Below are 67788 nucleotides of genomic sequence, written 5' to 3'. Positions count from 1 at the left end.
CCTTTGGAGAGTATACCGTTCAGTAATAATGCTGACGAATAGCCAGCTGCACCCTCTCTAGTCGTTATCACATATCATACTGATGGACTGGACTACTGTAATATTTGGAGAACTACATGGAATGTGTGACAGCTCAGAATGGTTATGCGAGATCAATTTAAAACTAGATCCTCATATTTATTGTAATTTGGCCATGAGTCCTTAAATGATGCAGAAATGTAATTCCTCCGATCTTGTTGAACCACTGTTACCTCCACGAGTGTTCCTGAAATTACGTTATGCGATGTCTATTTTCTGTGTATGGAATTATCTACTTTACTTTTCATGTTCTTCATTGTGGAGACCTTAATGTCTCCTTTTGTTAATTTATCTCTTATGTCTGAAAAAAATATTTGCGATAAAAACTGATTTTCAAAAAATATAACTATAAAGGTATAAAATGGCCATTGATCCTAGTATGAATATATGTTTTTTTTATTGTAACCCTAAATTACTATTACGGGAGGTTATCTGTATGGGACTAGGCGATCTCAGTTCTCATTATTAGGCATGTGTATGGGGAAAAAATTCGGCTCGGCATTCCGAAATTCGGGACTTCATCAATTCGGGACTTCGGCAATTCAGCACTTCGGCACTTCGACACTTCGGAACTTCGGCAACTTCGGCTCTTCAGCACTTCGGAACTGCGGCAACTTCGGCACTTCGGATCTTAGACACTTCGGAACTTCGGCACTTCGGCACTTCAGCAACTTCGGAACTTCGGCAACTTCGGCACTTCGGCACTCCGGCATTTCGAGACATTTGTTGCAGCCGCTTGGTAGATAACTCGCTAATTCCCACGGTATTAGGGTCTTTCAGCCAAATTTACTAACACTAAGTAAAAATTACTTAGTATTAGTAAATTGTGCCCCTACTCGCTATACCGCGAGTAGGGACATGTCTAGTAAACAGTGAGGAGCCTGTGGCTGCTCACTGTTAAAAAAAAAATACAAAAAATAGAAAAAATAAAAAAGGGTCCCCCCTCCCTGACCGGGTGGGGGCCCTAAAGTAAAAAAAGGGGATAGGACCTATTGTCCTCCCCACCGGCCCCATCCCTGAGCCCAAAAGCTCAGAGCACTCTGATTGGTGGGTTTAAGCCATCCAATCAGAATGCTCTGACAGTTAAATGAAGAGACTGACAGGTAAGTATCTACATTTACCTGTCACAGCACTCTGATTGGTTGCTTTGAAATCCACCAATCAGAGTGCTCTGTGTCATTTTACACAGCGTGGGAAAGTTCTTTGGGATTTTCCCACGCTGTGTAATTTGACTCATAACACTCCGATTGCTGGATTAAGTAACCAATCAGAGTGTTATGAGTCAAATTACACAGCGTGGGAAAATTCCAAAAAACTTTCCCATGCTGTGTAAAATGACACAGAGCACTCTGATTGGTGGATTTCAAAGCAACCAATCAGAGTGCTGTGACAGGTAAATGTAGATACTTACCTGTCAGTCTCTTCATTTAACTGTCAGAGCATTCTGATTGGATGGCTTAAACCCACCAATCAGAGTGCTCTGAGCTTAATTGCAGGGTGGGGCAAGGCTTTATAAGCCTTTCCCGCCCTGCAGAGCTCAGTCTACACAGAGCCCTCGCCGGGTGAAGATGGTTTTTTTTATTTATATTTTTATTGCGTCGATTATTATCGATTTTTATTTGGCCTTTTTTGGGGCTGAAAAAAGATTTTAGAAGAAAGAAAACATCGAATGGTAAGTTTATTTTTATTTTTACAGGTATTTAGGAGTTTATTTTTTGGGGGAAGGGGTGACTAGGGGTTTTTGGACCTCTAGTCACCTGGGGGGAGGGGGGCTGAATATGTATTTAGGGCCCCCACCCGCCGCTCAGGGGTGGGGGCCAGGGAGGGAGGACATTTGGTCCCCCCCAATTTGTATTTAGGGCCCCCACCCACCGCTCAGGGGTGGGGGCCGGGGGGGCAATAGGTCCCCCCTTTAGTTTAAAAGCCCCCACTCGCACAGCACAGGCTGCTCACTGTTTAATAGCGAGTAGGGGCATAATTTACTAATACTAAGTAATCTTTACTTAGTATTAGTAAATTTGGCTTAAAGACCAATTTAGGTCTTTCAGCCTTTTAGTAGATAGCTCCTTAATACCATGGAAATTAGGGAGTTATCAACTTATTCATTCCTGTCATGACATTGACTGGCTAATTAACTTACATTTTATATGAATGTATGTTACTTGATTGTTGTAAGTGTTGCAAATGCTTACAGCTGAATCCTGTCTATGTTTGTATACTTTGTATTTGAAATTGTATACAGTGTAACATTCTTCTTCTTTCACTGGGTAAGTATATTAGTACTTAGGCAATACTGTGCTTCGGAACTTCGGCACTTTGACACCTCGGAACTTCGGCAACTTCGGAACTTCGGCACTTCAGCAATTCGGCACTTCGGCGTACTACACTTCGGAAATTCGGTAATTTTGGCACTTCGGGACTTGGGTAATTCGGCACTTCAGCAATTCAACTATTCGTACATTCGGAAGCACCGAATGTCCGAATTACCCGAAATTCTGCCGAATTTTAATTCGGACCGAAACGAATTGCACATGTCTACTCATTATTAAAAGAAACCTCTCTAGACAATCAGAGGCTTTCACTGCAGGGAATTTGGTTATCATTATCGATAACCGAATATCGATAGATATACATACAGTTTTAATTAATGTAAAAACATTAGGAATTATCCTAATGATTTTAATATGACTAAAAGTCAATGCTTCCCCACATATTTACTTTGTATGAAATAAATGTTATGTTTTAGAAGTCATTGTACCACAGTTATTATTTTTCATTGGTTTATTTCCAAACTTCATATTTCACAGTTCTGTATTGCGTTTTGATGACATCACATTCACATTTGATGACATCACATTAATGAGAGTAGTCTGTGGTTTACAATGGTTTAGCCTTACTGCTGCCTGCTAATTAAAGGGACACTACCGTTACCAAAACAACTATAGCTTAATGATGCAGCTATGGTGTAGTCTCACTGCTCAATTCTGTGCCATTTAGGAGTGAAATCACTGGTTTCTCTTTATGCCTCAATAGTCACACTTTCCTGGCTGTGACTCACACATTGTGAAAATAATGGTTTAATTTTCAATCAGATGTTAACTTGCTTTAAAGGTTAATCTCCTGCTTTGTAAAGTGAACTTTAATTACACACATCTTGAAGGTTATTAGTAGAACAGGTGATAATTCATTCTAAATTAGACAGCATATGCATTAAAGGAAGTATAAACATTAGATCTCTCTTTACAGGAAGTGTTTAGAAAGGCTGTGTAAGTCACATGCAGAGAGGTGTGAGTAGAACTGCATTAACAAAGTGATTTAACTTATAAATGACAGAGAATTGAGCAGTGAGACAGCAGGGGCATGATCTATAGACCAAAACTGTTTTGGTGCCTCTAGTGTCCCTTTAATTTGTCTCTGCTACCCTGCTACATCAGGGGTGCCCAAAAGGTAGATCCTCAGATGTTGTAGAACTACAACTCCCTTGATGCTTTGCATGCCTTTAGAATGACAAAGCATCATGGAAGCTGTAGTTTTACAACATCTGTGGATATACATTTTGGGCAGTCCTGCTGCTATATTATTTTATATTTTGTGCTTGTTTTGTTGTAGTTTCTTCCCACAGCTTCTTTGTTCTGTGGTCTCTAGTATTGGACAACATTTTGGACATAAACCATAGTATCCAAAAAGTCATCAGGACCTGTATTTTTGTTTTTTCCTGATGACGAACTCGATAGGTAAAAGTCTCTTTCCATTTCTTGAATTAAATTAGTTTTCTTTCTGAATTTTTGGATGTTGGAAGCAGGAATTAGATGTCTGGTTTGAATGTCATTCTATATTGATTCATCTGGTTAAGATATTGTATATTGGCTAGTAAGGACTGTATATCTGCCAGTGTCTGGCGACAGGGCTGCTACCAGAAATTTTGGGAACCCTGACACAGACTAAGGTTTTGGTCAACCCCAAATCTTCCCACAGGGCCCATCCTGAGTCCACCCACAAGGATGAAGTGTGTGTTTACTGAATTTGGTGTGTGTATAATGGCTGTAGAATGTGTGTAGTGGATGCAAAGTGCGTGAGTAAAGTGGATGCAGTGTTTATAGTGGATGCAGATGGTATATTTGTGTGTATTAGATGCAGAGTATGTTTGTGTAGTAGATAGAGTGTTTGGGTAGTAGATGTATCATGTGTATAGTGAATGCAGAATGTTTGTGTACTGGATGTGTTTATAGTGAATTCAGAATGTGTGTTTGTGTTGTGGATGTTGTGTGTGTGTAAAGTGAATACAGCGTGTTTATTTGTGTAGTGGATGTAATGTTTGTGTGTATAGTGAATGCAGAGTGTGTAATAAATGTAGAGTGTGTGTTTGTGTAGTAGATGTAGTGTGTATATAGTGGCTGCAAAGTGTGTGTGTAGTGGATGTAGTGTGTAGAGTAAATGCAGAGTGTGTGGTGTGGTTTGTGTGTGTTTGTGTAGTGGATGCAGTTTGTGTGTTTGTGTTGTGGATGCTGTGTGTGAGTTTGTCTGGTGTATGCAGATTGTGTGTAGTGGATGCTGTGTGTTTAATGATGTGTGTGTGTGTTTAGTGGATGTGTCTTTATGTTGGACAAATGCTGCTGGGGGGTATTTTTTTTTTTGCTGTCGATTCATTTTTTACTTTGAAAAAAAATATATATATATTACCCCCTCCCTGCCTCTTTCCTGTAGCCAGGGAGGGGGGACAACAGATTCCCTGGTGGTCCGGCGGTTCAGCTCATTGGGCCAGTGGCTCAGCTAATTGGGCCAGCAGAGTGTGTGTTTGTGTAGTGGATGTAGTCTCCATCTGCAGTCTCCATCTTCCCCCTTCGGGCTCTACTTCTGTCGCAAGTCCGGCATGCATTGCGTGCCACAGAGGTTGTCGTGGCAACCTGTGGCAGTGCTTTACAGCCGCAGCTCGCGAGAGTGCCGAACGGGGGAGGTCATTATGTCCTGGGCCCCTCTTTATAGTATATATATATATATGCACATTGGAGGGCGGCGGCCTGGGCATGCAGTCCTGGCCCCCACAACCACCACAAGACAAGGTCGCCAAACTTATCTAAAATGGGGGTAACCCAAAATAGAAATATCAAAAAAGGGAACAAAAACCAGTGAGGCACCAGAATACTAGAGGGGGGAAAGTGTAAGCAGGGGCGGACTGAGAACCCTCAGGGCCCCCGGGCAAAATAAATCAAGGGCCCCCTTACATGCCCCACCCACGTTGCCGCAAGCCCCACCCTTGCCCCGCCTCCAGCCACACAATCTTTAGACACAAGGAACAAAAGTGCAATATGTTCTAAACAAGTGTCATTTAATTAACGAATGCAAAAACCAAACTGTGCAAAATAAATAACAAATGCACAAACAAAGACAATTGCATAGTTCTACAACATCTACCTTTTGGGCACCCCTGCTATAAACTATACAAAATCCAGTACACTCACCCAGAAGCTTAAAAGTTTTTAAAAATATAATTGTTTTTTAAAAAAAACACAGGAATGAAGCAAAAATAGAGGTACTCTAGCTACAGTATACGATCATCTGCATCAGCTTGTCACAAAGTCAATGTGTCCCATAATGTAAGCTCATTTAAGAGACTGCAGATTCCAGGTTTCATATATATGTGCTCCGTGAATGTTATAGGTGATTTTATATTTTTTTTATTTTATATTTTTCTAACAAAAGTTACTGTAATGCATGGCTTTATAAATTTGTTTGGAATCTAGGAGTCAACTAAAAGTTAGGAGCCAGTCTTTTTTAAACGAAGAAAGCTTCATTTTGAACATGAAAAACACAATTCTTAAGGGGACGCTATAGTCATCAGAACCACTGCAACTTAATGTAGTTGTTCTGGTATCTGTAGCATGTCCTTGCAGGATTTTTAATGTAAAGACTACCTTTTCAGAGAAAAGACCGTGTTTACATTGCTGTCTTGGGACGCCTCTTGTGGCAGTCACTCACGCTTAGTTTCAGCCTCTGCATGGAGGCGCTGAATGTTCCCAATAGAGATGCATTGATGCTGATTGGCGCAGAACAGCCTTTTCTGCACATGCGCAATATCCTCCTAAAGCCTATGGGAAAGCATTGACTTAAAGATTGATGATATCCGCCATGGAGGAAGGACCAGCCATAGGGTCGGGACCAGCTGCGGCAAAACAGGCAAAGCGTAAGAAAAAAGGTGAGTAAAAACACATGGCGACCTGGGATTTGTCGAGCCCTGCTCTAATAGAAAAATACATTAAGTGTATAAATGCACTGAAGCACAGAGAAGCTCCCCTAAGGAGATTCTTATCCCTGAAATTCCTTGATCCCACAACAATGGACAAACAGCAGGAAGTGAAGTAAACTGATCTACAGGGACCTGGAGAGGGGTATATCTAACAGAGACCCTCTCAGTGTCCTTTAGAGAGTGTGTTAGAAATAATCTCCTCCAGGCCCCATTAGAGACTACAATGGAGTCTAATAGGCTTGGAAGGGGGTCTTTCTAGCAGATGCTATCTCAGTGTCCTTCAGAGAGTGTGTTCGAAAGAATCCCCTCCAGGCCCCATTAGAGACTACAATGGAGTCTAATGGAGCCTTGGGGGGGTGTCTCTCCAACACTCTGGTTCCTATTCACAATATAGCAACACAACATAGCTCGCTGATACCTAGGCCAAGTTGGCTCCTCTTACCTGAATTACGGTTGCTGGTTGGCAGGGTGTGGGCTTGCTGGCTCCGGCTGGCAGGCTGTGGGCTTGCTGGCTCCGGCTGGCAGGCTTGCTGGCTCTGGCTGGCAGGCTGTGGGCTTGCTGGCTCCGGCTGGCAGGCTGTGGGCTTGCTGGCTCCGGCTGGCAGGCTGTGGGCTTGCTGGCTCCGGCTGGCAGGCTGTGGGCTTGCTGGCAGGCTGTGGGCTTGCTGGCAGGCTGTGGGCTTGCTGGCTCCGGCTGTGGGCATGCTGGCTCCGGCTGTGGGCTTGCTGGCTCCGGCTGGCAGGCTGTGGCTTGCTGGCTCCGGCTGGCAGGCTGCACCTGGCAGGCTGTGTGCTTACTGGCTTTGGCTGGCAGGCTGTGTTGTTGCTGGCTGTAGGCCTGTGGCTTGCTGGCAGGCTGTGGGCTTGCTATAGGCAGGCTGGCTGGCAGCCTGTAGTGGCCGGCTGCTGGGCTGTGGGTGCCTGTGGCCGGCTGCTGGGCTGTGGCCGGCTGCTGGCCTGTGGGCGGCTGGGCTGCTGACCTATGGGTGGCTGGGCTGCTGACCTATGGGCGGCTGGGCTGCTGGCCTGTGGGCGGCTGGGCTGCTGGCCTGTGGGCCGGCTGGCTTGTGGTGGCCGGCTGGCTTGTGGTGGCCGGCTGGCAGCCTGTGGTGGCCGGCTGGCGGCCTGTGGTGGCCGACTGCAGGGCTGTGGGTGCCTGTGACCGGCTGCTGGGTTGTGGCTGGCTGCTGTGGCCGACCTGTCGCCGGCTGCTGGCCTGTCGGTGGCTGGGTAGTTGGCCTGGGGCCTGTGGCTGGCTGGCTAGTTGGCCTGGGGCCTGTGGCTGGCTGGCTAGTTGGCCTGGGGCCTGTGGCTGGCTGGCTAGTTTGCCTGGGGCCTGTGGCTTGCTGGCTGGCCTGGAGCCTGTGGCTTGCTGGCTGGCCTGGGGCCTGTGGCTTGCTGGCTGGCCTGGGGCCTGTGGCTTGCTGGCTGGTCTGGGGCCTGTGGCTTGCTGGCTGGCCTGGGGCCTGTGGCTTGCTGGCTGGCCTGGGGCCTGTGGCTTGCTGGCTGGCCTGGGGCCTGTGGCTGGCCTGGGGCCTGTGGCTTGCTGCCTGGCCTGGGGCCTGTGGCTAGCCGGCTAGTTGGCCTGGGGTCTGGGGCTGGCTTGCCTGGGGCCTGTGGCTTGCTGGCTGGGGCCTGGGGCTTGCTGGCTGGGGCTTGCTGGCCTGGGGCCTGTGGCTTGCTGACTGGCCTGGGGCCTGTGGCTTGCTGGCTGGCCTGGGGCCTGTGGCTTGCTGGCTGGCCCGGGGCCTGTGGCTTGCTGGCTGGCCTGAGGCCTGTGGCTTGCTGGCTGGTCTGGGGCCTGTGGCTTGCTGGCTGGCCTGGGGCCTGTGGCTTGCTGGCTGGCCTGGGGCCTGTGGCTTGCTGGCTGGCCTGGGGCCTGTGGCTGGCCTGGGGCATGTGGCTTGCTGGCTGGCCTGGGGCCTGTGGCCTGTTGGCTGGCCTGGGGCCTGTGGCCTGTTGGCTGGCCTGGGGCCTGTGGCTGGGGCCTTGTGGCTGGGGCCCTGTGGCTGGGGCCCTGTGGCTGGGGCCTGGGGCCCTGTGGCTGGGGCCTGGGGCCTGGGGCCCTGTGGCTGGGGCCTGGGGCCCTGTGGCTGGGGCCTGGGGCCTGGGGCCCTGTGGCTGGGGCCTGGGGCCTGGGGCCCTGTGGCTGGGGCTGGCCTGGGGCCCTGTGGCTGGGGCCCTGTGGCTGGGGCCTGGGGCCCTGTGGCTGGGGCTGGCCTGGGGCCCTGTGGCTGGGGCCTGGGGCCGGGGCTGGCCTGGGGCCCTGTGGCTGGGGCCCTGTGGCTGGGGCCTGGGGCCCTGTGGCTGGGGCTGGCCTGGGGCCCTGTGGCTGGGGCTGGCCTGGGGCCCTGTGGCTGGGGCCCTGTGGCTGCGGCTGGCCTGGGGCCCTGTGGCTGGGACTGGCCTGGGGCCCTGTGGCTGGGGCCTGGGGCCCTGGGGCTGGCCTTAGGCCCTGTGGCTGGGGCCCTGTGGCTGGGGCCTGGGGCCCTGTGGCTGGGGCTGGCCTGGGGCCCTGTGGCTGGGGCCTTGTGCCTGGGGCTGGGGCCCTGTGGCTGGGGCCTGGGGCCCTGTGGCTGGGGCCTGGGGCCCTGTGGCTGGGGCCTGGGGGCCTGGGGTCCTGGGGCCCTGTGGCTGGGGGTCTGTGGCTGGGGCCGGGGGGTCTGTGGCTGACCTGGCTGGTTGCTGGTTGCTGGGCCTGGGATGTGAAGAAGATGGCCGACCCCTCTTTTTTGTAGTGTGGATTCCGGTCCCGTGCAGGCGGCGCCCGTCGACGTCATCGCGTCACCGGGCCCCTCCTCCTCCTCCTCCTCCTCCTCCTCCTCCTCCTCCTCCTGATACAGCGCCGGGCCCGGGCCCCGATCTCCCCGATCTCCACACACTGAATAACTTTGCAGCCGTGCACATTATGTGCACGGCTGCGGCGGGCCCCCCTCCCGGCCGGGCCCTCGGACCACGTCCGAAGTGCCCGACCGGTCAGTCCGCCCCTGAGTGTAAGTAGTATAATTAAAATGTAACTTTTATTACATTTAAAAAAAAAAAAAAACAATAAAAAACCACTCAGAATTTAGAAGCATACGTGAATCAAATGATATTGCACTAAGACTACTGAAAAATAAAGGGATATAAGAAGAAAAAGTGCCAATCCATTTAGATTAAGTATCACTTCATTTACAGGGCTAATAATTAATTAATGTTTAAAGGATTAATAATTAATCCTTTTTATCCACAATCCCCGAGGTGCAACTGGTACTGACACTGCGTTTACTGAGGAACAAGGAAACTTGTGACACCTGTGTGGGGCTTATTGCCTAAACAATGCTGTATGTATTCCAAACCAGTTTTTAATCTATATGACAGTCCACACAGGTATCACTGGTTTCTTTGTTCCTTTGTATACACAGTGTCAATACCAGTTGTACCTCGGGAAGTCTTGATAAAAAAAAATCGTTAATTAAATGAAGTGATGCTTAATCTTTATCCTTAGTCCAATATGATTTTATTTACGTGTGCGTCTAGATCCTGAGTCTTATTTATTATTATTTTGAGATTAATAAGAGTTACGTTTAATTTAATTACTTACAATTTTACACCTCGCAGTAGTTAGGTCCAGGTTTCCGTTCGCTTTGTTGATATAAAATAAGCCAGTCTAGCTAGTTGTTATTATGAAGGAATGGTTTGCACATGTTTACGGCATTCGTTATTTAGTTGTCTGTTTGTCATGGATTTACACTAGTCTCTCTGGTGTCAGTTTAAACTCACAATCCCTCCTATTACATAATAACGTGGTGACATAGTTTAGATAAAGAAACAATTAAATGGAGTTCACCCTTTCACACATCTCTGTCTTCCCCGAGGCTTTCGATCAAGGGTTAGAGGATATGAATCCACCTTTTATTGGGGCGGTAAGGTAGACCTATATGGTAGACCTGGCTCTAGTGACACAGCATTGTGCTTTGGGTCTTTATTTTCTTTTGGGATTTTACTCATTGTATTCATATGATAAGTTTGAATGTGTTTTAAGCATATAATACTTGAGCTTGTCCTGCATTAGGAATGATCACTCTGTTCCATAGGAGATAAGCTTTATAGACAGCTAATTCATGTTCATGCACTATAAATGGTTGGAACTTCTCTTTAACAATTGATGTAAGACATCCCATCCAAACCTAGTTGAGCACTTAGTCAGTAGGGATCCTTGGCAGTCATTATAGCGATATCACTTGCTTGCGAACAAAGGTTAGAAATAGCTTCCAACATGAGATCCTCAGATACAGGAGAAACATGGAAATCAGAAGACGACAAACAACTCAAAAAATCAGCATTCGTGATATCTTTCCCGGGATGATACTTGAAGTCACAAACAGACGTAAGGGACCACCTCAGCATGCGTGGTGAAATAATTTGAAGCGTTGAAGGTGAACAGACCCAGTAAAAAGCTTATGATCTGTTACAGTATAATAGTAGAAATAACTAAAAATATATAGCATGTGCGCTCCACAAATAATTAGAGGAAACAAACATTCCTATAAAAGATATATACCTTTAATAAAAATACCAGCTAAAACAATGAAAAATAATGACCCTAGATATATTAAATAACTCTTAGATGGGACATATAACACTAAATAAATGATGTATCCAATTCTAACATTGGTTCATAACATATACTTCCCCAAAATAGCAACAGTTTCAATTAACACAGAAGCAGCATGTTGCATTCCAAAGGGAAAGTAGATGTAAAAATTCTAAAAAACAAATATAATAAAAACGTGCAAAAAATATTGAAAAGTCAAAAGTTGGAAAGGTAACTGCTGATATAACAGATGTAAAAGTACCTGACCTAGTGGGGGAGGGTCAGCAGTGATGTGTTCCTGCCAATCTCTACTTTAAAATAAAATAGAAATGTACCAAGTGTTGCTTTGTTTTTTGATTGTAATTTTTTAATGCAATCCATTTCTATGTCCCTCTATGTGCCCCACTTTTTCTCATTCATTATGCTCCATAACACCATTTTCATTGGCAGAATAAGCCCCCCTATCATTGTAGGTACTGTGCATTCCTCTACATGAGATGGCTGACCTATCACCTCTCAATTTGCCAAGGCAGGTGGGGCAATCTTCAAAACCGTTATTTCATGACTTGCTGACACCAAGCCCTACTTGCCTTATCATAACCTCATGACTCCTCGCTGCAACAATCTCTAGCACCAAAAATGAAGCTGGCGCTCTGAGCCTGGAGTTTGTCCCTTATACGCGAGTAGTTCTCACAGCCCCCCTCCTGTGCATTATCCTGGCCTAGTTAGCACACCTTTGTAATTCAAGGCATGGGAAGATCAGGGAATTTCCAGTTAATCACAGGTGGTTTTATAGCAACCTTACAGCTAAGCCATAACAGCCTACATTGGGGACTTTCAGACAAAATGTCACTTCACTTTTAACATCGCACATATTCACTCGTTACTAGTATAATCACCAGTGGAATCAATGAAGGCTGTCTGGTTGGGGGGGTCTAGGTTTATTTTACCACATTTTATTTTCAGGTGGGGGAGAGGGTGACCTAACCGAGTAACCCACACCCATCCATATACCTGGGTACAATCTATGTGTAGTATGCCCCTTGAGCAAAGGAATTAAGTGTACCCCTCCTGACTCTTACAGTGAGACCTACACGGATACTTTTAATCTTCTGCTCATGTGATTACATTTCTCTAAAGTCCTTACACATAGTAAAGAAAATATACGCACAGTTTGAATCCAACGGCATCATTTATGATGGGATCAATATAATTGGCTATACCAACCAAACTCATAGCTCTACAAATGTAGAAAAGGGAATGTTGGGAACCTCATATGCATATAAACATACACACACATATATACATAAGTTGCCAACATGCCCTTTTATATATATATATATATATATATATTTATTTATTTGTTACTGTATTTGAATGATTTTTTTACATTGCCTGTTGCCAGCTTATAGAGCAATGTGCTATTTTTTTTCCCACGAATGGAGATTCATTTTCCCTCGACATATTATTTATGTAAAAAATCTCATTTTTACAATTTGGCTTAATCAGTTTTTAATTTCTTCCGGTTCTTTGATATGATCAGCTAAAAATCTGACTTTGAGTTTTGCCGCCTGGTTCCTTTGTCTAGCCCACACCCTATAAGCACCCATTGATTCAGAGTCGCGTATCGCGTTTGATATAAAAATAATTTATTGTTTAGACATAGAAATTCGTGAAGAGAAATCACATCGGGATTGGAAGAAGAGCTTTTACACACGATCACGTGAAATTCAGAAATAGTTATTCTGACAGTCTAGATATGCGCCTTCCTGTCTCCAGTAAAGCAGGATGGACCCTGCAAAGTTAAGTCGAGAAATCGCACACATCTGCAAATAATAAAATAAAAATAATTTAGTAAATATGAAAGGACATTTTTAATAAACCCACAAGTAAAAACAGACCCTGCCTCATTCCTACACTTTGTATGCTACATTCCAATACTGTGTTTTGTTGACCTCACATAAAGAATTTGTGGCTAGATCAGTATTTCACTGCCGGCGGATTGTTTTTAAAAACGTATTACCCCTTAAATTACAATTGTGTGTTTTGCTCCTGCCTTGAATTTGCCTCAAATTGTTTTATTACTCATACTTCGTATCGTGCACTGGAGGCCTTGAACCTTGGATGTTGACCAAACCGTATAAGCAGTACATTTTTTTTTTTAATTTAGCATTTGATTTTTATCCTCTTCATGGAAATATTACAAGATATGCACTGGCTGTATGGAGATCCTCTTTACAGGATAAAAAGTTATCAATATATATTTCGTTACGTCTTGCTAGGTCCTTTGTTCACTAGTCCTTCTGCTGGTTTTGAAGACTGTTTGGGGACAGACTACAATTTCCTTATGCCTCACTGGATGGAAAAATATTCTTCCTGGTAAGGCAGTTCATAAATAAGTAACGTTCTTTCCATTTCCTTATTTAGAATGGTTTCTTTCATAATGTGGGGATTTCACAGGCAGAATATAGATTGCTGCGTCTGAAGTCATCGTTGTTTTCGTTCCACCTTGCAATGTTTATACAAGGCTAAGCTACTAAGCAAGAATATTAAAGCAAAACAAACCATGTCTTGCTGGTAGTTACAGTGTTTGGTTTGTACAGGCCTATTGCTCAGTCTATTGAGAGTGAGGTTCATATCAGTCTCTTTATCGAATGTCTGCAACCAAGAGGTAACATTAGATGGACAGGTTCCATGCAATGACTCTTGGTTGCTATTTGTACTTTAGGTTTCTACCATCAGAGATCCCTTCTATTACGTAGTAGCATATATATAACATGTACATATTCTATATAATATATATATATAACAATGACTGGGGAAAAAAACTGCTAAAAGAAGGCAAGTTCATCCTTTCATGTTTTGTTTCTGTTGGGACAAATTCCGTCTTTCTCAGGACAAGGGTAAGATGAGACAGGTCCACCTTTAGATGGGGAGCTATAGAGTAGATCTGAACATGATGACACAGCATCATGGTTTGAACGAATGTAACATGGCTTAAACATTCTAGTATTTACATTATTTTACTCATATGACAGTTTTGACATGTTTCAGATGTTTTGGACAGAAAGGGTCACCTCTGCAGAGTTTCCTTGTAACAGTGCCAGCTGCTAGGATATCCTGCTATACATTAGTTTACAACATCCTCGGCGCTACAACAGAGAATTACAAGGAGACTGTGCCATAAGACCAAATGTGTACTTAAACATTAGGGTCTATTAATGCAAAGATTAGGGGAGATGGAAAGTTATATTTTAACCTGCCATAGACCTGACTAAAGGATAGTTACCATTGATGGTGGCAAAAGCTTGACCTGAAAAAAATTAAAAGATCATATACAAAATCTTCAAAATAAATCTATGTAATGAACTGTGAGAATACCAGGAGATAGGGTTGATTGTATTTTCTGTGTCAAGACCAAGTGGGGGTAAAAACCCACATTTGAATGCAAGACTATTTCAAAAGTATGAGAAATTCAATTGGTCCAAATTAAAGGGACATTCTGTGTGACAAAATCCCTATTATTATAGCTCGCAATAGAGTTTTTGTTTCTTCATAAGGTACTGTTTCCTTTAAAAACAAACATTTGTTTTTTTAATATGTTTAAATTGTATTCTTCAATTCAAAAGAAGAGAGGCAGATTAGACTCCCATAAGTTCCATGAAAATTGAACAGGGGGTGAAAAAAAACTTTTTTCGAGTCAGATGATTGGGGACGGGACATAAGGATGTTCTCCTTTATTTGAACACATATTCCCACATATGGGTGCTCAATCGCTAATTTTAACATGTTATTAGATGTGCCCTCCCATCTGCACTTATTGACCCCTATGAACTTTTCGTTTATTCATTTATTTTCAACTTTTTTATTGTGGAGTGACAACCTGCCATTATATCATTCAGATTTTTTTTTTAGAATCAAGTCCCGAATTTACAGAATTTTGTTCGTTTTGGTCCTTAATTACAAACTCCGGACGTTGTTGAATTGCACGAACAGTGTCTGGATTTTGCAGTCCGAATGGCCCCATACACAGCCGGATGGTTATGCCCCATTTTCTACAAGGCCAATTGGACTTTAGTAAAGTTCCCTAATAGTATAAGTCTCTAACCCCACTGTTCTATAGATGTTGGGTTGCTACCTCATTTTCAGCCTGAAATACTCATAAACATATACAAGAGAACTCTTGTGTACATTCCATTTATTACAGCCCTGCAGTATGCATTTCTTCATTCACAAGCAGTGATTCTTAAAGTTTTTGGACAGTAACCGAAATAAAGTATGTAATTAACTTGGCAACTCATTCTCAAACGTTAACAAGTCTTCAACGATTATAAAATTGTATAATAAACCTTTTGTAACACACCCTGTACGTTGTGATTAAACTCTTTTTTTTCTAATCACTCAGGGCCCATTAAGGGTTCAACGCCCACTCCCCTATAGAAATGATATGGAAGCATACTGTTATGGGTTCTCGGTTACCTGTAGCATAAGCTCAGACATTGCAATTCCAAGTTCTTGGGAACTTTGCACCCTGAATCTCAGTACAAGGCTTGCTGTGGTGAAATCTAAAAAAATAAAATAAACATTACTTTTATTACATTGCGAAAATATATGTATATTTACAAAAAACATCTGCTTATTTCCTTCTTGCTGTTATATATAAAAAAAGTGATCAATTGAAGCTGTAATTTAAAATCTGGGTCATTTATCATTTTTAAATACTTTTTTGTTTTACTCTTTATCCATTTAAATGGTCGTTAGGTGAAAGCAGTCATGCATTATACATACTGTCTGTGTTTGGGGTTTTGGGATATATTAACGCCAGCGAAGTGCCACATAAGAGTTGACTTATGGCAGGAAGTGTATAAGATGTATATCTTAGCTTGCTGGAATACCTTGATAAATCGCGCATGTCTTCTATTGACAATACTAACACACCCATCCTCTGATAACTACAGGCAGCACGAGCACCAAATGCTACATGCAGGGAATATTTTACACTAGGCCTAGAGAAGGAGTTTGGAGGGGCGGCCCTGTGGCAGGTATTTTTTGTTAATACTGGGATGCCAGCACTACACTCTCTATGGTCTAATCTCAGGAAATGCCTGCTGCATTAAGAACCCGTGTTGCTAGGTGACCACTGCCCATGTCTCCTCCTCCAGTGCTTCCTGTTTTGCTTTGCATTCAGTGTAGCTACATACGCCCCGCTAATGGTATTGTGAAGTACACAGGTGTTACAGAGATAGTGCTTATAATCACCCCTGACACCAGCATGACCCAAGAGCTCCCTCATCCGAACAGAGAGCAGACATTGCTATCAAACACCTGTCCATGCAGCACACTTGATGGGGATTGTGGGCTATTTGTAATGTTACACAGTGCACACACCATTATACTGACATTGTGGTAATATACATGCAGTTTTACACATTATACAGTAAACATACATATACATATCTCCCAACATTGAGAGATTTGAGACCAGGACAGGTGGGTGTGGCCAGAGGAGGGCATGCAACACTGATAATGGGCATGCCCATTTGGAAAGCGGGTAGGAGTTCACACTGAAGGGGCGCATCAACCTGTCTGGCCTGTCCCCAACATAGAAGACCATGCAGAGTGCGTTGTTGAAGCACTCTCTGCATTGTCCTACTTCCCACCAGACAGCACAAGTCCATCCAAGACCGCCGCCATTTTCCAGGGCATGTGTTGTTCGGTTATATGAACGGCGGTCACACTGAGAGAGCAATTGAGTTTGTGGTTTTTCTGATGTTTAATGAGCCAGGTGGTGGCCAGTGTTCGGTAGTGTGTAGCTCCCAAATGGGGGAAAACGTGAATGGGGTTCGGGAACATAATATATGAAAAATTAGCAGGGAAATGTCCTAAACACATGGAAAATAGGGAGTTAGTCACGATTTATATGGCCTATAGTCGGTGGGCAGGAGGCCAGCTTCCACAATCCTCCAAGAGTTCGATACAAACGTCCAACAATACATATCAAATGCACATATAATGTATGTGCACACTTATTTATAAACACACATTTTTATTTGCACACACACAAAGCTTGAAAATACCTTGTAAGGTGCAAGTGAAAAGTGTGTGTAGGGAGGGGCAGGGGGGAGGTAAAGCTGCTTGGGTCTTGGACAGCAGAAAGCACTAAATACATTGTTGGCTACATGGAAAACATGGTTTTGAGTAAAATAAAAATACAACCACAAAGAGCTTTGTACAAATAAATACAGAATATACCCCAGAACATGTATAAAAAAAAAATAGTGTTACTACTCACCAAATGTTGAAGGAGTTGTAGATATAAAAGTGCTATTAGGCACAGACGTGCTGTTGGTAACTTGATATGTTGTAGACTGACTGGAACTGTTATCTGGCACACTGATAGTGATATTACTTGTATCTGCTTCTGGCACACTACTAGTGATGTTACTTGTATCTGCTCCTGGCACACTGATAGCGATATTACTTGTAGCTGCTCCTGGCACACTTATAGTGATATTACTCGCAGTGATAGCTACCAAAGTGCTCGGGGCAGAATTGGCGTTTGTTGCAGTATAACATATAATAACAGTGTTGGGATCAGTTGGGCTACGTGAGTAAGTAATAGAACTAGTTTTGACATCATTTGGGGTATATGTCGCACTAACGGTACTGGTTGCATATCTTGTGCTAGGTTCAGTAGTGGTGTCGGTTGGTGTATGTGACTCAGTAACAGTACTGCCTTCGGTTCTTGTATTAAGTCCAGTAGTAGTACTGGTGGTATTTGACATAGGTGACTCAGTAAGAGTGCTGATTTCAGTTCTTGTACCAGGTCCAACAGTGGTACTTGTTGTATTTGGGCTATGTAATTCAGTAGTAACTTCAGTTCTTGTATTCGGTCCAGTAGTGATAGTGGTGACCTTTATGCTCTGTGACTGAGTAAGAGCACTGGATTCTGATAATGTATTCGGTTCAGCAGTAGTGCTGGTAGTGATTGGGTTATGTGACTCAGTAATATTACTGGTTTCAGCTGTAGCGCTGGGTCCAGCAGTGGTACTGATAGTGGTGGTTGTAGCAGTTATAGTCTCAGCTATAGTGCCAGGTCCAGCAGTGGTGCCAATGGTGGTTAGGCTAGGTGATTCAGTACTAGTATTGGTTTCAGCTGTTGTATTAAGTCCACCAGTGATACTAGCTGTAGTTGGGCTCTGGAACTCAGTAACAGCACTGGTTTCTGATCCTGCATGTGTTACAGCAATATTACTGGTGGTGGTATGGCTTTGTAACTCAGTAACACCGGTATTACTTGTTTCACTTGTAGTGCCGGGTTCAGCAGTGGTGCCAGTGGTGGTTAGGCTAGGTGATTCAGTAACAGTATTGGTTTCAGCTGTTGTGTTTGGTCCAGCAGTAACACTAGTTGTAGTTGGGCTCTGGGACTCGGTGACAGCACTGGTTTCTGATCCTGTATTAGTTTCTGCAATACTACTGGTGGTGGTATGGCTTTGTAACTCAGCAATATTACTGGTTTCAGCTCTATAACCAGATGTGGTGCTTGTGGCAATTGGGCTTTGTAACTCAGTAGTAGTGCTGATTTTAGCTGTAGTACCAGCTACAGATGTGGTACTGTTGGAGGTCAGGCTATCTAACTCAGTATTAGCAATAGTTTCAACTGTAGTGCCGGGTCCAGCAGTGGTAATAGTGGCAACTGGGCTTTGTAACTCAGTAGTAGTAATGATTTTAGCTGTAATACCAGCTACAGATGTAGTATTATTGGAGGTCGGGCTATATAACTCAGTATTAGTACTGGTTTCAGCTATAGCGCTGGGTCCAGCAGTGGTACTGATAGTGGTGGTTGGACTATAATACTCAGTATTAGTAATGGTTTCAGCTGTAGTGACGGGTCCAGCAGTGGCGCCAATTGTGGTTATGCTAGGTAATTCAGTAATAGTATTGGCTACAGCTGTTGTTTTAGGTCCAGCAGTAATACTAGTTGTAGTTGGGCTCTGAGGTTCAGTAACAGCACTGGTTTCTGAACCTGCATTAGTTTCAGCATTGGTGGTATCGTTTTTTAACTCAGTAATATTACTGGTTTCAGCTGTACTACCAGATCCAGCAGTGGTAATTGTGACAATTGGGCTATGTAACTCAGTAGTAGTACTGGTTTCAGTTGTAGTATCAGGTCCAGATGTGGTATTGTTGGAGGTCGGGCTATATAACTCCGTATTAGTAATGGTTTCAACTGTAGTGCCGGGTCCAGCAGTGATGCTAGTGGTGGTTGAGCTTTGTAACTCACTAAGAGTATTGGTTTCAGCTGTTGTATTAAGTCCAGCAGTAATACTACTTGTAGTTGGGCTCCGGGACTCAGTAACTGCACTGGTTTCTGATCCTGCATTGGTTTTAGCAGTGGTAATTGTGACATTTGGGCTATGTGACTCAGTAGTAGTACTGGTCTCAACTGTAGTACCAGGTACAGCTGTTGTAATTGGGACACTTGAGCTATGTAACTCAGTATTAGTACTGGTTTCAGCTGTAGCGCTGGGTCCAGCAGTGGTACTGATAGTGGTGGTTGTAGCAGTTATATTTTCAGCTATAGTGCCAGGTCCAGCAGTGGTGCCAATGGTGGTTAGGCTAGGTGATTCAGTACTAGTATTGGTTTCAGCTGTTGTATTAAGTCCACCAGTGATACTAGCTGTAGTTGGGCTCTGGAACTCAGTAACAGCACTGGTTTCTGATCCTGCATGTGTTACAGCAATATTACTGGTGGTGGTATGGCTTTGTAACTCAGTAACACCGGTATTACTTGTTTCACTTGTAGTGCCGGGTTCAGCAGTGGTGCCAGTGGTGGTTAGGCTAGGTGATTCAGTAACAGTATTGGTTTCAGCTGTTGTGTTTGGTCCAGCAGTAACACTAGTTGTAGTTGGGCTCTGGGACTCGGTGACAGCACTGGTTTCTGATCCTGTATTAGTTTCTGCAATACTACTGGTGGTGGTATGGCTTTGTAACTCAGCAATATTACTGGTTTCAGCTCTATAACCAGATGTGGTGCTTGTGGCAATTGGGCTTTGTAACTCAGTAGTAGTGCTGATTTTAGCTGTAGTACCAGCTACAGATGTGGTACTGTTGGAGGTCAGGCTATCTAACTCAGTATTAGCAATAGTTTCAACTGTAGTGCCGGGTCCAGCAGTGGTAATAGTGGCAACTGGGCTTTGTAACTCAGTAGTAGTAATGATTTTAGCTGTAATACCAGCTACAGATGTAGTATTATTGGAGGTCGGGCTATATAACTCAGTATTAGTACTGGTTTCAGCTATAGCGCTGGGTCCAGCAGTGGTACTGATAGTGGTGGTTGGACTATAATACTCAGTATTAGTAATGGTTTCAGCTGTAGTGACGGGTCCAGCAGTGGCGCCAATTGTGGTTATGCTAGGTAATTCAGTAATAGTATTGGCTACAGCTGTTGTTTTAGGTCCAGCAGTAATACTAGTTGTAGTTGGGCTCTGAGGTTCAGTAACAGCACTGGTTTCTGAACCTGCATTAGTTTCAGCATTGGTGGTATCGTTTTTTAACTCAGTAATATTACTGGTTTCAGCTGTACTACCAGATCCAGCAGTGGTAATTGTGACAATTGGGCTATGTAACTCAGTAGTAGTACTGGTTTCAGTTGTAGTATCAGGTCCAGATGTGGTATTGTTGGAGGTCGGGCTATATAACTCCGTATTAGTAATGGTTTCAACTGTAGTGCCGGGTCCAGCAGTGATGCTAGTGGTGGTTGAGCTTTGTAACTCACTAAGAGTATTGGTTTCAGCTGTTGTATTAAGTCCAGCAGTAATACTACTTGTAGTTGGGCTCCGGGACTCAGTAACTGCACTGGTTTCTGATCCTGCATTGGTTTTAGCAGTGGTAATTGTGACATTTGGGCTATGTGACTCAGTAGTAGTACTGGTCTCAACTGTAGTACCAGGTACAGCTGTTGTAATTGGGACACTTGAGCTATGTAACTCAGTATTAGTACTGGTTTCAGCTGTAGCGCTGGGTCCAGCAGTGGTACTGATAGTGGTGGTTGTAGCAGTTATATTTTCAGCTATAGTGCCAGGTCCAGCAGTGGTGCCAATGGTGGTTAGGCTAGGTGATTCAGTACTAGTATTGGTTTCAGCTGTTGTATTAAGTCCACCAGTGATACTAGCTGTAGTTGGGCTCTGGAACTCAGTAACAGCACTGGTTTCTGATCCTGCATGTGTTACAGCAATATTACTGGTGGTGGTATGGCTTTGTAACTCAGTAACACCGGTATTACTTGTTTCACTTGTAGTGCCGGGTTCAGCAGTGGTGCCAGTGGTGGTTAGGCTAGGTGATTCAGTAACAGTATTGGTTTCAGCTGTTGTGTTTGGTCCAGCAGTAACACTAGTTGTAGTTGGGCTCTGGGACTCGGTGACAGCACTGGTTTCTGATCCTGTATTAGTTTCTGCAATACTACTGGTGGTGGTATGGCTTTGTAACTCAGCAATATTACTGGTTTCAGCTCTATAACCAGATGTGGTGCTTGTGGCAATTGGGCTTTGTAACTCAGTAGTAGTGCTGATTTTAGCTGTAGTACCAGCTACAGATGTGGTACTGTTGGAGGTCAGGCTATCTAACTCAGTATTAGCAATAGTTTCAACTGTAGTGCCGGGTCCAGCAGTGGTAATAGTGGCAACTGGGCTTTGTAACTCAGTAGTAGTAATGATTTTAGCTGTAATACCAGCTACAGATGTAGTATTATTGGAGGTCGGGCTATATAACTCAGTATTAGTACTGGTTTCAGCTATAGCGCTGGGTCCAGCAGTGGTACTGATAGTGGTGGTTGGACTATAATACTCAGTATTAGTAATGGTTTCAGCTGTAGTGACGGGTCCAGCAGTGGCGCCAATTGTGGTTATGCTAGGTAATTCAGTAATAGTATTGGCTACAGCTGTTGTTTTAGGTCCAGCAGTAATACTAGTTGTAGTTGGGCTCTGAGGTTCAGTAACAGCACTGGTTTCTGAACCTGCATTAGTTTCAGCATTGGTGGTATCGTTTTTTAACTCAGTAATATTACTGGTTTCAGCTGTACTACCAGATCCAGCAGTGGTAATTGTGACAATTGGGCTATGTAACTCAGTAGTAGTACTGGTTTCAGTTGTAGTATCAGGTCCAGATGTGGTATTGTTGGAGGTCGGGCTATATAACTCCGTATTAGTAATGGTTTCAACTGTAGTGCCGGGTCCAGCAGTGATGCTAGTGGTGGTTGAGCTTTGTAACTCACTAAGAGTATTGGTTTCAGCTGTTGTATTAAGTCCAGCAGTAATACTACTTGTAGTTGGGCTCCGGGACTCAGTAACTGCACTGGTTTCTGATCCTGCATTGGTTTTAGCAGTGGTAATTGTGACATTTGGGCTATGTGACTCAGTAGTAGTACTGGTCTCAACTGTAGTACCAGGTACAGCTGTTGTAATTGGGACACTTGAGCTATGTAACTCAGTATTAGTACTGGTTTCAGCTGTAGCGCTGGGTCCAGCAGTGGTACTGATAGTGGTGGTTGTAGCAGTTATATTTTCAGCTATAGTGCCAGGTCCAGCAGTGGTGCCAATGGTGGTTAGGCTAGGTGATTCAGTACTAGTATTGGTTTCAGCTGTTGTATTAAGTCCACCAGTGATACTAGCTGTAGTTGGGCTCTGGAACTCAGTAACAGCACTGGTTTCTGATCCTGCATGTGTTACAGCAATATTACTGGTGGTGGTATGGCTTTGTAACTCAGTAACACCGGTATTACTTGTTTCACTTGTAGTGCCGGGTTCAGCAGTGGTGCCAGTGGTGGTTAGGCTAGGTGATTCAGTAACAGTATTGGTTTCAGCTGTTGTATTAGGTCCAGCAGTAGCACTAGTTGTAGTTGGGCTCTGGGACTCGATGACAGCACTGGTTTCTGATCCTGTATTAGTTTCTGCAATATTACTGGTGGTGGTATGGCTTTGTAACTCAGCAATATTACTGGTTTCAGCTCTATAACCAGATGTGGTGCTTGTGGCAATTGGGCTTTGTAACTCAGTAGTAGTGCTGATTTTAGCTGTAATACCAGCTACAGATGTAGTATTATTGGAGGTCGGGCTATATAACTCAGTATTAGTACTGGTTTCAGCTATAGTGCTGGGTCCAGCAGTGGTACTGATAGTGGTGGTTGGACTATAATACTCAGTATTAGTAATGGTTTCAGCTGTAGTGACGGGTCCAGCAGTGGCGCCAATTGTGGTTATGCTAGGTAATTCAGTAATAGTATTGGCTTCAGCTGTTGTTTTAGGTCCAGCAGTAATACTAGTTGTAGTTGGGCTCTGAGGTTCAGTAACAGCACTGGTTTCTGAACCTGCATTAGTTTCAGCATTGGTGGTATCGTTTTTTAACTCAGTAATATTACTGGTTTCAGCTGTACTACCAGATCCAGCAGTGGTAATTGTGACAATTGGGCTATGTAACTCAGGAGTAGTACTGGTTTCAGTTGTAGTATCAGGTCCAGATGTGGTATTGTTGGAGGTCGGGCTATATAACTCTGTATTAGTAATGGTTTCAACTGTAGTGCCGGGTCCAGCAGTGATGCTAGTGGTGGTTGAGCTTTGTAACTCACTAAGAGTATTGGTTTCGGCTGTTGTATTAGGTCCAGCAGTAATACTAGTTGTAGTTGGGCTCCGGGACTCAGTAACTGCACTGGTTTCTGATCCTGAATTGGTTTTAGCAGTGGTAATTGTGACATTTGGGCTATGTGACTCAGTAGTAGTACTGGTCTCAGCTGTAGCACCAGCTACAGATGTGGTTCCGGTGGTTGTTTGGCTCTGTGAAAAAGTACTATTACTGGTTTCAGTTGCAGTACCAGATCCAGCAGTGTCATATGTGGCAGTTAGGCTATGTGAGTCAGCAATAGAACTGGTTTCAGTACCAGGTCCAGTAGTGGCACTGGTGGTGGTTGGGCTATGTGATTCAGTAAGAGTGCTGGACTGATCTCCTGCTATAGTTCCAACACTGATAGCGGTGGCAGTTGGGCTCTTTGTTCCTATTCCACCAGTGGTATTAGTTGAGCTGTATGATACAGTAATATTGCTGGTTCCTGTACTTGTATTAAGATCTGTTCCGGTTCCAGGTTGAGTTAATGTGACACGTCTCGTAGTACTAACAGATTCAGAGGTGGCTTTTACTTCTATACAGATAGTATACTCATTATTTGATGTAGTGATAGAGCTTCCTGTATTATCAGTTCCAGTGGGAGCAGTGATGAGGGGTCCATATAGAGTAGACCCAGACCCTGGGCTTGTATTCTGTCCAAATGTGGGCAAAATGCCTAGAAGAGAAGTGTGAACATGTTTTGTTAGTGTATATTCTTAATTGCATATGAAACATAAGTTAAATTAGACTAGTGTCTAGAGTGTGTGAGCTTGGATTGAAACTTGTTTTTTTATTCATTTTTATTTCATTCAGTTTGTATTATGTATAAACAAATTGTTTTATACAATAAAATAAAGGAGCACTATAGTGCCAGGAAAACAAATTTACTATACTACTATAGGGTCATTAGGTCCACCCCACCCTAAGGGCCCCCCTCCCGCTAGGCTGAAGGGGTTATTGAGCTGAAGTGGTCTGGGTGTCTATAGTGGTCCTTTAATCAAAATTGTAACAAATAGAGGTATAAACTCCTGTGTGGAGGTTAACCCCTTTATTTTAAATCAAAACTTAAGTGAACAAAAGGAGGAGTTTGTAAGGGTACGGTCAAAATGTGTATATCCTAACGTTTATTAGTTACTGAAGAATGAAATAAAACACGCAAAAAATACATTTTCACCTAGTGTAAATACATGTAAATGACAAACACACGCTAAACAAACAGCAAAATAGATTAATAAAAAGCTGAGAGCTAAATGCTCTCTAGATACAATATTATCCAAAGTAAGGGGACAGACCAGAGGAGTACTGTCCTTTTCTGATCTACCTTAGGTATCTAGGATACTGGTACTTCTATCGAAGCAAAAAGGGGAAGTTGATTCACGTTATTTTTATTTGCCTATTTATAGGGGATTATCTATTATTGTTGCCAATATTTTACTTTGTAATGTATCAGTAAAGTAGTGAATATGTATCAATTCTACAGAAATGTTCTATTTATTAGAAACTTTACTATACATTGTTGCAAAAATTTGTAGCTATTGGGACACCGCAGTGGAAGGTACCCGGACAAAATTTCTTTGCACAAAAGGCAATCCCCAACCTGTACCGATTGTGCAAAAGGAAGTCATGGCATGTCTGGCACACAGTGTTGGGGCAAGGGTCCATCTGATCACTGATACCTGGTCTGCAAAGCATGGTCAGGGCAGGTATATCACCTACACTGCGCATTGGGTAAACCTGCTGACGGCTGACAAGCAAGGAATGCGTGGCATTGCAGAGGAGTTGGTGACACCGCCACGAATTGCAGGCAGGCCTGCTGCCACCTCCTCTACTCCTCCTACTCCATCCTCTTCCATAACCTCCTCGGGTGAGTCCTCTTCTGCTGCTGTGTCTTGCGTCACATCAACGGCATACCCCCAGCTCCCAAGGTACTATTCCACATCCCGGATACGGCAGTGTCACGCCATCTTGGGTTTGACTTGCTTGAAAGCAGAGAGTCACACGGGACAAGCACTCCTGTCTGCCCTGAACGCACAGGTGGAAAAGTGGCTGACTCCGCAGCAACTGGATATCGGCAAAGTGGTTTGTGACAACGGAACAAATTTGTTGGCGGCATTGAAGTTGGGCAAGTTGACACATGTGCCGTGCATGGCACATGTGTGTAATCTGATCGTACAACGCTTTGTGCATAAGTACACAGGCTTACAGGATGTCCTGAAGCAGGCCAGGAAGGTGTGTGGCCATTTCAGGCGTTCCTACACGGCCATGGCGCACTTTGCAGATTTCCAGCGGCGAAACAACATGCCAGTGAGGCGCTTGATTTGCGACAGCCCGACACGTTGGAATTCAACACTCCTAATGTTCGACCGCCTGCTCCAACAAGAAAAAGCTGTTAATGAATATTTGTATGACCGGGGTGCTAGCACAGCCTCTGGGGAGCTGGGATTTTTTTTGCCACGTTACTGGACGCTCATGCGCAATGCCTGTAGGCTCATGCGTCCTTTTGAGGAGGTGACAAACCTAGTCAGTCGCACCGAAGGCACCATCAGCGACATCATACCATTAGTTTTCTTCCTGGAGCATGCCCTGCGAAGAGTGCTGGATCAGGCCGTAGATGAGCGTGAAGAGGAAGAGGAAGAGTTGTGGTCACCATCACCACCAGAAACAGCCTTATCAGCATCGCTTGCTGGACCTGCGGCAACGCTGGAAGAAGATTGTGAGGAAGAGGAGTCAGAGGAGGAATGTGACTTTGAGGAGGAGGAGGAAGACCAACCACAACAGGCATCCTAGGGTGCTCATTGTCACCTATCTGGTACCCATGGTGTTGTACGTGGCTGGGGGGAAGAACATACCTTCATTGAGATCACTGAGGAGGAGGAACGTGAAATGAGTAGCTCGGCATCCAACCTTGTGCAAATGGGGTCTTTCATGCTGTCGTGCCTGTTGAGGGACCCTCGTATAAAAAGGCTGAAGGAGAACGACCTGTACTGGGTGTCCACGCTACTAGACCCCCGGTATAAGCAGAAAGTGGCGGAAATGTTACCGAATTACAACAAGTCGGAAAGGATGCAGCATTTGCAAAATAAATGAAAAAGTATGCTTTACACAGCGTATAAGGGTGATGTCACAGCACAACGGGAATCTAACAGGGGAAGAGGTGAAAGTCATCCTCCTCCTCCCACGACCACGCCGGCAAGGACAGGATGCTTTAAAGACGTATTGTTGATGGAGGACATGCGGAACTTTTTAAGTCCTACGCATCGCCACAGCCCTTTGGGATCCACCCTCAGAGAACGACTCGACCGACAGGTAGCAGACTACCTCGCCTTAACTGCAGATATTGACACTCTGAGGAGCGATGAACCCCTTGACAACTGGGTGTGCAGGCTTGACCTGTGGCCTGAGCTATCCCAATTTGCGATAGAACTTCTGGCCTGCCACGCTTCAAGTGTCCTGTCAGAAAGGACCTTCAGTGCAGCAGGAGGTATTGTCACTGAGAAGAAAAGTCGCGAAGGTCAAAAAGTCTAGATTACCTCACCTTTATTAAGATGAATGAGGGATGGATCCCGAAGGGACTGACACTGAGCGATACATTCGACTAAAAAAGGCCTGATGAGATGAGCTGCCTTGGGCTAAAAATGGTCCACACGCTGCTGTATTTTAGCTCTGAATGCCGGTTAACTTGCGTGACTTATCTGCCATCAACTAGGGTTCAAGCCGCAATGTTTTAGGGCACTTTCTGCCTGGGAAACAAACATCAATTTTTATGGCCGCTGCTACAGCAGCGGCTGCAACAATACCTAATTTTTCAGGCATGTGTACATGCCTAATTTTTCGGTCCTCTGGTGCTGCACTGTGGCTTCAAAAACCAAACCAAAAAAAAGGCACATAAAAGGGATTAAACTGATAGGAATAGTACTACTTAACATACCACTCCTATCTGGTGGCACATTAGCTTGCACGCGCAGTGTCCCAAATTTGAAGTAGGAGGACCGACCAAGCATCTTTTTCCATCTCCCGGTTCCTAAAATCGATGCCATATACACGTCCCCTGATAGGGCGCCAGCTCGTTATTCTCTTGGGCGCCAGCTCGTTATTCTCTTTTTCACTTCACTAGGGACACTTTACTGCACTATGGCCACTTAGACCCACTTTTTGTCTTGCACACTGTTATTCCTAGCCAGCATCTGTGATGGGAAATCAGGCAGTCATCTAAACGTTTAGATTGAGATTTAGCTTAGAACACCCTTGAAGGTGTTTAAGGAGATTAGGGCTAGTTTAGAGGATTCTTCTTAGACCTCTCTGAGTCTTTATAGCCCTTCTAAATATCCAGCATTTCTGGAAACTAGCTAAGAGAAAGGGTGGCTGTGTGTCTGTGATACATTTAACTTTATATCACCTTATTGACACTTTTTATGACAGCATCACTCCGGTCTCCATACTCTCTGCCTATACCCATCTATTTAGAGGAAATTTCCTTGCCCCTGGCAATATTATATAATAGGTAATAGTATTACCATTATTACACAATTAGCCACTATAGGGGAATCAGTATAGTATCCCTTTGTTTATAAATGATACAATAAAGACTTTTGTCCATTACTCAATTAACTTTAACAAAGGGTACTAACCACGGTATTAGGAAGCATTACTCTGCTTTCCCTTTCTCCCTCTATTATACACCTATGCTCAATAGGATTTATAGGTATCACTTTATTATAGTTGTCTAACCTTTTCCTATGCCAGTTTTAGATCTCCTTCTAGGGAGATTTCTCTTTTTTCAGTTTATTAGCATACCTGAGTACAAGCCCTCGGTGGGGCTGGCACCGCCACCTGACCACATTTCCTTGTTTCTTCCACTCATACCGCTTTTTCCATCTTTGAAGGGGTTTGGCGAAACAAGGAAATAGTCCTCTACTAGTAACAGGGATTAAACTGATAAGAATAGTACTACTTAACACACCTTATAATAACGCACAGAGAGGCAACGCAGAGAGAGGAGTCTGAAGAAGAGGAGTCAGAAGAGGAAGGTGGCTTTGAGGAGGTGGAAGACCAAACACAGCAGGCGTCCCAGGGGGCTTGTTGTCACCTTTCGGGGACCCTTGGTGTTGTACGTGGCTGGGTGGAGGAAGAGACCTTCAATGACATCAGTGAGGACAAGGAACGGACATGGCTAGCTTGGTATCCAACCTTGTGCAAATAGGGAGTTTGCGGTTGTGCAAATAGGGAGTTTGCGGTTGTGCAAATGGACTTTTGTTTGCGGTTGTTTCCGGTGCGTTAAACGGGGAGTTTGGTCTGTCACTGTGAAGCGGGCGTAACCCTTACACTACCTGATCGATACAACATCATACAGTAGGTCCCCCCATCATTATTTTTATGGCCCCCACCCATCGCTCACGGGTGGGGGCGGGCGGGAGGACAGTAGGTCCCCCCATTGTGATTTATGGCCCCCACCCACCGCGCAGGGGTGGGGGTCAGGGGGGAAGACAGTAGGTCCCCCCCTAATCCTTATTTACTGAATATTCCCCTGTATAACAATGTTTGGCATTTAGTGAATATTCCCTATTCTGCTCTGTGTCAGTGTGTATCAGGGTCTCTGAGGACAGGTGTCAATCCATATCTGCCAAGTGACCCTATGTAGGAAGAACAGTCCATATTCTGCTCTGTGTCAGTGTGTATCAGGGTCCCTGAGGACAGGTGTCAATCCATATCTGCCAAGTGACTCTATGTAGGGGGAACAGTCCCTATTCTGCTCTGTGTCAGTGTGTATCAGGGTCTCTGAGGACAGATGTCAATACATATCTGCCAAGTGACCCTATGTAGGGGGAACAGTCCCTATTCTGCTCTGTGTCAGTGTGTATCAGGGTCTCTGAAGACAGGTGTCAATCCATATCTGCCAAGTGACCCTATGTAGGGGGAACAGTACCTATTCTGCTCTGTGTCAGTGTGTATCAGGGTCCCTGAGGACAGGTGTCAATCCATATCTGCCAAGTGACCCTATGTAGGGGGAACAGTCCCTATTCTGCTCTGTGTCAGTGTGTATCAGGGATCATTAGGATAGGTGTCAATCCATATCTGCCAAGTGACCCTATGTAGGGGGAACAGTCCCTATTCTGCTCTGTGTCAGTGTGTGTCAGGGTCTCTGAGGACATGTGTCAATCCATATATGCCAAGTGACCCTATGTAGGGGGGACAGTCCCTATTCTGCTCTGTGTCAGTGTGTATCAGGGTCCCTGAGGACAGGTGTCAATCCATATCTGCCAAGTGACCCTATGTAGGGGGAACAGTCCCTATTCTGCTCTGTTTCAGTGTGTATCAGGGATCATTTGGATAGGTGTCAATCCATATCTGCCAAGTGACCCTATGTAGGAGGAACAGTCCCTATTCTGCTCTGTGTCAGTGTGTATCAGGGTCTCTGAGGACAGGTGTCAATCCATATCTGCCAAGTGACCCTATGTAGGGGGAACAGTCCCTATTCTGCTCTGTGTCAGTGTGTATCAGGGATCATTAGGATAGGTGTCAATCCATATCTGCCAAGTGACCCTATGTAGGGGGAACAGTCCCTATTCTGCTCTGTGTCAGTGTGTATCAGGGTCTCTGAGGACAGGTGTCAAACCATATCTGCCAAGTGACCCTATGTAGGGGGAACAGTCCCTATTCTGCTCTGTTCTAGTGTGTATCAGGGATCATTAAGATAGGTGTCAATCCATATCTGCCAAGTGACCCTATGTAGGGGGAACAGTCCCTATTCTGCTCTGTGTCAGTGTGTATCAGGGTCTCTGAGGACAGGTGTCAATCCATATGTCAAGGTCTCAATATGTCATATGTCAGGTGTCAATCCATATCCATTGTGATTTAGGAATGTTAGGTGATTTCTGCCCTTTGTGGATTAAAACCAGACTCTGCATCAACTGTGTAATTTTCCATGGGAGTTTTTCCATGGATCCCCCTCCGGCATGCCACAGTCCACATGTTAGTCCCCTTGAAACAACTTTTCCATCACTATTGTGGCCAGAAAGAGTCCCTGTGGGTTTTAAAATTTGCCTGCACATTGAAGTCTATGGCGGTTCGCCACGTTCGCCGGTTCGTGAACGTTTGCAGAAGTTCGCGTTTGCCATTCGCGAACCAAAAATTTTATGTTCGCGACATCACTACCGCTGTATAAGGTTTGTTGTCTTTTTGATTTTGTCTGTTTCTACCACACAGAAGCAGGTTTTACACTTTGAGGAATAGTTGTTGCTGGTAAAACAGGCAGTCAACGACTCCCATAATAGTCTATGGGAACTGTTAATAGTAATGTCTGACAGTTAATCTCTGTCACTAGTAGTGAGATTTTGAAGCTAGGAAAGAGCCACTTGTTATGCTCGTTTTGATAATTAATCAAATGTTGGTAAAATTTACCGACAACATTGGAAACAAGCCCAGTGACGGCTGCTTGCATTTATGTGTAGTATATATAGTAATGGTTCATTGAGATCCATATACATCTAGGAGACATTTCCTTTATCTCTTTATTTATTTTATTTATAGTTTATTCTTTAATTTGGTTCGGTTCGGCACTTTCGAAATTCTGCACTTCGGCAATTCGGATCGGTACTTACGAAATTTGGGGCTTCAGCAATTCGGGACCTCAGCAATTCAAGACTTTGGGACTTCACTAACCCTAACCCCTAACCCTAACCACCACTTACCCATCTAGACTTATTGGTAGGATTAGGGGTAGGGTTAGGGTTAGAGTTAGGGGTAGATTCCTGTCATCATTCATGTCATTTTCCCTCCCTCTCTTGTTTTGCCACTTTTCAGAAATCTGAAGCACTTCGGCACTTCAGAAATTCGGCACTACGGTTCGGTTCGGCACTTCAGAAATTCAGCAATTCGTACATTCAGAAGCATCCGAATTTCCGAATTGCCGAAATTCGGCCAAATTTACATTCGGGACGAAATGAATTGCACATGTCTAGTTTATTCCACTGTCTTTTTTGAATTGGAAAGTTCTTATGCCATTGTCAAGAACACTGGTGAGACCTCACTTGGAGTACGCAGTACTGGAGACTGTATCTCCAGAAGGATATTGATACTTTAGAGAGAGTTCAGAGAAAGGATACTAAACTGGTTTATGGATTGCAGGATAAAACTTACCAGGAAAGGTTAAGGGAACTTAACATGTATAGCTTAGAGGAAATATTTAAATACATAAAGGGAATCAACACAGTAAAGGAGGAGACTATATTTAAAAGAAGAAAAACTACCACAACAAGAGGACATTAAATTAGGGGGGCAAAGATTTAAAAATAATATCAGGAAGTGTTTTCTTATCTGCCATCACATTCTATGTTTTTATGAATACAATGAAGGTTTTTTTTTTTTATGTTGCCGGATATTGTTTTTCTTTAATATAGTTATTGGATTTTTACTGCAGATGAGTTTTTAGTAAGTTCTTCCTTTATTCATATGATTTTGTCAGTTTTGAATCCATATGTTGTGATATTAGGTAGCATCCCTTCCGTTTAATTCAGATGATAAATTAGAATTGACCTACAAGGATAAATGACCTGTAGGCAATGTGTAACACAATGGACAACTACCTCCTCTAGACTATAAGCTCGTTTGAGCAAGGTCCTCATTTACTTATTGTTCCTGTAACATTTTGTTATTGTCTCATTTGTTAAATTCCCATTTTAATGTAAAGCATTGCAGAATAAGCAAGTGCTATATAAATACCCCAAATAATACCAATGATAATCATAATAATAACTCATTAGTTTAGGACCCCCAACTTTTCTCAGGAAGGAGCATTTTTACTAAGGACATCCAATACCTGTTTAAATTCATGGGATTTTACAGGTAAATGGATCATGTGTAAGAGGCACCCTAAGTAAAAGTTAAGCACCGTGATATTATTTTTTTATTTTTGCGATTGTGTGTTCTGATTATAAAGTGAGAATTTCCCATTGTCTGGCCTTACCCTTGGTATGTGTACAAAAGTGCAATTTATCATAAACAATATATAATCTATACAGGTGCAGTTCTTTTTGTATCCATAATAGAAACAGATATTATCAGAGAAAAGGTATGCCGTATATTTCAGCTATGTCACTGAATCTATTTTCGCTGTAAAGCTTTTACAAGCGTGTCTTGAATATGCGCAGCTCATCTAAAACCTGTTTCACTTTTTTATGTTGTTTCAACTATGAACCTTAGAGTCTATGAGCAGGAACATGGCTTAATCTGCTAGCAGTCTCACACATTGCAGAGTTCTGTGAAAATATCCCATGCCTGCTTTTTGTCCTCGTAACCTCTTTATTTTAAATTTATACGCCATTAATTGAGGCACCATACATACACCCAGAATATATGACCCTGTATTATAAAACAAAATGTCCCTTTATAACAGGGGGAGTCGCTATTATGGGCCCAAATTTCTCTGTCCCTCTTTTCTCTCCTAATGCTCCTCTTTTCTAGGAGCTCTGTATTGTTGCTGTGTCCGAGTGTGTAACAGAGCTCCATATCAATAATACTCCCAGTAATGTGTCTGAATGTATAACAGAGCTCCCCAGCAATAATACTCCCAGTTATATGAATGAGTGTATCACAGAGCTCCACTGCAATAATACTCCCAGTAATGTGTCTGAGTGTATAACTGAGCTCCCCAGCAATAATACTTCCAGTAATGTGTCTGAGTGTGTAAAAGAGCTCCACTGCAATAATACTCCCAGTAATGTGTCTGAGTGTATAACAGAGCTCCCCAGCAATAATACTCCCAGTTATATGAATGAGTGTATAACTGAGCTCCCCAGCAATAATACTTCTAGTAATGTGTCTGAGTGTGTAACTGAGCTCCCCAGCAATAATACTCCCAGTAATGTGTCTGAGTGTGTAACAGAGCTCCACAGCAATAACGCTCCCAGTAATGTGTTTGAGTGTATAACAGAGCTCCACAGCTATAATACTCCCAGTAATGTGTCTGAGTGTATAACAGAGCTCCACAGTAATAATACTCCCAGTAATGTGTCTGGGTATATAACAGAGCTCCACAGCAATAATACTCCCAGTAATGTGTCTGAGTGTATAACTGAGCTCCCCAGCATTAATACTCCCAGTAATGTGTCTAAGTGTGTAACAGAGCTCCCCAGCAATAATTCTTCCAGTAATGTGTCTGAGTGTATAACTGAGCTCCTCAGCATTAATACTCCCAGTAATGTGTCTGAGTGTGTAACAGAGCTCCCCAGCAATAATACTCCCAGTAATGTGTCTGAGTGTGTAACAGAGCTCCACAGCAATAAAGCTCCCAGTAATGTGTTTGAGTGTATAACAGAGCTCCACAGCTATAATACTCCCAGTAATGTGTCTGAGTGTATAACAGAGCTCCACAGTAATAATACTCCCAGTAATGTGTCTGAGTGTATAACTGAGCTCCTCAGCATTAATACTCCCAGTAATGTGTCTGAGTGTGTAACAGAGCTCCCCAGCAATAATACTTCCAGTAATGTGTCTGAGTGTATAACAGAGCTCCACAGCAATAATACTCCCAGTAATGTGTCTAAGTGTGTAACAGAGCACCCCAGCAATAATACTCCCAGTAATGTGTCTGAGTGTGTAACAGAGCTCCACAGCAATAAAGCTCCCAGTAATGTGTTTGAGTGTATAACAGAGCTCCACAGCTATAATACTCCCAGTAATGTGTCTGAGTGTATAACAGAGCTCCACAGTAATAATACTCCCAGTAATGTGTCTGAGTGTATAACTGAGCTCCCCAGCATTAATACTCCCAGTAATGTGTCTGAGTGTGTAACAGAGCTCCCCAGCAATAATACATCCAGTAATGTGTCTGAGTGTATAACAGAGCTCCACAGTAATAATACTCCCAGTAATGTGTCTGAGTGTATAACAGAGCCCCACAGCAATAATACTCCCAGTAATGTGTCTGAGTGTATAACAGAGCTCCACAGCAATAATACTCCCAGTAATGTGTCTGAGTGTATAACAGAGTTACACAGCAATAATACTCCCAGTTATGTCACTGAGTGTATAACAGAGCTCCACAGTAATAATACTCCCAGTAATGTGTCTGAGTGTATAACAGAGCTCCACAGCAATAATACTCCCAGTAATGTGTCTGAGTGTGTAACAGAACTATACAGCAATAATACTCCCAGTAATGTGTCTGAGTGTATAACAGAGCTCCCCAGCAATAATACTCCCAGTAATGTGTCTGAGTGTATAACAGAGCTCCACAGCAATTATACTCCCAGTAATGTGTCTGAGTGTATAACAGAGCTCCACAGCAATAATACTCCCAGTAATGTGTCTGAGTGTATAACAGAGCTCCACAGCAATAAAGCTCCCAGTAATGTGTCTGAGTGTGTAACAGAGCTCCACAGCTATAATACTCCCAGTAATGTGTCTGAGTGTATAACAGAGCTCCACAGTAATAATACTCCCAGTAATGTGTCTGAGTGTATAACTGAGCTCCTCAGCATTAATACTCCCAGTAATGTGTCTGAGTGTGTAACAGAGCTCCCCAGCAATAATACTTCCAGTAATGTGTCTGAGTGTATAACAGAGCTCCACAGCAATAATACTCCCAGTAATGTGTCTAAGTGTGTAACAGAGCACCCCAGCAATAATACTCCCAGTAATGTGTCTGAGTGTGTAACAGAGCTCCACAGCAATAAAGCTCCCAGTAATGTGTTTGAGTGTATAACAGAGCTCCACAGCTATAATACTCCCAGTAATGTGTCTGAGTGTATAACAGAGCTCCACAGTAATAATACTCCCAGTAATGTGTCTGAGTGTATAACTGAGCTCCCCAGCATTAATACTCCCAGTAATGTGTCTGAGTGTGTAACAGAGCTCCCCAGCAATAATACATCCAGTAATGTGTCTGAGTGTATAACAGAGCTCCACAGTAATAATACTCCCAGTAATGTGTCTGAGTGTATAACAGAGCCCCACAGCAATAATACTCCCAGTAATGTGTCTGAGTGTATAACAGAGCTCCACAGCAATAATACTCCCAGTAATGTGTCTGAGTGTATAACAGAGTTACACAGCAATAATACTCCCAGTTATGTCACTGAGTGTATAACAGAGCTCCACAGTAATAATACTCCCAGTAATGTGTCTGAGTGTATAACAGAGCTCCACAGCAATAATACTCCCAGTAATGTGTCTGAGTGTGTAACAGAACTATACAGCAATAATACTCCCAGTAATGTGTCTGAGTGTATAACAGAGCTCCCCAGCATTAATACTCCCAGTAATGTGTCTGAGTGTATAACAGAGCTCCACAGCAATTATACTCCCAGTAATGTGTCTGAGTGTATAACAGAGCTCCACAGCAATAATACTCCCAGTAATGTGTCTGAGTGTATAACAGAGCGCCCCAGCAATAATACTCCCAGTAATGTGTCTGAGTGTGTAACAGAGCTCCCCAGCAATAATACTCCCAGTAATGAGGCTGAGTGTATAACAGAGCTCCCCAGCAATAATAATCACAGTAATGTGTCTGAGTGTATAACAGAGCTCCCCAGCATTAATACTCCCAGTATTGTGTATGAGTGTGTAACAGAGCTCCCCAGCAATAATACTTCCAGTAATGTGTCTGAGTGTTTAACAGAGCTCCTCAGCAATAATACTCCCAGTTATGTCACTGAGTGTATAACAGAGCTCCACAGTAATAATACTCCCAGTAATGTGTCTGAGTGTATAACAGAGCTCCACAGCAATAATACTCCCAATAATATGTCTGAGTGTATAACAGAACTATACAGCAATAATACTCCCAGTAATGTGTCTGAGTGTATAACAGAGCTCCCCAGCAATAATACTCCCAGTAATGTGTCTGAGTGTATAACAGAGCTCCCCAGCAATAATACTCCCAGTAATGTGTCTGAGTGTATAACAGAGCTCCACAGCAATTATACTCCCAGTAATGTGTCTGAGTGTATAACAGAGCTCCACAGCAATAATACTCCCAGTAATGTGTCTGAGTGTATAACAGAGCGCCCCAGCAATAATACTCCCAGTAATGTGTCTGAGTGTGTAACAGAGCTCCCCAGCAATAATACTCCCAGTAATGAGCCTGAGTGTATAACAGAGCTCCCCAGCAATAATACTCACAGTAATGTGTCTGAGTGTATAACAGAGCTCCACGGCAATTATACTCCCAGTAATGTGTCTGAGTGTATAACAGAGCTCCCCAGTGATAATACTCCCAGTAATGTGTCTGAGTGTATAACAGAGCTCCACAGCAATAATACTCCCAGTAATGTGTCTGAGTGTGTAACAGAGCTCCCCAGCAATAATACTCCCAGTAATGAGCCTGAGTGTATAACAGAGCTCCCCAGCAATAATACTCGTAGTAATGTGTCTGAGTGTATAACAGAGCTCCACAGCAATTATACTCCCAGTAATGTGTCTGAGTGTATAACAGAGCTCCACAGTAATAATACTCCCAGTAATGTGTCTGAGTGTATAACAGAGCTCCACAGCAATTATACTCCCAGTAATGTGTCTTTAAAATACAATAAATTAGTTGAAGTATTATAAATAGTCATTATAATAAAGAAAATCTGTGCTGGAATTTATAATATAACTTTTCAATTAGCCACTGTTTACTTTAGTAACCTCAGTATTTAGCGCTCAGCCCTGTAACATCCACACAGACACCAGGCTACATGCAGAATTAGTGAAAAATAAAACTTGTTACAAAGTTAGAAATCTACAAGGTTTATTCAATGAATGCCCAATTGTAGTAATTTAGAAATGGATCTGCAAAATAGGATAAAATATCAGGTTCAACAATAATTCAGTTTTTCTGTTCATTACATTTTGCAGTAGAAAGCAGCATCCAGTTACAGTGTTATAGACCTATTGATCTGTCCTGGATGGATCTATTGGTTCTATGTCTTAGTATTCAGCACTTGATCTATTGGTTCTATGTCGTAGTATTCAGTGCTGGATCTATTGGTTCTATGTCTTAGTATTCAGCGCTGGATCTATTGGTTCTATGTCGTAGTATTCAGCGCTGGATCTATTGGTTCTATGTCTTAGTATTCAGCGCTGGATCAATTGGTTCTATGTCGTAGTATTCAGCGCTGGATCTATTGGTTCTATGTCGTAGTATTCAGCGCTGGATCTATTAGTTCTATGTCGCGGTATTCAGCGCTGGATCTTTTGGTTCTATGTCGTAGTATTCAGCACTTGATCTATTGGTTCTATGTCGTAGTATTCAGCGCTGGATCTATTGGTTCTATGTCGCAGTATTCAGCGCTGGATCTATTGGTTCTATGTCTTAGTATTCAGCGCTGGATCTATTGGTTCTATGTCGCAGTATTCAGCGCTTGATCTATTGGTTCTATGTCGCAGTATTCAGCGCTGGATCTTTTGGTTCTATGTCGTAATATTCAGCGCTGGATCTATGAGTTCTATGTCTTAGTATTCAGCGCTGGATCTATTGGTTCTATGTCGTAGTATTCAGCGCTGGATCTATGAGTTCTATGTCTTAGTATTCAGCGCTGGATCTATTGGTTCTATGTCATAGTATTCAGCGCTGGATCTATTGGTTCTATGTCGTAGTATTCAGCGCTGTAACTATTAGTTCTATGTCGCGGTATTCAGCGCTGGATCTATTAGTTTTATGTCGTAGTATTCAGCACTTGATCTATTGGTTCTATGTTGTAGTATTCAGCGCTGGATCTATTGGTTCTATGTCGCAGTATTCAGCGCTAGATCTATTAGTTCTATGTCGCAGTATTCACCGCTGGATCTATTAGTTCTATATCGTAGTATTCAGCGCTGGATCTATTAGTTCTATGTCGTAGTATTCAGCGCTGGATCTATTGGTTTTATGTCGCAGTATTAAGCGCTGGATCTATGAGTTCTATGTCTTAGTATTCAGCGCTTGATCTATTAGTTCTATGTCGTAGTATTCAGTGCTGGATCTATTGGTTCTATGTCGCAGTATTCAGCGCTGGATCTATTGGTTCTATGTCTTAATATTCAGCGCTGGATCTATTGGTTCTATGTCGCAGTATTCAGCACTGGATCTATTGGTTCTATGTCTTAGTATTCAGCGCTGGATCTATTAGTTCTATGTCGTAGTATTCAGCACTGGATCTATTGGTTCTATGTCGCAGTATTCAGCACTGGATCTATTGGTTCTATGTCTTAGTATTCAGCGCTGGATCTATTGATTCTATGTCGCAGTATTCAGCGCTGGATCTATTTGTTCTATGTCGCAGTATTCAGCGCTGGATCTATTGGTTCTATGTCGTAGTATTCAGCGCTGGATCTATTGGTTCTATGTCGTAGTATTCAGTGCTGGATCTATTGGTTCTATGTCGCAGTATTCAGCGCTAGATCTATTAGTTCTATGTCGCAGTATTCAGCACTGGATCTATTGGTTCTATGTCTTAGTATTCAGCGCTGGATCTATTGGTTCTATGTCGTAGTATTCAGCGCTGGATCTATTGGTTCTATGTCATAGTATTCAGTGCTGGATCTATTGGTTCTATGTCACAGTATTCAGCGCTGGATCTATTAGTTCTATGTCGTAGTATTCAGCACTGGATCTATTGGTTCCATGTCATAGTATTCAACGCTGGATCTATTGGTTCTATGTCGTAGTATTCAGCACTTGATCTATTGGTTCTATGTCGTAGTATTCAGCACTTAATCTATTGGTTCTATGTTGTAGTATTCAGCGCTGGATCTATTGGTTCTATGTCGCAGTATTCAGCGCTAGATCTATTAGTTCTATGTCGCAGTATTCACCGCTGGATCTATTAGTTCTATATCGTAGTATTCAGCGCTGGATCTATTAGTTCTATGTCGTAGTATTCAGCGCTGGATCTATTGGTTTTATGTCGCAGTATTCAGCGCTGGATCTATGAGTTCTATGTCTTAGTATTCAGCGCTTGATCTATTAGTTCTATGTCGTAGTATTCAGTGCTGGATCTATTGGTTCTATGTCGCAGTATTCAGCGCTGGATCTATTGGTTCTATGTCTTAATATTCAGCGCTGGATCTATTGGTTCTATGTCGCAGTATTCAGCACTGGATCTATTGGTTCTATGTCTTAGTATTCAGCGCTGGATCTATTAGTTCTATGTCGTAGTATTCAGCACTGGATCTATTGGTTCTATGTCGCAGTATTCAGCACTGGATCTATTGGTTCTATGTCTTAGTATTCAGCGCTGGATCTATTGATTCTATGTCGCAGTATTCAGCGCTGGATCTATTTGTTCTATGTCTTAGTATTCAGCGCTGGATCTATTGGTTCTATGTCGTAGTATTCAGCGCTGGATCTATTGGTTCTATGTCGTAGTATTCAGTGCTGGATCTATTGGTTCTATGTCGCAGTATTCAGCGCTGGATCTGTTAGTTCTATGTCGTAGTATTCAGCACTGGATCTATTGGTTCCATGTCATAGTATTCAACGCTGGATCTATTGGTTCTATGTCGTAGTATTCAGCACTTGATCTATTGGTTCTATGTCGTAGTATTCAGCGCTGGATCTATTAGTTCTATGTCGTAGTATTCAGCGCTGGATCTATTGGTTTTATGTCTTAGTATTCAGCGCTGGATCTATGAGTTCTATGTCTTAGTATTCAGCGCTTGATCTATTAGTTCTATGTCGTAGTATTCAGTGCTGGATCTATTGGTTCTATGTCGCAGTATTCACCGCTGGATCTATTAGTTCTATGTCGTAGTATTCAGCGCTGGATCTATTAGTTCTATGTCGTAGTATTCAGCGCTGGATCTATTGGTTTTATGTTGCAGTATTCAGCGCTGGATCTATGAGTTCTATGTCTTAGTATTCAGCGCTTGATCTATTAGTTCTATGTCGTAGTATTCAGTGCTGGATCTATTGGTTCTATGTCGCAATATTCAGCGCTGGATCTATTGGTTCTATGTCGCAGTATTCAGCGCTGGATCTATTGGTTCTATGTCGCAGTATTCAGCGCTAGATCTATTAGTTCTATGTCGCAGTATTCAGCACTGGATCTATTGGTTCTATGTCTTAGTATTCAGCGCTGGATCTATTGGTTCTATGTCTTAGTATTCAGCGCTGGATCTATTGGTTCTATGTCGTAGTATTCAGCGCTGGATCTATTGGTTCTATGTCGTAGTATTCAGTGCTGGATCTATTGGTTCTATGTCACAGTATTCAGCGCTGGATCTATTAGTTCTATGTCGTAGTATTCAGCACTGGATCTATTGGTTCCATGTCATAGTATTCAACGCTGGATCTATTGGTTCTATGTCGTAGTATTCAGCACTTAATCTATTGGTTCTATGTCGCAGTATTCAGCGCTGGATCTATTAGTTCTATGTCGTAGTATTCAGCGCTGGATCTATTAGTTCTATGTCGTAGTATTCAGCGCTGGATCTATTGGTTTTATGTCTTAGTATTCAGTGCTGGATCTAATTGTTCTATGTCGCAGTATTCAGCGCTGGATCTATTAGTTCTATGTCGTAGTATTCAGCACTGGATCTATTGGTTCCATGTCATAGTATTCAACGCTGGATCTATTGGTTCTATGTCGCAGTATTCAGCGCTTGATCTATTGGTTCTATGTCGCAGTATTCAGCGCTGGATCTATTGGTTCTATGTCGCATTATTCAGCGCTAGATCTATTAGTTCTATGTCGCAGTATTCACCGCTGGATCTATTAGTTCTATGTCGTAGTATTCAGCGCTGGATCTATTCGTTCTATGTCGTAGTATTCAGCGCTGGATCTATTGGTTTTATGTCGCAGTATTCAGCGCTGGATCTATGAGTTCTATGTCTTAGTATTCAGCGCTTGATCTATTAGTTCTATGTCGTAGTATTCAGCACTTGATCTATTGGTTCTATGTCATAGTATTCAGCGCTGGATCTATTAGTTCTATGTCGTAGTATTAAGCGCTGGATCTATTGGTTCTTTGTCGTAGTATTCAGCACTGGATCTATTGGTTCTATGTCGTAGTATTCAGCACTGGATCTATTGGTTCTATGTCGTAGTATTCAGCGCTGGATCTATTGGTTCTATGTCGTAGTATTCCGCGTTGGATCTATTAGTTCTATGTCATAGTATTCAGCACTGGATCTATTAGTTCTATGTGTTAGTATTCAGCGCTGATCTATTGGTTCTATGTCGTAGTATTCAGCACTGGATCTATTGGTTCTATGTCGTAGTATTCAGCACTGGATCTATTGGTTCTATGTCTTAGTATTCAGCGCTGGATCTATTGGTTCTACGCCGTAGCGTTCAGCGCTGGATCTGTTGGTTCTACGTCGTAGTATTCAGCACTGGATCTATTGGTTCTATGTCGTAGTATTCAGTGCTGGATCTATTGGTTCTATGTCTTAGTATTCAGTGCTGGATCTATTGGTTCTATGTCGTAGTATTCAGCACTGGATCTATTGGTTCTATGTCGCAGTATTCAGCGCTGGATCTATTGGTTCTATGTCGCAGTATTCAGCGCTAAAGCAGCAGGGATTGTGCTCCATCTGGATTGATCATTGTTAAACCTAGATGGTGATGCCTGATGTATTAATAGATTAACTGAATCAGCCTTCATTTTTCAAGCCCTAAACATGAATTTTCCATGAATTAATGATTGTATAGGGAGATGGTGCATGGCTAAAAGTACAGGATTTACTACTCATAAACATTATTGCAATATTTCCTTTAACTATGGGTTAATTGGTACAACTAAGTACAGTGACAAGTGGCATGCCCCACTGCTGAAAGGTGAGAGTAAAAGGAGCACATATGAACTGGATCACAGCTGACCTCGTCCAATTGTACCAGTTTAGGGATTCTTTGTGGTCAAAGTTCAAGCGTACTGGCTCTATGAATGATCACTGTGCATATAGACAATGGCGAAATATATGCACAACACAAACAAAATTGGCCAATGCCCAATATTTCTGTGAAAATCTGAAAAATAACCTATCAAATCCTAGAAACTTTTGGAAAGTCATAAATAATTTACGAACTTCCCCAATCCACTCCCAACCCTCCACTGTCAAAGTGGATAACCAAACCCTGCAACTTCCCTTAGATGTAGCAAATGCCTTTAACAATTATTTTGTCGGATGCTCCACTGCCCTGATTGCCAAGCTAATAAATGACACACATCCTGAAACTACAAATGTAGATCAGGCCCCACTAAATTTGCTAAGGCCCAATATTGACAAGTTCATTTTTAGACCTGTATCAAGTAGTGTCATTAAAAAACACCTAAATAATCTAAAAATGAAAAACCAGTCTGGACCTGATCAAATCCCAGCAATGCTGTTGAAGCTCAGTGCGCCGGCAATTGCTAAACCCGTCGCAACCCTAATTAACGAATCTTTGGTGTCTGGATACATACCCAAACTTTGGAAGACTGCGAGAGTAGTGCCTATCCATAAAAGTGGTGACATTACTTTGGTTTCTAAATATCGCCCAATATTATTGCTCCCAGTATTGTCAAAAATCTTAGAAAAATGCATACTTAGTCCATACGCAACTATGTGAGTATTACCAACAATCAAACTATCTGACCCCTGATCAATCGGGCTTTCGCCAGAATCACTCCACTACAACTGCCCTCTTAAAAGTTTGCAATGACATCCAAACTGGCATGGAACAAGGAGACCTAACTGGAGCTATTTTCCATGATTTTGCAAAGGCCTTTGACACAGTATACCACGACATTCTACTGCACAAACTCAAAAACTCAGGAATTGGTGATTGTTCGCTAACCTGGTTTCAATCGTATGTATCGGATCGCTCACAATATGTGTCCATTTCTGACAGCGACTCCCTCCCTCTACCAGTCACGTGTGGTGTTCCCCAAGGTTCCATTCTCGGCTCCCTACTATTTACATTATTTATAAATGATCTGCCAAATGTCTGCAAATCCTCAAATGTACACATGTACGCAGACGACACAATGATCTAGCAAGCAAAGCCGATCTACCGCAGCTTGAGGCTGTGCTCCAAGACCAGTTTATAGAGGTAGAAAAGTGGATCACAAAAACAAACTCTTCCTAAACACTGACAAAACTGTCACAATGATCTTTGGAACAGTACCCAAATTACACAAATTACACAATTCCCACCTATCCATCAAAACAAATTCAAATAGCACACTGACCGCAATCCACTCTTTCAAATACTTGGGTATGTTGTTAGACCCCAATCTATCTTTTGGCCTCCACTTAGAACAACTTGCATCTAAACTTTATCCAAAACTAGGTGCCCTGTACAGAAACAAATCCTGCCTAAGCCCTACAGTAAAGGAAGAGATTGTACAGCAAATGCTGATGCCAATCATTGATTATGGGGATGTAGTATATGCACCTGCACCGCAATCCCACATTAATAAACTTAATACATTGTAAAACTCGTCCTGAAGATTTGTGCTACAATGTAATTTCAGGACCCACCATTGTGACATGCTAAAAGAACTAAACAACCCTTCATCTTTCCAGTCTTGTGTTTAAGAGCTTTTCTGGGAAACTCCTACTCTACCTGAGCAGAATGCTCTCCTCAGCTTTTCCCACCTCCTATAATCTCCGATCCAGTACCAGCACTTGATTTAGTCTGCCTCAATACAAAAAGAAAGCGTCCCGATCCTCCTTCTCCTACAGAGCGCTGCAAGTGTGGAACGATCTCCTGCACACTTTAACATCTTCCCCAAGTCTAAAGTCCTTTAAGAGATCCCTCTCTACATACCTCAAAACAGAATGCACGTGCTATGGGTGATTATATATTTCCTACCTGTTTTGTGTTAAATTTTATATTTATTGTATATTAATATTGTTTTTGTATTTTATTGTACCCTATTGTATCAATGCAATGTTTTGTGAACCCAGGACACACTTGAAAACGAGAGAAATCTCAACGTATCTTTCCGGATAAAATATTTTATAAATTAATAAAATAAATAAGTAATTTTTATAGTAATGTCTAAAACATACCCACAGGGTCATTCACTAAAATGAGAAGTATAAGTAAATAGCAAATTTAAAGCCAAAGTAATCAGACTGGAACCATAGCGGACAAGAACTAACTCGATTTTGAATCTAGTTTGTTAACTTGGCCTTAATATGAAATTCAATTCACTGAATTCTCACTCTAGTAAAAATGTGCATTATAAAAATGGAAAATCATTTCTATATTATTGTCTAAAATGTATTTGGAGTCATACACTGGGCTAGGAATTGCTGAATTGGCAAGAGAATTGCACATTTTAGACCGGAATGGCTGAGCTGCAATATAAGTGAACTGGAAATATATGGCGGGTATTTGGGATATTGGGGATAGACCTTTGCAATTACAACTTTGCAACTGCTCACATTACAAGTGTGTTAGGCTGTAAAATTATTATTCTTATTCTTAGAATTTAAATAGCGCCAAATATTCTGTAACGCTTTACAATTACAGATTGGGGATATTTAACATGGTGAATATAACAAGACAAGAGATAGAAAAAGTCTTGCTCAAACCAGTTTATAATCTTTAAAACATTTGATAAATATAAAACGACTTACCCGAAATTATGAGAAATATTAGTGTTATCCCGTAGAGAATGCAGCCATTTCTAGGGGTCATGTTCCAGGTTTAAAAGCTCCCCTCTCCGATACAAAGCCCTCTCCTTATCCTGTGTGTCATCTGTAAAATGCTTCTTAAGACTTCTTCCTCAATCCAAATAGCTGTGCTACAAGCTTCCGACAAATAAGAAAACTCTGAACATTAACCCATTGTAGGGAAGGAGTTACCTGTGCTCAGAGCAGAACATTCTTTCATCTGTCAGCATAAGAGGAAAACTCAGTGACTTAAAAACCCTTTTGAAGAATAGAGAAAGGTTAATAAACAACTGGGCAGAACGAGCACACACAGTCTGTTACTAGAATTTCCTTGAAATACCTGTCTGGTCTGACCATCACTTAGCTAAAACAGATATTTCATTTAGTTTTTTTGCAGCATATTTATTTTATTTATATAATTAGTACATGTACATCGCATTGTACAGCGCTACGGAATCTGATGGCGCTATATAAATAATCAAATAATAACAATGTTTTTTATATACTTTAAAAGATATACTGCAGTATAGTACAACAGGAAGGTAAATTCAACAAGAAAAGTTTTGACTGCCGAAAGACATCGTCAATGCCCTGTTTAAAGAGCTTACAATCTAAATGAATACCTTTGCACAAAGGTTAATGGAAGTACATTATTTTATGTATAAAATAATGGCTTGGATGGTGTAGTAACAGGATATGTCTATAATCATCACAAAGCCTGGATTGAGGATAAACTGGATTAGTTAAAACAAGGAGAGGAGGCACTTGATATGCCTTCCTAGAGGGTGGGTTTAAGGAATTTTGAGAAGTTGGGGAAGTTTAATTGATGGAAACATATGACTAGCACAGCCCTAGCAGGACCTGGTAGGTGAGATTTGGAGGTGCAGGCACTAGCAAAAGTTGTTGGAAGAGCAGAGGGTTCAATACTTGTTTATAACTACGGATATGAACATAGGGCACTGTAATGGAAGATAGGCAAAGACTAAGGGCTAGGGATGTAAGCTTATAGGGAGCCAATGTAAGGACTGGCAGAGGATTGAGAAATGGGATGAGAGGGGTATCAGGAAATGAGCATTCCTTTTGGCTTGTAATGAGACAATCTGGGCATTAGACACCCATCCATAATGGGTTGTAAGGGACAATCTGGGCATTAGACACCCATTCATTACAGGTTATAAGGGACAATCTGGGCATTAGACACCCATCCATTATGGGTTGTAAGGGGACAATCTGGGCATTAGACACCCATTCATTATGGGTTGTAAGGGGACAATCTGGGCATTAGACACCCATTCATTATGGGTTGTAAGGGGACAATCTGGGCATTAGACACCCATTCATTATGGGTTGTAAGGGTACAATCTGGACATTAGACACCCATTCATTATGGGTTGTAAGGGTACAATCTGGGCATTAGCCACCCATTCATTATGGGTTATAAGGGACAATCTGGGCATTAGACACCAATTCATTACAGGTTATAAGGGACAATCTGTCCATTAGACACCCATTCATTACAGGTTATAAGGGACAATCTGGGCATTAGACACCCATCCATTATGGGTTGTAAGGGGACAATCTGGGCATTAGCCACCCATTTATTATGGGTTGTAAGGGGACAATCTGGGCATTAGACACCCATTCATTATGGGTTGTAAGGGTACAATCTGGACATTAGACACCCATTCATTATGGGTTGTAAGGGTACAATCTGGGCATTAGCCACCCATTCATTATGGGTTATAAGGGACAATCTGGGCATTAGACACCAATTCATTACAGGTTATAAGGGACAATCTGGGCATTAGACACCCATCCATTATGGGTTGTAAGGGGACAATCTGGGCATTAGACACCCATTCATTATGGGTTGTAAGGGGACAATCTGGGAATTAGACACCCATTCATTATGGGTTGTAAGGGTACAATCTGGGCATTAGCCACCCATTCATTATGGGTTATAAGGGACAATCTGGGCATTAGACACCAATTCATTACGGGTTATAAGGGACAATCTGGGCATTAGACACCCATCCATTATGGGTTGTAAGGGGACAATCTGGGCATTAGACACCCATTCATTATGGGTTGTAAGGGGACAATCTGGACATTAGACACCCATTCATTATGGGTTGTAAGGGGACAATCTGGGCATTAGCCACCCATTCATTATGGGTTGTAAGGGGACAATCTGGGCATTAGTCACCCATTCATTATGGGTTGTAAGGGGACAATCTGGGCATTAGACACCCATTCATTATGGGTTGTAAGGGTACAATCTGGGCATTAGCCACCCATTCATTATGGGTTGTAAGGGGACAATCTGGGCATTAGACACCCATCCATTATGGTTGTAAGGGGACAATCTGGGCATTAGCCACTCATTCATTATGGGTTGTAAGGGGACAATCTGGGCATTGGACACCAATTCATTATGGGTTGTAAGGGTACAATCTGGGCATTAGCCACCCATTCATTATGGGTTGTAAGGGGACAATCTGGGCATTAGCCACCCATTCATTATGGGTTGTAAGGGGACAATCTGGGCATTAGACACCCATTCATTACAGGTTATAAGGGACAATCTGGGCATTAGACACCCATCCATTATGGGTTGTAAGGGGACAATCTGGGCATTAGATACCCATTCATTATGGGTTGTAAGGGGACAATCTGGGCATTAGACACCCATCCATTATGGGTTGTAAGGGGACAATCTGGACATTAGACACCCATTCATTATGGGTTGTAAGGGTACAATTTGGACATTAGACACAATGAGGAGCAGCTTGCAATAGTCGATGCAGGAGATAATTAGAACATGGACAAATGTGTTAGTTGCTTTGGTGTTAGCACATAAGGTGGATTTTTAGATGAAAGTGGTTGGTTTTGGAGTTTGATTAAATTTGTGGAGTGAAGAAATGTCAGAGTAAAGAGGATGTGAAGAAAGCAAGTTGATGGTAGAACCGTAAGCCAGAATAGATACTAACAATGGAGGAAGAAAGCTTGAAGAAGGAAAATGAAGAAGTTCTGTTTCTGAGAGACTCAGTTTCAAAAACAACATTATGAATGCATTATACAAATATGTCTACCGTCAGCACAAACAGTACTTTAACATTGCAAAGACCAGCCAGATCGAAGAGGGTCGACTACGGAATTACATTCAAGGAAATTAGCCAATGTGGTATGTATGAGCCATTCAAGGAGTGCAGAGACAAAAAGTTGTAAGGAGACAGAAGAAGTTGGATGGAGAATATGACTTTATGTAACATTTCAAGTTCTAAAAAGGAATAAAATATTAACGTCAGAGTTCTGTGACCATAAATGCATCATTGTATATCTGTCTCTTTACAGGAAAACTGTCACAATCATTATTACAATATTATAGTAAAAGTGGGTTATTTTTAGTCCTTTTTTTTTTCTAATTTGTACATCCAGAAAAAAAACCTCATGTAAGTCCTTGGTCTTTCCATTTTGCCTCCGTCGATTTCATGTGATCTTTGGTTAGAAGCTCATTTACCCTGGCCAAGCTCAGTTTCCTTTCCTGGTCTTAATATGTGTTTAAACAGGCTCAGACAGCACCAGTCGCATGTGGCTGTGATGCAGCAGTTACGACAAATTTAAAGAGAAAACAAACAGAAACACCATTTAGCTGCACGGACCACTGCCTGTTTTGGTTTCAAGCCGTCAGATGACAGAGTTCGGAACCTGCAGAGCAGGATATTACAGACTTGCTTCTCTTTCGGCCACTCTAGGCTCTGAAACTAATTCACAAAGGACTGCTGGGGGCAAAGTCAGAATTGTTACCTACAGACTGCAGTAGATTTATTGTGGTCGTAAATTTCTCATTTCTTGACTGGTCGAAGCCAAAACCAAATAATTAGCCACACAGAACCAACGCAGCCTTATAATAAGTCCTGTATAGAATAGACCATATCCTTGGGTGTCCTCCGTATTCTATTATTGTGGAATTATACAGGCTCATACAATGCACAAACTTTCATAAAACTGATTAAAAAAATACATGAAGTTCAGATCAAAATAATACGTAAACAAAACTTTGAATTTGCGCTATATGTCTGTTCAACCAAAATTCACCTCTTTCATATTATTATACGTCATTTTGTTCAGGAGAAAAAGGGCTTTCCTTTCATAACAAATATTAATATACGAAACATAATTTAATATGAATAAAATATTTTAAAAAAATTATTTTTTTTTAGTTCTGCATGGCATTTTAACTGTGAATGTCATAATACAGTCAGCTGTTACAACAATAAAGTGCACATTTGTATTCAGCAAGGTCTCACGAGTAAAACAGTACCCCTCATGTACAGGTTTTATGGTGTCTTGGAAAGTTACAGGGTTAAATATAGGGTTTGCGAAATGAATTCTGTGGAATTTATTCCTCGGTTGTCAGGCAGGTCCCTCAAATCGTAATTAATAAAATGACAATTAAGTAAAAATATTATATAAATACATATGTGTATATATATATATATATATATAGATAGATAGATAGATACACACACACACACGTATATATGGATTTTTAAAAAAATATTTTCATATATATATATATAGAGAGCGACTATATATATATATATATATATGTGTGTGTATATATAGTATCCAATTGTACCCAGCACACACACTCACAGATTGTCAAAAAATGCCGGGTGCATTCCAGCCATAGCCAAAACATATGTAAAAATATCAAAAAATAAAGGCTTGCACTCACGGTCTGTTGTTAGAATTAAAACTCTTCTTCTTTATTCAAAATTGTTTAAAACATAGTTGCTGTCATCTTATCGACGTTTCAGCCACATCAGTGGCTTTCATCAGGATCAACTCAGCTTTTTGTAAGCTGAGTTGATCCTGATGAAAGCCACTGATGTGGCTGAAACGTCGATAAGATGACAGCAACTATGTTTTAAGCAATTTTGAATAAAGAAGAAGAGTTTTAATTCTAACAACAGACCGTGAGTGCAAGCCTTTATTTTTTGATATTTTTACATATGTGTATATATATATATATATACACACACACATATATATATATTAATATACGTATATATTTATGTATATATTTATATATATATATATATATATATATATATAAAGAAAAAGGTAGATAGCACTCCACGGACTCGATCTTAAAATAAAAATTAACTTTTAATGCTCCAAGTTAAAAAATCAACGTTTCAGTCTGACCAATCAGACTTTCATCAGGACAAGGTTAGCAAGTAACAAGATTATACATATATACCACACCAATAAACACTAATCAAACAGTGTACTTACCACACCTGGCTGGGTGCAAGCCTCCACAAGCCGTCCGGTCAATTGCCGCGCCGAAAATGCCGGTCGCGTGTGGATGACATCATCACGCATCGCGCATGCGTCCATCCAGTGCCCGGCACTACGAGGGGCGTCTCCATGGCAACCAGACGCTACCCTACCTTAGCGGGCGCGGACCGAGGCTTACAGGGTCTGCCTCCCACCAGATCAAAGTGTGGTTACATTCACCCACTGCCAAAATAAGAAAATAACATAAAGCACACATAAAAAGAAATACACTCAATATATATACATAAAAACAAATATTAGAGCTGGGGGACAGACCAAAAGACCATATCTTGAAAGTTGTGGGCATTGCTAATCACTCTGGGGAGCACACTATTGTGAAACATCCAAATAAATACCCGAGTGTGAACTGTCACACTACACTATAAAAATGTCTATGAAAAAACCTGAAAGAATAAAGGCAAAATGAGCCTACTTCTATCTACTGTAGTCCTGCTAGTCACTTTGATAGTAAAATCGTGATAAGACCAGCTGACAAGGGGGGAGGCATAGTTGTATTGGACTATGCGGATTATCGAGAAGAGATCCTCAACCAACTGTGTTACCAGCAAACGTACCTTCAGATCCCCAAGGACCCCACGACGCAATTGCAAAGTCATTTGGATAGGATACTCAAGAGAGGCCTTGAAGCTGACTATCTAACTTATGAATTATATGAATTTCTGACACCGTCAAATCCCAGGACACCCATCCTGTATACTCTACCGAAAGTGCATAAAAACGTTGAAAAACCTCCCGGTCGGCCCATTGTGTCAGCTAAAGAGGGAATCCTGGAACCAATAGCCCAATGGCTTGATTTTCTTATGAAGGAGACAGTGGCTAATCTCTCGACATGCCTGAAAGACACACCATCTTTCCTACGATTAATTTCTGCAGTGGAATTACCTCCTGAACCAGTTATGCTCTTGACTTGTGACATCAACAGCCTATATACTGTCATCCCCCACCCTGACGGTATAGCAGCTACTAGACAAGTACTGGCAGAATCTTCACATTACCAAGGTCCACCCATCGAATTTGTAATGGAACTACTAGAAGCAGTGTTAACATGCAACTATATTTTCGCTTTGAGAACAACTGGTATCACCAGGTGGCGGGTACCTCGATGGGGGCAGCCATGGCACCCATGTATGCCAACTGCTATATGTATAAATTTGAGATGCAACATATTCTGGAACCATTCAAGACTAAGATTTTATTGTATGCACGGTTCATTGATGACCTGTTCTTCATAGTGAGAGGTGACCCTGACACTGTTTCTGACATGGTAGCCACAATCAATACGGCGAGCCCCAATATCGAACTGACCATGACAGCCAGTAGGACCACTGTCGACTTCCTTGACGTGAGAGTGGGTATTGAAAACAGTAGAATTATATACACTTTGTTCATCAAACCCACCGACCGCAATACACTCTTACATGCTGATAGCTTCCATCCAAGCCATCTGAAAGCTTCCTTACCATATTCTCAGTTCCTGAGGGTTTTCAGGAACAATTCGGCCCCTGTTAAAGCGCAGGAACAAATCAACACCATGAGGGACAAGTTCCTTGAACGGGGCTATAAGAAAGCAACCCTGAATAAAGCCCTACTGAAATGCCAGCAGCAGAAGGCGAGTTCTAACAACACAATTCAACGTTTGGTGTTCCCAACAATTTACAACACAGCCTCCTTAGCATTAAGAAGAGCTGTCAACATGAACTGGCAAATACTTAGCAATGACACCACTCTTCCCAAGGAATTTGCTTTTCCACCAATGATGAGCTACATGAGAAACAAGAGTTTGAGAGACTTACTTGTGAAGACAGATCCTTGTCACTGCTACGACACCAAAACAACTATTAGTAACCATGGGTGCTACCGATGTCTGGGATGTGTTACCTGTGGACATATGGTCCCAGGGCGCACGTTCTCACATCCCCACACTGGTAAACAGTACACTATTAAACATTGCTTGACCTGTACTAGTGATTTCGTCATTTACAAACTGTCATGTTCCTGCGGCCTAGTTTACATAGGCAAAACCGATCTACCTTTAAGGGAACGGATTCGAAACCATCGCTTGAATATTCGAGTTGCATATCGTGATGGGGTTTCGGAATTTCCCGTTGCTAGACATTTTTTGGAATTAGGACATACCCTCCTGTCACTCAAATTAATGGCGATTGATCACATTCCATTACCGAGGAGAGGGGGAGACCGGAAGAAAATGCTCCTAGAGAGAGAAATCCACTGGATCAGAACTCTGGATACGATTGCACCAAAGGGACTTAATGAGAAATATTCTCTAGCAGTATTTTTATAATTGATACTCTTTGGTTCAGGCTACGTTACAATGAATCCAGAATATACCTGAATTAACTCATGAGCCCACCCTGGGGGAAAGGCTATGAGTCTTCAGAGTACGGAGGAGTAATTATAGCCCTACCTGTCCGGTATTTACAGTCATACATTGATCCTATTTTTAACTAGTGACCCACTCTCCTCCTGATCAGGTGTAATTAAGGTGACCAGCGTCTATCCTTGGCTATCTATATGTGCTACAATAAAATTCCCTTCATGTTAGGTGGTCGAATGAGGACCAATTTGGAATTTATCAACCCCAGAGTGATTAGCAATGCCCACAACTTTCAAGATATGGTCTTTTGGTCTGTCCCCCAGCTCTAATATTAGTTTTTATGTATATATATTGAGTGTATTTCTTTTTATGTGTGCTTTATGTTATTTTCTTATTTTGGCAGTGGGTGAATGTAACCACACTTTGATCTGGTGGGAGGCAGACCCTGTAAGCCTCGGTCCACGCCCGCTAAGGTAGGGTAGCGTCTGGTTGCCATGGAGACGCCCCTCGTAGTGCCGGGCACTGGATGGACGCAATGCGATGCGTGATGATGTCATCCACACGCGACCGGCATTTTCGGCGCGGCAATTGACCGGACGGCTTGTGGAGGCTTGCACCCAGCCAGGTGTGGTAAGTACACTGTTTGATTAGTGTTTATTGGTGTGGTATATATGTATAATCTTGTTACTTGCTAACCTTGTCCTGATGAAAGTCTGATTGGTCAGACTGAAACGTTGATTTTTTAACTTGGAGCATTAAAAGTTAATTTTTATTTGAAGATTGAGTCCGTGGAGTGCTATCTACCTTTTTCTTTATATCTTCGCCAGACAAGCATCCGGCACTAAACATTGTCTACAGTGAGTGCAACACTACTTGTATTTTATTTTATATATATATATATATGTGGCAAACCTAGCCACTTGGGACTGCCTAAGATAGAATGGTTGTGCCTATTTTCTGTTGTGTACTGCGCTCCGGTATAGTGTGGCGTCTCCGGCTATGTTTAATTTATGCTGTACTGTGTATGTCTGTTCGCATCCTCCCCATTCATTAGCATTGCTATTAAAACTGACTAAGTTGTATATTTTGAAGTAGAAAGGTAACGGTTTATGTCCTCGTGGTTTTCATTACTGTATGTTACAGCAGGGGCTGATGGGAGGAGGACCTGGAAACGGTAGTCTCCCTCCAGTCCCCTCAACCAAAACCCCTGCTGCCCATCTTTGGAAACCCCTGTTAAGTGACCTGCTATAAATATCCGTTTTTTTAATAAAGTGACAGTTGAGTGACCTGCTTTAAATATCAGTCTTTTTGAATAAAGTGTCAGTTGACTCTCAGACTGTGTTCCGTCTGGTTCTTGGGAGGATTTGGGAATATTGCCTGCTTCCAGCTTTGTACTTGGATTATTGTGTTCTACCAGCGGAGATCCTGGGATTATAATATTGCAGCTCCGCAACAATTGGTGGCAAGCGGCGGGATCCAACCGTACAGCAGGAAAAACGCTGTTTATACAATTGGAATTGACATACTGGAAAGCAGAAGGCAATTGATACAGATGCAGAAGTGAATGGGGACGGACTACACCATATTGAAACGGCAAACGTTAAAGGAGCTGTTGGAAGCCAGGGGTAAGATAGCCAGCAATTAGCCTAAAGCAAGACTTATTGCCGAGCTAATGGAAGGAGACCGAGCTCGTAGAGCTACACCCCCCAGCAAACTTGGAGGAGACCCCATTTGAACGAGAAATGAGGACAAGATTGGCATTTTGGCCCGCTCCAGTATCTCCAGAAATTATGACCATAATTTCGGCGGATGCACAGGAGTACGTGATGGCGCAAAGGAATCAAGCCTTCTCACCTCAAGCAGAAACCGCTGCTGTTTCAACTGTGGGCCAGGGAAGGCCAAAAATACCACATCATGCATTTAAAACTTTTTGCGAGGATAAAGACGAAATAGATGGATTCTTGCAAGATTTTGAAAGATTGTGTGACTTGCATGATGTAGAGCAAGCTATGTGGGTACCCTTGTTGGCAGGCAAACTGTCTGGGCGTGCAGCAGACGCCTACCGGGCTGTACCCAGAGAGGACAGCAAGAATTATGACAAGGTAAAGCAGGCGCTATTAGAAAGGTATGCCATTACCCCAGAGGCATACCGGCGCAAGTTCCGAGAATTGAAAAAAGGGGACAAAGACTCACATGCGGAGTGGGCACACAAGCTTGACCAAGCCTCACAAGGCTGGATACAAGCCAGCAGAGCTACCACCATGGAGGAGTTACGCCAGATGTTGCTACTGGAGCAGTTTTGTAATGGCCTGGCGCCAGAGGCTCAAGAATGGGTGAATGACCGAAATCCTCACACCCTAACCGAAGCGGCACGATTGGCCGACCAACATTATGATGCTAGGAGGCATCATAAAAATAATAACCGAGGGTATGCAAAACCCAACCCGCAACCGTTTCCAGTTATTGCTCCTGCCCTAGCGACAGCACCATCCAGACCAGCACTTGTGGGACAACCTCCCCACTCCCGTTATAATGGCAGGGCCAACATCCAGTGCCATGCCTGTAAGCAATGGGGGCACATGGCCCGGGAGTGCACCCAAAACCGGAGCCGCCAGAGCTGGAATCAGCTCCGGCAGAATATGGCCCCGCGGGCAGCTGCCCATTATTATCATACAGAGCCAACTTTGCCAGGAGTGCCGCTTGAGTCGGCTGATGAACCCCTGGGCATTTTGCACGATGTAATGTCCATCCATGCTACTGACAACCGACAACCACATCGCCAGACCGTGACTCTGGAAGGGAAAGAGGTACAGGGGCTACGTGATTCCGGCGCTACCTTAACTTTGGTTGCCCCGCATTTGGTGTCAGGATCAGCACATACCGGGGGATCGGTAGCAGTCCGGGTAGCAGGGGGTGCCATGTACCGGCTACCAACTGCCAAGGTACATCTGAATTGGGGTGCGGGGGAAGGTATGGTGGAGGTGGGGCTGATGCACAAGTTACCAGCTGATGTTGTTTTGGGGAATGACCTGGGGCAAATGACTTCCACTTTTGTGCCCCAAAGTCCTCGCCATGAGGCATATCCAGTGACCACCCGTCAGCAGGCTCGCACCACGGCTTCATCTTCCACACACTCTGAGGCTCAGGTAAGAGACAATGTACCCCGTGTAACCCGTGTTTCCTGGGATACCCCGACTGACTTTGAGGCAGAGGTTAAAAACGATCCCACGTTGCAAATATATAAGGATAAGGCGACAGCTGGTCAGACAGGTTTAGAGGGAGAACAGTATGTATGGGAGAAAAATCTGTTGTATCGTGTTGCTGAGCGGGTGGTAGGGGGGTCTGTACATGTGACTAATAAGCAGCTTATAGTGCCCCAGAAATACCGGCAGGAACTGCTTAGAATTGCCCACGATATTCCGCTGTCTGGGCATTTAGGGATGACAAGAACGAGGTACAGATTGACACATGCATTTTTCTGGCCAGGTATATCTAGAGATGTAAGACAGTATTGTCAGACATGTGACATTTGTCAGAGAGTGGGAAAAAGGGGTGACCGCCACAAAGCAAAATTGTGCCCCCTTCCCATTATTGAAGAACCCTTTAGCAGAGTAGCAGTGGATATAGTAGGACCACTGTCCAAGCCTAGCCCTTCCGGCAAGCGGTATATTCTGACCATTGTAGATTATGCCACCCGGTACCCGGAGGCTATAGCCCTTTCCAATATACAAGCAGAAACGGTAGCCGAAGCTATGATGAAGATATTTTCCAGGATGGGATTTCCCCAAGAGATAATTTCGGATAGGGGGACCCAATTTACAGCCGAAGTGACCCACCAGCTATGGAAGTTATGTGGCATTAAGCCAATTGTAAATTCTGCCTATCACCCGCAGTCCAATGGGTTATGTGAGCGCTTTAACGGTACCTTGAAGCAGATGCTCAGGACATTTGGGGAGTCCCATAAGGACTGGGAGAGGTTTTTACCCCATCTGCTTTTTGCGTACCGAGAAGTGCCACAGGAATCTACCGGCTTCTCTCCATTTGAGTTATTGTTTGGGAGAAGGGTGAGAGGACCCCTAGACTTAATTAGAGAGCATTGGGAGGGGGGGAGCAGTGCAGATGGAGTCCCCATTGTGCCATACGTGCTGGAGTTTCGGGACCGCTTGGAGGCTCTGACCCAAACCGTACGGGAGAACCTCCGGGCGGCTCAGCGGCGACAGCGCCGGTGGTACGATAGGGGAGCCAGAGACCGTAGCTTTCAGGTGGGACAGAAAGTTCTAATTTTGAAACCTGTCCGCACAGACAAGCTACAGGCCACCTGGCAGGGCCCATACCAAGTGGTAGAACAGAGATGTGACACCACTTATGTGATCGGCCCGTGCTCTGGGGTAGGGAAACGACGCATGCTCCATGTGAACATGCTCAAACCCTATCACCAGAGAATAGAGGAGGTAGCAGCCATCTGTGCCCCAGCCACTGAGGATTATGAGAATCTGCCCTTACCAGACATGTTAGAAAAGGAAGATTCTGCAGAAAACGCTACAGGTGTGCAGCTGGGGGAGCGGCTACGTCCCCAGGAGCGTGCCCAGGTACAGGAGTTGATTGCGGCAAAAGGTGCTACCTTCTCCAATTTACCAGGGTACACTCTGTTAGCTACCCACCGAGTAGAGACCCCAGGACAGCTCCCTATGAGACAAACTCCGTATCGTATCCCTGAAGCAGTAAGGGAGCACATGAGGAAAGAAATTGAGGAAATGTTGCAGTTAGGGGTTATCGAACATTCAGATAGCCCCTGGGCATCACCGGTAGTGCTAGTACCCAAGAAGGATGGCACCACACGGTTTTGTGTAGACTACCGGAGGCTCAATGACAAAACAGTGTCTGACGCCTACCCGATGCCCCGTATAGACGAGCTGCTAGATAGGATGGCAAGAGGCCAGTATCTCACTACCATTGATCTGTGTAAGGGATACTGGCAGATTCCACTAGCCAAGGAGGCCATCCCCAAGTCGGCGTTTGTCACCCCGTTTGGCCTGTATCAATTTCGGGTCATGCCTTTCGGGATGAAAAACGCTCCGGCTACCTTTCAGAGGATGGTAGATCGGCTACTGGACGGGTTCCAAGAGTACGCCTGTGCGTACTTAGATGATATAGCCATTTATAGCCAGACCTGGTCAGATCATTTGAAACATATTAGTGTGGTCATTGACCGTATTGGAGAGGCAGGGCTGACACTAAAACCTAGCAAGTGTCACATAGGGATGGCAGAGGTGCAGTACCTGGGACACAGGGTAGGATGCGGACAGCAGAGGCCCGAACCGGCCAAGATAGAGGCAGTAGCTAAGTGGCCTACCCCCAGGACAAAGACACAAGTATTGGCATTCCTTGGTACCGCTGGTTACTACAGAAAATTTGTGCCCAATTACAGCGCCCTGGCCAAACCCCTGACAGACTTGACCAAGAAAAACTTGCCACGACAGGTCAACTGGGCCCCAGAGTGTGAACAGGCATTCCATGAACTAAAAACTGCATTAACTAAGGCTCCTGTGTTAACTGCCCCTGATCCAACTAAACGATTTCTTGTTCACACAGACGCTTCCATGTTTGGATTGGGGGCAGTACTGAGCCAAGTGGGAGCTGATGGCGGAGAACATCCCGTAGCTTACTTAAGCAGAAAATTACTACCAAGGGAAGTAAGCTACGCCGCCATCGAGAAGGAATGCCTGGCCGTGGTGTGGGCCCTCAAAAAGTTACAACCTTATTTGTATGGACAACCATTCTCCTTGCTCACAGATCACAACCCGTTGGTGTGGCTACACAGGGTGTCAGGAGACAATGCCCGGCTGTTGCGCTGGAGTTTGGCGCTGCAGCCGTTTGATTTCACGATCCATTATCGCCCTGGAAAACAGAATGGTAACGCCGATGGGTTGTCCAGACAGACAGAACTTGAGAAATGATCTGTGAGCACTCCCCCGGACATCCCCAAGCCGATCCGTTGGGATCAGACTGTGTATGCCGGCTTGGTTCTGGGGGAGCATTGTGGCAAACCTAGCCACTTGGGACTGCCTAAGATAGAATGGTTGTGCCTATTTTCTGTTGTGTACTGCGCTCCGGTATAGTGTGGCGTCTCCGGCTATGTTTAATTTATGCTGTACTGTGTATGTCTGTTCGAATCCTCCCCATTCGTTAGCATTGCTATTAAAACTGACTAAGTTGTATATTTTGAAGTAGAAAGGTAACGGTTTATGTCCTCGTGGTTTTCATTACTGTATGTTACAGCAGGGGCTGATGGGAGGAGGACCTGGAAACGGTAGTCTCCCTCCAGTCCCCTCAACCAAAACCCCTGCTGCCCATCTTTGGAAACCCCTGTTAAGTGACCTGCTATAAATATCCGTTTTTTTAATAAAGTGACAGTTGAGTGACCTGCTTTAAATATCAGTCTTTTTTAATAAAGTGACAGTTGACTCTCAGACTGTGTTTCGTCTGGTTCTTGGGAGGATTTGGGAATATTGCCTGCTTCCAGCTTTGTACTTGGATTATTGTGTTCTACCAGCGGAGATCCTGGGATTATAATATTGCAGCTCCGCAACAATATATATATATATATATATATATATATATATAATTTTGTTTTCAGTGTATTTTGATATCTATATATTAACTTCAAAATACAGTTAGAACTGAATAACACATGTATAAATAATTTTTATTTAATTTATTATTAATTTATTATTTTTTATTTTATTTTTTACTTATTTATGTATGTGACAAACTCCCCTTTTCAAGTGAGTTTGCCATGGGTTCTTGGAGGGGACTACTTGCCAGCCTTTTATCCTGTGACTATGGCCCCTGCAACAGAACTGGTTAATATACTTTAAACAGGCTCTGTTCGTGCAATTGGGACTATATGGTTCGTTTACCGAACAACCGCATTAACATGGACCACCCTGGAGCTTGTTAACACCTATTAACAACTTGGAACGTTTCTCAATGTTCTAATTGTTCGTCTGGGTGGCCGTGATTCCTATGAACAACCATAGGGAACAAGCTCCCTGTTTTGGGCATGAAACCATGCGTGCGGTCGGTCAGAAGAGACTTCCAGGAATTCCCTGAACCCCTCTTCTGATCTGGGTGATTTGTGGTTATGTTGTTCACCCAGATCAGGGCTATCAGGGGATTTGACTTTTATGGGGATATGTTGGATTTTGAAGTACTTGTTGGACTTTATAAAAATATGTGTTTTTTCTGTCTTGGGATAATTAGTTTATTGTATTATCTACCTTAATTGTATCACAGGCAGAGGGGAGGTATAATGTATGTGGGAGTGTCGTTCATTTTTACACTGTTTTTATTGGTTTGCATGTTTTGTGTCCTGTGCCCAACAAGGTTCACCTGGGCGTCAACCTTGTTGGGAAACTTGTATAAAAGGCAGTGTGCCTCCATTAAACTCAGATTCCTGCTTATACTCCAAAACTGTGTGTCGTCCATTTATTGGAGGGAAAGGAGATTTGCTCCTGTGTCTGCTGTCCCAGCTTGCAGGAGATTCAACGGGGAAAGTCTTTGTAAGGACTAGAGCTAATTCCCCATTTGGTTCCAGAGTTCCCAGGACTGAATGTCGTCCAGCGCCTGGAGGTGTCAGAGCTAATTTCCCCTTCGACTCCAGGAGGGAGGTGGCGGTAACAGGGCCCGAGTCAAGCTATGGCGAGGTAGGAAGTTTCAGCTAGGAAGTGGTCCTTTGGCGGAGGTACTCAGTCGGGGTGCCAGGTGATCCGTTACAATGTATTAATTTTATATTAATATATAAAATTATAAATATATATATATTTATATATATAATTAATATCATTCTAAGTGTATTTTAATATTAATATATAATTAAATATTAATATTAAAATAAACTTAGAGGCATAGTATATGTGTATATATACATATATGATCTAAGTATATAATTTTACTGTTTAAAAAAACTTTATTACAGGCACTGGGTGGACTGCCTGTCATTCCAGGCAGGCCTCCTGCAGGCACTGCTGTGGATGGCTATTCAGTCCATGCAATCATGACATCATCGCGATCACATGGCCTGGAAGGGCCGATCAGGGGGACACCTTGGGATGCCAGGTAAGTCCCCCCATCACGATCGCCGGCGGGGGATCGCCAGCGATCAGGTAAGTGGGAAGGATGGCGTGGACGTACTATGCCGACCCGCCAGCATTTAGGACCGGGTCCCCAAGGAAGGCATAGTACACCCGCCATCCTTAAGGCATTAACCAACAGATAGCTACCAAACTGTTATTAAACTGCAAATCCTATGCAATATGCAAATAACGTTGATGGAAACAGATTCCTGACTGTTTAATGTCTTCAAACGGATCAGTTATTATGGAAATTCATGGTCTACTCTTGCTGTTACCATTTGGGCCTTTTTTGTGTACCCTATTAAGAGTTAATACATTTTGTTTCCTCTTGTCTAAAAGCAGCATGGTGATTTGTTGGTGTAGAATTAATCAAAGGTTTGAATTGAAGTTGACAATTGAGCTTACACTTTAATGTACCAAATGCCTGTTATTTCAGTGTGCATAGCAGTTTGTGCTAGTTTGCATGTAACTCTAAGATGTCTTTTTTGGCCGTGAAAACTTTTTTTCATGGCACGTACCCTCTGTTCTCTTTCATTGCTTTTGTTTCTGTGCCATTTTAAGGTGAAAACCCACAATTCCACATTTGAAAATTCCGTCACTTCCTGCTGTATCAATGAATTACTGCAAATCCTTATTGAAGTGGAAATTATCCTGCAACATAAATCTACCATAATAACGCAACACAACACATCTCCAAAATGTTAGGACTTTCCTATCTTTCAACCTACATATTTCAATGCCATTGTCACCCTGGGAATATGCACAATCCTTTTAGCAAAAGTCAGAAGCCCCATCAAACACTAAAATCGCTTAAAGCGTTACTTCAACCCTTTTCTCAATATTTTTTTTAATTAAGAATGTCCTATTGCACATTAGTAATTTGGTCTTCTCCCTCCACAAAAAACCTTAAATAAGTTGAAACTTATTTGGAATCCCAGTGAGGTTCTCCTCAATGCCTTTTACACTTTTCTGATGTCACTACTTTCCTCTCTGAGGTCAAATCAAATGTGTCTTACAGAGAAGAATCTGTTTGGACTATTCTCAACTGCTCAAAAAAAAAAGAAAAAAGTTTTTTTTCAAACTTCAAAATAAAAACCTGTAATGGTACTCGCCATTAGTAGGCACTTATAAAGATAAAAAAATTGCCTTGCATGTGAGAACATAAATTAAAACTCTTGGGGTGGATGGTAGCAACCAACAGATGGGTTGACACAAGGAGTGTCTTCTTGGTCCCACCGATTCTTCATCAGGCGGACACCCTATCCTCATTAGGGAAACATGGCACTGCGCAGACACACTCAGAGAAACAGTCCAACGTTATAAATAAATATATGTAGATTGTCAAGACTACTTAAAATAAAACAATAAAAATTAAATAAAATTAAAAAAAAAGGTAAATTTACCTTTAATCCATGACTGTCCCAGTTACGGTGCCCCTGCAACTGCTCCTCTTACAGTGAGATTATTAGAATTGATAGTCATGAGTCAATCCAATGCTTCTTGTAAAAAAGACTTAGGGCTCTATGGCGCATGCCTTTGCCACACTGACAATCAGATAAATTAAATCCAGTGCTTCTCTATGAGAAGCATTCACAGTGTACGGCAATAATTGAGTCTTCGATGAGGAAGTGCCTTTAGTGGCTGGCTGATAAATGTAAACATTGCTATTTCTTACAAACAACATTGTTTACATTTGTGAGACTGCCAAAGACATCATCTTTAAGATGTAGTGAGTGTGGTGTTTAGAGACTCTTTAAGCAGTAGCGGATGCTGTAAATGTGTCTGAGCTCATACAATGAAGTGTGGATGTAATCAAGATATGCTGGAAAGTGAATTTCACATTTTAGGCTAAAGAGATTTTTTCCAGTTTAGCTAATTTGTTCTTCATTTTTAAATCCACATAGTGAATTGAAGTGCAGCAAAGAAATCTGTGCAGAGCTGGCAAACATACGAAATTAAAATATTTTAGCGCTCAGCATATGATATTTCTTTACAACGTCTTCTTCATCACATATACAAGTAAGAACAAACTTATAACATATATGTTGGGGAAAATATTATGATTATATATCTGATTAATTTGTGCTTGATTAAGTCTGTGTGTATGGGAGATCAGGAAATATCTTCAAAGGGAGTTTCTGTTTAGATAGTTGGAAAGATACAGCACCTGAAAGGCACAGTTACATCCTTGGGAATGTTTATCACATTTACATATAAACTAGTCTTCAATAGTGATGTCGCGAACACGAAATTTTCGTTTCGCGAACAGCGAACGGGAACTTCCGCAAACGTTCGCGAACCGGCGAACTGGACGAACCGCCATTGACTTCAATGGGCAGGCGGATTTTAAAACCCACAGGGACTCTTTCTGCCCACAAAAGTGATGGAAAAGTTGTTTCAAGGGGACTAACACCTGGACTGTGGCATGCCAGAGGGGGATCCATGGCAAAACTCCCATGGAAAATTACACAGTTGATGCAGAGTCTGGTTTTAATCAATAAAGGGCATAAATCAACTAACATTCCTAAATCACAATGGATATGGATTGACACCTGACCTATGACATATTGACACCTTGACATATGGATTGACACCTGTCCTCAGAGACCCTGATACACACTGACACAGAGCAGAATAGGGACTATTCCCCCTACATAGGGTCACTTGGCAGATATGGGTTGACACCTATCCTAAGGATCTCTGATACACACTGACACAGAGCAGAATAGGGACTGTTCCCTCTACATAGGGTCACTTGGCAGATATGGATTGACACCTATCCTAAGGATCCCTGATACACACTGACACAGAGCAGAATAGGGACTGTTCCTCCTACATAGGGTCACTTGGCAGATATGGATTGACACCTATCCTAAGGATCCCTGATAAACACTGACACAGAGCAGAATAGAGACTGTTCCCCCTACATAGGGTCACTTGGCAGATATGCATTGACACCTGTCCTCGGAGACCATGATACACACTGACACAGAGCAGAATAGAGACTGTTCCCCCTACATAGGGTCACTTGGCAGATATTGATTGACACCTGTCCTCAGAGACCATGATACACACTGACACAGAGCAGAATAGAGACTGTTCCCCCTACATAGGGTCACTTGGCAGATATGTTTTGACACCTGTCCTCAGAGACCATGATACACACTGACACAGAGCAGAATAGAGACTGTTCCCCGTCCTCAGAGCCCATGATACACACTGACACAGAGCAGAATAGAGACTGTTCCCCCTACATAGGGTTACTTGGCAGATATGGATTGACACCTGTCCTCAGAGCCCCTGATACACACTGACACAGAGCAGAATAGGGACTGTTCTCCCTACATAGGGTCACTTGGCAGATATGGATTGACACCTGTCCTCAGAGACCTAATTGTGTAATAATGGTAATACTATTACCTATTATATAATATTGGCAGGGGCAAGGAAATTCCCTCTAAATAGATGGGTATAGGCAGAGAGTATGGAGACCGGAGTGATAAAGTGTCAATAAGGTGATATCAAGTTAAATGTATCACAGACACACAGCCACCCTTTCTCTTAGCTAGTTTCCAGAAATGCTGGATAGGTAGAAGGGCTATAAAGACTCAGAGAGGTCTAAGAAGAATCCTCTAAACTAGCCCTAATATCCTTAAACACCTTCAAGGGTGTTCTAAGCTAAATCTCAATCTAAACGTTTAGATGACTGCCTGATTTCCCATCACAGATGCTGGCTAGGAATAACAGTGTGCAAGACAAAGAGTGGGTCTAAGTGCCCATAGTGCAGTAAAGTGTCCCTAGTGAAGTGAAAAAGAGAATAACGAGCTGGCGCCCAAGAGAATAACGAGCTGGCGCCCTATCAGGGGACGTGTATATGGCATCGATTTTAGGAACCGGGAGATGGAAAAAGATGCTTGGTCGGTCCTCCTACTTCAAATTTGGGGCACTGCACGTGCAATCTACTGTGCCACCAGATAGGAGTGGTGTGTTAAGTAGTACTATTCCTATCAGTTTAATCCCTGTTATGTGCCTTTTTTTTGGTTTGGTTTTTGAAGCCACAGTGCAGCACCAGAGGGCCGAAAAATTAGGCATGTACACATGCCTGAAAAATTAGGTAATGTTGCAGCCGCTGCTGTAGCAGCGGCCATAAAAATTGATGTTTGTTCCCCAGGCAGAAAGTGCCCTAAAACATTGCGGCTTGAACCCTAGCTGGCGGCGGATAAGTCACGCAAGTCAACCGGCATTCAGAGCTAAAATACAGCAGCGTGTGGACCATTTTTAGCCCAAGGCAGCTCATCTCATCAGGCCTTTTTTAGTTGAATGTATCGCCCAGTGTCAGTCCCTTCGGGATCCATCCCTCATTCATCTTAATAAAGGTGAGGTAATCTAGACTTTTTTGACCTAGGCGACTTCTCTTCTCAGTGACAATACCTCCTGCTGCACTGAAGGTCCTTTCTGACAGGACACTTGAAGCGGGGCAGGCCAGAAGTTCTATCGCAAATTGGGATAGCTCAGGCCACAGGTCAAGCCTGCACACCCAGTAGTCAAGGGGTTCATTGCTCCTCAGAGTGTCGATATCTGCAGTTAAGGCGAGGTAGTCTGCTACCTGTCGGTCGAGTCGTTCTCTGAGGGTGGATCCCGAAGGGCTGTGGCGATGCGTAGGACTTAAAAAGCTCTGCATGTCCTCCATCAACAACACGTCTTTAAAGCGTCCTGTCCTTGCCGGTGTGGTCGTGGGAGGAGGAGGATGACTTCCACCTCTTCCCCTGTTAGATTCCCGTTGTGCTGTGACATCACCCTTATACGCTGTGTAAAGCATACTTTTAAATTTATTTAGCAAATTCTGCATCCTTTCCGACTTGTTGTAATTCGGTAACATTTCCGCCACTTTCTGCTTATACCGGGGGTCTAGTAGCGTGGACACCCAGTACAGGTCGTTCTCCTTCAGCCTTTTTATACGAGGGTCCCTCAACAGGCACGACAGCATGAAAGACCCCATTTCCACAAGGTTGGATGCCGAGCTACTCATTTCCCGTTCCTCCTCCTCAGTGATGTCCAAAAGCATGAGCCTACAGGCATTGCGCATGAGCGTCCAGTAACGTGGCAAAAAAATTCCCAGCTTCCCAGAGGCTGTCCTAGCACCCTAGCACATATTCATTAACGGCTTTTTCTTGTTGGAGCAGGCGGTCGAACATTAGGAGTGTTGAATTGCAACGTGTCGGGCTGTCGCAAATCAAGCGCCTCACTGGCATGTTGTTTCGCCACTGGATATCGTCAAAGTGCGCCATGGCCGTGTAGGAACACCTGGAATGGCCACACACCTTCCTGGCCTGCATCAGGACATCCTGTAAGCCTGTATACGTATGCACAAAGCGTTGTATGATCAGATTACACACATGTGCCATGCACGGCACATGTGTCAACTTGCCCAACTTCAATGCCGCCAACAAAAATTTTCCGTTGTCACAAACCACTTTGCCGATCTCCAGTTGCTGCGGAGTCAGCCACTTTTCCACCTGTGCATTCAGGGCAGACAGGAGTGCTTGTCCCGTGTGACTCTCTGCTTTCAAGCAAGTCAAACCCAAGACTGCGTGACACTGCCGTATCCGGGATGTGGAATAGTACCTGGGGAGCTGGGGGGGTGCCGTTGATGTGGAGCAAGACGCAGCAGCAGAAGAGGACTCAGCCGAGAAGGTTATGGAAGAGGATGGAGTAGGAGGAGTAGAGGAGGTGGCAGCAGGCCTGCCTGCAAGTCGTGGCGGTGTCACCAACTCCTCTGCAGAGCCACGCATTCCATGCTTGGCAGCCGTCAGCAGGTTTACCGAATGCGCAGTGTAGGTGATATACCTGCCCTGACCATGCTTTGCAGACCAGGTATCAGTGGTCAGATGGACCCTTGCCCCAACACTGTGTGCCAGACATGCCATTACTTCCTTTTGCACAATCGAATACAGGTTGAGGATTGCCTTTTGTGAAAAGAAATTTCGTCCGGGTACCTTCCACTGCGGTGTCCCAATAGCTACAAATTTTTTGAGCTCCTCAGACTCCACCAGCTTGTATGGTAAAAGCTGGCGGGCTAATAGTTCGGACAAGCCAGCTGTCAGACGCTGGGCAAGGGGGTGACTTTCTGACATTGGCTTCTTACGCTCAAACATGTCCTTGACAGACACCTGACTGCGGGCAGATGAGCGGGAACTGCTCAAGGCGGGAGACGGAGTGGCGGATGGTTGAGAGGGGGCAAGAAGGACAGCAGTGGTTGACGTGGCTGAAGATGCTGGTCCAGGAGGAGTATGGCGGCTTTGAATTTCCGTGCTGCTTGTACTCATGTGTTGGTCCCATAGGCGTTTGTGATGTGCGATCATGTGCCTACGCTAAGCAGTTGTACCTAGGTGGGTGTTGGACTTCCCACAACGCAGTTTCTTTTGGCACAGGTTGCAAATGGCATCGCTGTTGTCAGAGGCAGACACACAAAAAAAATGCCACACTGCTGAGCTCTGCAATGACGGCATTCTGGTGGTGGACACAGCATGCATTGATTGGCGTGCTGTCGGGCTGACCCCGGGTGCCGATGCATGCTGTCTGACTGTGCCAGTAGCTCCTTGCGACGACCTCCCCCTGCTTCCAACTCGTCTCCTCATCCTCCTCTCTGTCTCCCCATCTGAACTTTCGTCCTGTTCTTCTTCTTGCCGAGCGGGCACCCACGTGACATCCATGGACGCATCGTCATCATCAACCGCTTCACTTGTATCTGACAACTCAGCAAAGGAATCAGCAGCGGGTACAACATCATCATCATCACACCGTACGTCCATGTGTGTAATGCTGCCT

The 67788-nt window shown here is 43.3% G+C and overlaps 1 protein-coding gene and 1 long non-coding RNA gene across 2 annotated transcripts; both read right to left on the bottom strand.

Moving 5' to 3' along the window:
* Window positions 1-12628: 12628 nt before the first annotated feature.
* On the bottom strand, window positions 12629-45324 carry LOC134609299 (mucin-2-like). The gene is made up of 8 exons (XM_063452978.1): window positions 45085-45324; window positions 23551-24228; window positions 22477-22770; window positions 20983-22128; window positions 19489-20634; window positions 17191-19140; window positions 15378-15463; window positions 12629-12724 (listed from the first exon to the last, which is right to left on the bottom strand). The coding sequence occupies exons 1-8, from the start codon at window positions 45143-45145 to the stop codon at window positions 12629-12631; spliced, it is 5457 nt and encodes a 1818-aa protein (XP_063309048.1). The 5' UTR covers window positions 45146-45324.
* Window positions 45325-58996: 13672 nt separating this feature from the next.
* On the bottom strand, window positions 58997-59279 carry LOC134607703 (uncharacterized). The gene is made up of 2 exons (XR_010090683.1): window positions 59249-59279; window positions 58997-59203 (listed from the first exon to the last, which is right to left on the bottom strand). It is a non-coding gene; the product is annotated as an uncharacterized LOC134607703 (long non-coding RNA).
* Between the last annotated feature and the right edge of the window lie 8509 nt (window positions 59280-67788).

Source organism: Pelobates fuscus, chromosome 4 (genome assembly GCF_036172605.1).
Source record: "Pelobates fuscus isolate aPelFus1 chromosome 4, aPelFus1.pri, whole genome shotgun sequence".
NCBI classification, from domain to species: domain Eukaryota; kingdom Metazoa; phylum Chordata; class Amphibia; order Anura; family Pelobatidae; genus Pelobates; species Pelobates fuscus.
This window is presented reverse-complemented; position numbering and strand designations above follow the sequence as displayed.

What these genes read in the sequence shown, in the direction of transcription:
- LOC134609299 (XM_063452978.1), bottom strand. Translation starts at nt 45,145, where the DNA reads ATGACCCCTAGAAATGGCTGCATTCTCTACGGGATAACACTAATATTT. An exon ending in AATATTTCTCATAATTTCGG is followed by an intron (nt 24,229 to 45,084) that starts GTAAGTCGTTTT and finishes CTTCTCTTCTAG; the next exon opens with GCATTTTGCCCACATTTGGA. An exon ending in CATTGGCACCACTGCTGGAC is followed by an intron (nt 20,635 to 20,982) that starts CTGGCACTATAG and finishes TCACTGCTGGAC; the next exon opens with CCGGCACTACAGTTGAAACC.